Raw genomic sequence first — 72,089 nt, 5'->3', positions numbered from 1 at the left:
TGAGAGAGTGAAGTAAGGACCCACCTGGATAATGTTAAAGTTAAAAACTCAGAAACCTTAAACGTTACAAGATGCTGACCTCCTTGTTTAATTAAGTGCAGCATTTTGCTTTAAACATTTACTGCCACCCTCTTCACAGTTCCTGCAACACCTTCGATTCAATTTAGCGTTAACAATTTCACAATTATTTCAGAAATGTCAAAAGTGATCATTGTTGCTGCGACATGTAAATAGCACGGACTGATATTTGCATTTTTCTTTTGTATGAAAATGTGGATGGATGTAAATGTTACGTCTGACTGGCCACAGGAGGTAATTTGACCCCTTTAAATAAGTATAGCTCAGACAGGCTCTGAACCACACACAGAGTATATTTCAGCATAAAGCTGTGACCCCCCTGGATTCCAGTAAGAGGAAATTGTCATGCAATGACCTAGTGACCACACTAGAAACCACTTCCCCCTTTGTTATGATTTTGTATGGCTTAACCACCTCATTTTCCATGTTCTGGTCCTCTATAATACCGTCTACCCCACACATTTTGTCACATCCACGTTGCTGCACTTTTCCTGCCCCTTGTGACCTTCCAATGGTGTGTTGTCAAGGACAACATAAGCCTCAAAATTGCAAAACTTCTCAAATGTAGCATCCAGAGTGCTCTATGTTTAGTGTGTGAGTGGGTTGTATGGATCATGTTTTTTTGGGCGACAGTCAGACACAGACCATTGACAAGCACTGACATTGTGTTCTTGTTTTTATATTCTTGACTAGTGTATCATTTGTGATACACTGACTCTATATTTGTTACAGGTAAGTAGGAGCCAAGAACTATTACTTTGACATTCTAACCCACAGCAAGAGTAAAAATATAATTGAACTAAGAATAAGATATAATACCTTGACCATTTCTCTCCAGTGCCTCTCAACAGTTGTAGTTTTTGCAATTTCCACTTCATTGTTAATATGTCAGAACTTACGGTTACATAATTAGGAAAGCCTTCTCGCAGCTCCTGGTTGATTAGGAACCAACAATAAGATAGTTTTGTGGGGCGCTGAAGAAATACAATCCCCTCTTTATACTCCGGTTCTGTGGTAACCACCTCAGGGCCCATGCAAGGATGTAGATTGGATTATATTTTACTTTATGAGATTAAGCTCTTTTGGGGTAGATCAGCCAAGAGGTTATGTTTTTGTGTAATTAATGAGAGAGCGAATGCCTGGTGCTCGACCCCATGCGCATCACAAACAGAGATTTTGACTATTCCAGGGGGCCGGTACAGTTTGTCCTAGAGGTTCTGTGGTATGACCCCCTTTCCCTCTGATTCTCCCTCTCTGTGTCTCTTTCTCTCAATCTTGTTCCCCTCTCTCCATCCCTCTTTTCAGTCTACAGCAATTAGAGAGGCAAAGTGGGAAAAGAGGAATGTGTGAGCATGCTTTGTGAGGATTGAGAGAACGAGAGAGGGAGTACAAGAGAGAAAGTGAGAGATAAATAGAGAGGGAAAGATGAGAGAGAGACAGAGGAGGGGAGGAGAAGAAAGGAGAGGAGAAGGCCTGTCTTAATTGGCCTGTGTGGCCACGCTGGGCTGTGATGGTCTGGGCTTGCCAAACCCTGTGCCTCAATAGTTGGCCTGGCCTTACATGCATCCCGTGCATCCGGCCAACCACAACTAACTCTAGTGTGCTCTTTGGCAGTTTCCAATGTCAGGCCTGGGAGAGTTGTGCCACCCACATCTACACTCCACTCCACAGTTCAAGAGGCCTCTGTGATGGGGATGGATGCGTGGGTTTGGGTTTATGGTTTATTTGGCTCCACCAGTTAAGGTTGATTTGGCATTTCTGCACTCCTGCTATTGTTAAGGATAATGCTATGGTGATTTTATGTCTAGGTTTCAGACTTGGATGCAGACGCGAATTTAAATTTGACAACAACATAAAAATGCACTGGTTGAGAAAAGCTGCTTTCACCTTTCTGTTGAGGTCTTGGCATTTCCAAGTCCTTAAAAAACACTGGCATACCCAAGAATTTTTATCTGTCTCACTATAGTGGAACGTCTATATCAGCCTTACGATCTTCATGAATTATCACTAACCAAAACCAACAAATACATCTACTGGATAAACAAGGATATGACCTGACCGTGTTGGCCAAGTCTGGCTTGTCTCTGCTTTGTCAGGCACAATGATGATGTGACGAGCCCTGAGGACCAGAGTCCCTGATCTACTCACCAAGCATCACACTACAACACCTGCAGGGAGCAAGCTCAGTCCCAGAGCTGCTGAAGACACACACACCTGCTTGTAGCTAAGGTGTAATGGTTATGGAACTGCATGTATAATGCATCTATTAATGAAGTGAATTAACACAGGCCACAGTCAAAGTCATAGTGCAGAATACAGTTGATGAGAGTTGAAAACGTGTGATTTATTGCATGTGCTTACATGTAAGTACAGTGTGCGCATGATTGTGTGTGAACCTGCGTGGCCTCTAGCGATCTGTCAGGAAGGAACTATTTTTGTAGCTTACGCTTTCAACAGTTTTTCCTCTGTTTTGTAGGGTGGGTGGACTTCTAAAAAAGGCAATACAGTTTCATGAGACAGGCAAAGGTGATTTAATTGAGCGATTTATGACCATAAAACACAGAACACGTCTCCTCTACAGTGATAGCTGAGCAGCTTTTCCACTTTCCCTGAAGCAACACATGTGCATCTCATCAATGTAAGGCAGACCTTTGCAGTAAAGCCAAAGAAAGAGATTCTCCACTTCTGCCTGTAAAGTTCAAACTCTTTGATGCCAAGCAACAACAGTGCAGAGTCTACAGTAAACCTTGCTGCACTGAGATAACCCCCAGTGCTCCAAACTGTTTCATTCTGGGAACAAAGATTCTACATAGTAAATCTGCCCGGTAACAGACATTCCCATGGGTGGGTATGTGCATGCATGTCAACAATAAAAGGTCGTGCCATTTTCAGAATATGCATGTGATAATTTGAGACATGTCGGTTACTAAACTTAGCCGCTGAAGTGGAGCTTGCTCCAGTAGTTAGTAAGCCGCTGGAGGATGGAAGGATGGATGTATGCGCGGGTGTGTCACAGGGAGTGAGAACAGGTCAGGTTTAGTGTGGCATGCAGCAAGGGTGAAGACTGAGGAGTTGTGGCGTGCTTTCCTACTCTGTGAGTGCAGGAAACAGACAGACAGAGACAGACAGACAGGCGTGGAGGCAGGCAGAGATGGAGAAGGAGAGAGGAAAAGGGGGAGGGTGGGTGAGGGTGGTAAAAGCAGCTGGAGATTCTTTGCAAAGCCTTAAGATGCAATAAATCATTTACAGGGCACATAAGGTTTAATTGATATAAAAATATTTCAAAAAAGGGTCTGAAGCTCAACACAGAGGAACGTACACACACATATGCAGGCTGAAGATACACATCAAGACAGAGCTGAACAAAACAGTAAATCTTGCAGACAATATACGTTTGATAAAATGTTTTTTTTATTGATATTAAAAATGAAAGTACATGAATTGTGCATTTCGGACGTTTTAGCGTGCAGAGGTTAAATTAATAAAATACACACAGGCTGAGTGAGCTACTGACACAGAAAAAGTTGCCATTGCTCGGCAAGGTATCTCTTCATATTCAGCGAAAAGAAGTGGTTGTCTTTCACGCCATTCATAAGAACACTAGAGTAGCCTGTTTGAACTTTACAATAGTGAATGAATGCAGTCCTAGCAGGAAATGTAGAATAAAATAGAAAATATTATAATAATATTAATATAATAACAAAAATAATAATTGCACTGCCTGCTTTGTTGCACAACTGAAGCAGAATATAATTAGAGACAGGACGCAGTCTTGATAATTGAGATCTCTCTGACAGAAAGAAGATATAAAATATTGGCTTCACACCACACTATGGCGAGTATCCATTAAGTCTGCATTTCATGGGGTTATGCATGACACAATAAAGGAGGAAACTATAATGTGGCATAGAATGACCTTGTTTCTGACATGGGCTTCAGTGGTTTGTCACAAAGAGCTGTATCATTGTGGCCAGGTATGGCTAACAACCTCAGCTGCCCTTCCACAACAAGATTATCGCATACACTCAGCAAGTACGCCACTTCTCCCTCGGAGAGCATAGATTGTTTTTGTTTTTTTTCCTGAGTGCTTTGTCTGCTTCAGAAAAAGTTTAGCGTGATAGCCCTTCCTCAAATGCATAATGGGTGGATGACGACAGGGAAATTACGGGGGTTAAACGGCAAGCTGTAACGACCCTGAATACCCCAGCACTCGCAATGCAAATACAGATGCATACTGTTAATGCTTGTGATCAGGAGCATTGTCTTTAAAAACAAAGAGGCAGAAAAGGATAGATAGATAGACAGATAGATAGATAGATAGATAGATAGATAGATAGATAGATAGATAGATAGATAGATAGATAGATAGATAGATAGATAGATAGATAGATAGATAGATAGATAGATAGAAAGAAAGAAAGAAAGAAAGAAAGAAAGAAAGAAAGTGAGGTGTAGCCAAGGTGTGATCACAGACTCTCAGTGGTAGACAATGACCTTTAGTTTGATGAAAACTGCCAGCAAAAGTGACTTGTGCAAGTCACATGTAAGTTACCCTTAACCTAGAACTGACTGGACATGTATGGCCTGTATGACCCATCCAACATGTGACACCATGAGTGGCACTGGCACATAGGCAAGATGCTCCTTAGAAGATCATAGGACACCATGCACAATTTAAAAAGACATTATTTAATGAAGGACTGATCATTCCCCCCGCCATCAATACTAAAGTGGCTTCAAAACATAGTGGGTTGAGTACAATCAATGTTGAACAGTTATTTTTCCAATAATAAAGTCACTTATTGATGCTTTCCTGTTCACAGATAACCCTGACAGGCTTCTGGAAATCCATGCAGACCGTCGTATTCAGAGTATGTGCCTATTTCTGTGACATAACATGCCTAAGCGATCCAGGCTATGCTGCTGTTAAAATATTAATTTAAAGTAACTATGGCAAATGAAAAGAAAAAAAGACATTATTTTTGGTACAAAGCATCTACAAAAAAGCCTTACAACTCCAATTGGAAAACAGAGATCATACAAAATAAATCCGTCAGTTGAGCATCAGTGCTACGTATATTATTTGGACCAATTTTTCAAATATACTTTATAACAAAATAAATAATGCCTTTATACAGTGCCCTTATTTGTATTTCAACAAACAAACAAAAAAGCTTGGCGGCTCATTACGCAAGATACAGCTCAGACTAAAGGAAAATAACACAACGTCCCTGGAAACTAATTATATATCTATATTTATATATAATATATATATATAGATGTATATATATATATTCAAGTATTTGTTTTCAGGCAAAAGCATGTGAATACTACTGATATACAATAAAAATAAAATGTTAGTTGACATTATTGCTGTTTTTTTCCCTTTGAATCAAAATTTTGTGCCTTTCTTTAGAACTGTAAAATAACATAATAACAATAAAACCAAAAAAAAAAAAAAAAAAATGCCTAACTTGGAAAAACAGGAATGTCACGGTACCAGAAACTGACTGGGTTTTCCTTTTTTTCTCATTTAAAACATTGATATGAAAAGAAAACAGAAAAAAAAGACAACATAAAATATAATCATTATTATCCCACTCGCTCTTTGTCCATGCCATGTTACTTCCTGTTAGAGCAGTCCGCAAAGCCATGGCAACCAGGAAGTACTGTCCCAGAACTGTAGTACTGTCCAAATCCAGGCGGTCCATGATGTCCCATATATGTCCCCACACTGCTCCCTGTGTCCAGCAGCCTCAAAGGGACAGGAGGATCAGGGACTGGGTCTCAGGTCCCCCTTGCCGCTTATGCTGGCAAGCTTTTGATGAGCAGCCGCTAGCACTCGCTGTGAGCCTAGACGCCAAGACAGCCCATATCTTTTCTTCGTGACACTTCCCCCTTGACATTGCCACTGCCAGGAGCTCCCCCATATCCTTTATTTTCCTTTTTTTTTTTAAAAAAAAGTCACACTTTCCTTAAAACGGAAAGCTTTAATATTCATTCAAAGAAAAAAAACGTGCTTTTCAACCTCTTCGAGTCCATTCCCAAAGCTAGCACCATGACATTTTTTAAGCTACACGTTCATTGTTCATAAAAAAATAGTGCCATTTTTTTCTTTACTTTGACGTAATCCGTGGCAATGTGCAATTTTGCAGACTCTTTTCTGCTTTTTGTTTGTGATCAAAAGGTGCTGGAGCAGGAATCTAATTTTACAAAATAATTCCTTACAGTGTGGAAGTCCCTTTATAGGTAGAGGTGCAAACTAATAAGAAAAAGAACTAACAGAGATTTTCTTTTCGCCTCAGGAAAAAAGATGTGGAATGGATTCTTTCATGCAAGCTGCTTCACTTTCAGTTGTCTTCCACAAGGACAAAAAACATTCCGCTGGGTGTCCTCTTGACACTTGCAAACCATTGATCTCTTTCATCGTCTTTTCTCCCTTCCCTTTTCTGTTTTGCTTAAGGATCCACCTGAATTGCATTCAGCCGAATTGTTAACTTTTTGTTCATCATTTGTGTTTGTGCCTTTTGTGTCAGTGACTGAAAGAGAGAGGGAGCGAAAGAGTTCAGACAGGAAGAATGTGAAGGCATGTCTGTGTGCCGGAGGAGGGTGGGTTGGGAGGGTTGAGGGTGGGGGTGCAGTAGAAAAAGGGCCAGGGGGTCAAGAAGTAGTAGATGAGAGCAGGGGGAGGGATTGGTGGGCTCGGACAGGGCAGGGGAGGTCAAAGAGGACTGCCACAGAAATGACGTCAGAGACAAAGCTATAATCCCCTAGTCTTTTTTTTCTCCATCCAAACTCTTGTCTGTGCAAAGGGCTGGCAGCGGGCTCATTTGTGGTTGACATAGTTGTCCGTGGCGAGCAAGACAGGCGGCAGTTCGCTGGGCAGGCTGATCAGGGGCCTGTGTACGATTACTTGGGTTTTGATCTTGTCCGCCTGCCTCCGAACCTTTCTGGCCTTCAGGATGGCGGGGACACCCCTCCGGAGCCGCTGGGCCGCCTTCCTCTGCCACACCTCGTATTTGGAATACTTCACGGTCACATGCTGCTTCCTTGGGACTTCCTATTGTGGCGTGCAGGCGAAAACAGAGGAAAACGGGAAAAGAGGGAGTGAGTTCATTAGCAATGATAAGATACTGTATAAAGGCTGGTTACAATGGGAGAATGCCTTGTTTATTTTAGGAAAACATTCAGTCATTGTTAGGGCCGTAAAATGGAAATCAAATGTCATTCTCATAGCGCCAAGTATCATAACAGACTGGACTTGCCGCTGACTTGCCCTTGTTTTGGTTTCCTTGACTGAAAGAAGCTGTCAACGACTGCGTAGTTCAGCCTCTTTAACATATTGTCAAAGGGAAGGGCGGTCACCTGCCTCATATACATATGAGCAGCATGTCTTCGCCCACCCAACGGCCCACTGAACTGCCTAACCCCGGACTAAATTAAATAACAATGCCACCTTAAAAACTTTATCCATTCACTGCAAACTTTGAAAATTATGTGCTTAGTGCTACAGATTGAAAAAAGTGGGAGTGATAGTGGCAAAGCTAGAATTTATGCGTGAGTACCCAGTGCTTCATCTGAATGGCTTGTTTTGGTCCTGCCACTTGAGGAGTGTTTATCCCTGTTCATTCACTCCAGGCCTTCTCAATAGCCTAAGAACAGCTGGCCCTCAGAGCAGGCTGTACCCATCAACTCTCCCTGTCTAGACTAACTAGGAACATGTCCCAACTAAGGCCCTCGCAGCCTTTTTTACATTTCAGACATTACTTTCCTCTAAACACTTACAATATTGATTTATTTTACACAGTACGGGGAATCTCATAGAAGCACAGCTGCCCCGGTAATAAGTCAAAGCAAAAACATGTTAAATATCCCCCTGTCTGTCTGAGTGAAGGTATGGACCTCAGCCACAGCTCAGACTTTTGACCACACTGAAAAGACCTGTAACGCTTCATGGCTATCTGCATGTCGGTGACATATTCCAGAGAGTCTTCTACTAGCCAGGTCAGGCGTTTTTGACCGCACAGATCAAACTGCATGCCATTTTTGGAGAGCTTGCTGTTCCGTGACTAATAATCACACACTCAGAACACACTGTTTTGTTACGGACCAGCAGTCTCCACCATCTTACAGACTTTCTCTCACACACAGGCTGTGAATGTGACTCTGCCTTTTCCTGAGTACAAACGTTCTATGACAGCCTTGATAATTTCCATGATGATCAGCACTTTGCAGAAAAGGTAACTGCTTACATTTGACCATTTAACAAGATAAACCTGTCTTTGTGTGCGTACTCAGTGTGAGGGACATAGGGGCGATGTACAGATAGACAAGAGAACGGGTGTTTTTTTCCCATACTGGTGTTTGTTGTTGTTGATGAGACGTACCTGTTTTAGTGCGGGCATCACGGGTATGACCTGTAGAGTGGTGGCCGACACGTCCCTTTCGGACTTGGCGGGTTTGGCACAGTACTGCTCCAGCAGGTTGAGGTCACAGCTACGGAAACAACACTCTTCTACTATCCCACGGTTCTGGGTGCCCCGTCTGGCACCCCTGCTGGTGGGCCTACCTGGAGAGAAACAGCAAGGAATGAAGAAAGGTGACGAAGAAGCCAGGGATAAGGCCTGAGCTAATGTAGAGAACACAACACTGGAATCAGAATGGATCTAGGTTGTTTTTTTCAGGATTACTTCGACAATCATAGCAGTCCATGGAATAAAGAGGATAAAAGGAAATCTATGACCAACTGCAACAAATCTTTTTGTTTGTAGAGGATAATCTGATTAGGGCTATCTGGAAGTCCTTTAATGAGTGAATACACAAGTAAACACCCCGCAATGTAGACACTAAAAGAGAGTGATGGAGACAGCTAGGCTCACAGACAGACCTTTGGGTGAGCAAATACATAAAATGGAAACTCTTCTGTGACCTTGTCCTTTGTCAACTCAGCAGAGATAAAGAAGATGAGGACGGAGAGTGGAGAGGAGGGGCAGGAGAGGTAGAGAAAACAGAAGAAAAGGGATCAGTGTGGAAGGGAGGGTGTGTGAGGGTGGAAAAGAATGCAAAACAAAAGAGGAAGAGAGTAAAGACATGAGAGAAAAAGGTATAGAAGAATAAGGTGAGGGGGTGGAGGGTTAGCATGTTGCACAGGGGAACACTATTCACAATCAATAAAGGCCTTGTTTGAAGTCCTGTGCCCCACACAATGTTGGAGAAATCTCATGAGAGGCAAGCCTAGATTTGATTGCAGGAAGAGGAACATGAGAGAGAAAGGGTGATCCAGGGGGAGGAGAAGGCGAAACGGAGGAGGGAGCATATCTGTTGGGTCAAATTGGATAATGATCTTTCTGATTGGAGAGAAGCTTCTGTGGTAAAGTGCACACAAAAGGAGCTGTCCGTCAAAAGTGAAAAGCAGTGGCATAGTCATTACCTTTTATTCTGTCTTTGAGAAAAAGGTGTTGGGTCTGCTCTTTGAAGAACAGTATCGGAGAGAGGTAAAGTTATGTATGTCGCAAACACTGTCAGACAGTGCAAACACAAGCTTATCCAGTCAAGGATTAACAGCTGTCACATAATGCTTTACAGCTATTCCCATCATCATCATCTCCAATGGAAGCAATGAGCAGAATATATGCTCATGATCCTTCCTCTGAACCTGACATCAAAAACAGCCCCCCTCCACCCTCCTCACCCCTTCAGACTCATCAGTGTGGTCCCCTGGCCTGGGAACACTGGTGCTGAGGTGGTATGCCTCTTGGGGTGCTATTACTTTACTGGTAAACAAGCGGCCCATTGTGTCATGGCTGAGTCGTGTGTGCCTTCACAACTCGCCGGCCTTTCATATGCACTGAGAGGTATGGGCTGGAGGGAGAATGCGCAAACTCAGCAAGAGCAGCCTGGACAAGGTCTTGAGACACACAGCTGGCTATAATCTCCCTCTCTCTTTCTATCTTCCAGTCAGTGTGTGTGTGTGAGAGAGAAAGTACGTGAGAAAGAAAAATACCAAACACGCATACCACACAGCCACAGACAGAGCGATAGTCTCAGCTATCCAAACAGATGTGCGCAAATGAACAAAGCGACGCAAACAGAGGGAGGTAGGGGAGAAAAATGCGATTGGACATTTACGCAGCTCATTGTAAACACTTGTGATGGTTTGAAACCTACTGAAATAGAAGCCCCTGTCTTCACAGACAAACTGCAGCGCATCCACCAGCTCTCCCCCACACAACGTCTCTGCCGAGGCCATTTCCACAGCGTAGAGCGTCAGGGCCAAGGCAAACAGCAGCGCACGACTGGATGAAGACATCTTCTTGACCTGCAGACAAAAACACACATTGCAGAATAAAGCACCGCATCAGTAAATCACGCTCAAGTTTCAAAACTGATGACATATAAGACTGTTTAAAAAAAATAAAAAAAAAAAAATCTCCAAACAGACCCAGATGTTGCCTTTCAGACTCTCCTCATGCGCTCACATTTGCACGGGTAGAAACGACAACGCACGACTTTCAGTATTAAATGAATGCTCTATGCATTGACCTACTAACTCAGGAAAAAAGCCTAAGGCGTTAAGACAAAGATGCCAAATGTGCAGTTTTCCCCGACTGATATCAGCCGTTGTCACTGTGTCGCACCTGAGAGAAGTGCTTATTCTGGAGGAAAAAAAAAAAGACTGTATCTCCTGTTTTCACATTCTTACACAACTACTCAGAAGTTGCAAGACCGGCTGCTCGATAGTTAACTATCTGAAAAGCCAGACTCAGCATATATTTTCCCCTTGCTCACCCTGTAGTGAGCTCACTGACCCTCAGACCTACCGCCCCCTATCTGTCGGCAAAAAAGACCAGCTGTTTGCTCCGAATCCTGCGAACGGCGCACGGTCCAGCCGAGAGAACAGAATAAAATACTCAACTCCCTGCCTTTGTCCCCATCAGGTAACCTGTTGCACAAATGCTTTTTGTTCTTTGGCTCTCCGTGCCATGTCTGCATGTTGAACTTTCCCCAGTCCATGCAAATTAAGAGATGTATAATTGTGCGTAAAAGAAGAAAAGAAAAAAAAAAAGATGCGAGCAATGCATCTGCTCAGCCCGGAGCGGTTTTCTTACTTACGCAGCCAAGAAAATGTCATTACAACCCTGCCAGTTGACTTTTCATTTCCTGCACATGTATAACCTTAAGCTATAGGACTTAGGTCAGTTTCTGGTTACCTTCATTCTGCTGTTCTCCGTTCTCCGGCAGGTGTGGCAAAGTGAGTGGTGTCCGTGCCTTTGCTGGGTTTCCATGTCAGATGGCAGTAGTCAAAAACGTTGGGGGGTTATTTGGTTGGAGAGATTGCAGGTGAGTTAGTTTCCCAGTTGGTGAAGCTATAGAGATGATGTGTGAGACGCTGTCCCAAAGACCAGGGCGACAGGCAAAACTTCTAAGGGAGAAGTATTATATACCAAAACACGCCCCTTACACCCACACCCCACCCCCTCGCTCCTCCTCTCTTCACGGTTGGTAAAAAAAAAAAAAAAAAAAAAAAAAAAAAAAGGTCCAGGAAGGTTTCATGGAAAAGTGCTTTAAGGGAGAATAAGCAAAGAAGAAGGAGAGGGAGAGTGAGAGTCACAAAATATGGAACAATTCCATAGGCATTTTCCACGTTTACGCACTGTAACCTACAATCACAATGTTTACACACAGGACGCAGACTGAACAAGAATAGCCGTAATTCCTCAGACTCCAAGAAAAATGTCAATGTCTCCGCCCTGCTGTAATTAAGATTAACATTCAGTGTGGAACCAATGTGGCCGAGGTTTGCGGCTTTCCTCTGACTCAGGTGTGGATGTATTCACTGGGGTCAGTATGTCTCACAGTGTAGTGAATATTGCCTGTTCCAGTTGTTCTCCTTGTAAAACTAAGGAGGAGAATGATGCAGCAGTGAATGTGAATGACTGATGCACAAACATGGACTGGTTTTGTCTGAATACTTGTTCACTCTGCTGCATCATGTAATAGAGAGGCATTACAGATGGTTAAACTGAGGGGGAAAACAGTGATTTGGCGAGCTATTATCAATGAATCTGTCACACTGTGGATGAAATAAAGTCACTGTTCTGTGTAAACCTCATCCAGATGTTGCACATTCAAGCATCACAAAACAGAATGGAAGTTTTTTTGTTTGTTTTTTTGCAGAAATCAAGCTGGAAAATATGAATGCACATATAATCTTGCTTATTCAATTCTTTCTTTTTCATAACATTGCTGGGTCCCTTATATAAATGTGGATTTTGCAGAAGGTAAATGTCTACACATGTCTTCAGAGGCAGACTGACATCTAGTGGTCCTCCACGGAAACACGCGTGGATGGAGATGGTTGCTTGAACTCTCAAACCTGCAGAACTTCTTTTTTTTTTTTTTTTTTCGGACCCCATAGCAACAAACATATATCTCCCATTGTGTCTAGAGTAAAAGAAAGTCACTCCATTGTCACCTCTGCCACATTGTAGGAACCCTCACACTGTTCAATCAGGTTCTCTAACCTCACTTTTTGTCTCACCAATGCTCTGTACATCTGATTTCAATATGCATTTTCTCTCTTTTTATTATTTTGCATTTCAGATGTTTATTAGATTGTTTTTAACAATGTTTCAGCTGCCCAATTGTGGTTGGAAGCAGCAGGAGAGCTCTAAGAAGATTTATTCCTGTAATAGGCTCATTAAGAATCTAGTGTGACTTCAAGATCAGGTAGGAAACATGTTACACTGCCCCCTCTTGTGGTAGACCTATGTAAACCATTAAACAGGCAGTCATTAAATAATAAACCTGTGATTCAGTGATTTCTGGAGGAGACATTAAATCAGTGTTTTTCAACCTTGGTGTTGGGACCCATGTGGGGTCGCCTGAAATTCAGATGGGGTCGCCTGATATTTCTAGTAATTGATAAAAATTTAAAAAAAGAAACCTACTAATAAAAAATATAAGGTGAGTTGATAGAAACAATCCTAATCCATAAAAGATATGACAAACTCTGAAGCTGAAACTGAAGCACAGTGGTTCTGTTTATCTGTCAAATGTTCATTGTGGTCAGTTTCAGATGCTGCAGCTCTTTCATAATTCATAGTTTAAGTTTTTATTTGTTCAGTATTAATTGTCAGCCTTGTAAATCCAAGCTGGACTGACTGTACATATCCTGACCAAGGAAAGTAAAATTCTCACTTTGTGCAGTAATCTACACCTGGATTTACTGCCTCTGTTCATTTACTTTACTTACTTTACTTACTTTACTTACTTCATAATAATATATATTATATAGACTAAATGTTGTTTAAAATTAATGTTTATTTGCAACATAGTATAGCAAACTATTACATGATTAAAAAAAAAAAGATAATAATAATAATTTTAGCAAAAAACATTTCTCTGTTTTGAATGTCTGAGGTCGCCAGAAATTTGTGATGTTAAAATGGGGTCACAAGCCAAAAAAGGTTGGGAACCACTACATTAAATGAATAGGTAATCTGTTATAATTCTATATAGTAATATGTATTTTTCTTAAGAGTTGAGGTCAGAGAAGCATAACTTCTATCTCTTCTTACTGAAACAGTGATTAATAATTTATGGCGCAAAGTATTTTCTTTTTATCTCTTTTATTATGCATTTACACTATGAGACAAAAACAGCATTAGAACTAAATCAGCAAATTTAAAGGTAATACCCAAACACTGAAGTAGCAGATCTGGAAAATAAAGCCTTTAACACAGCAGAAATAGACAATTTTCTAAATAAAATAAATATAATTTTGATATACACTTTAATATCTCTCATTACACCATTATATTTCTTTGATTTTTAAAATAATTATATTATATCCATTTAGTTTTAAGACATTCATGATCACATTTCCCTTGGATTTTAGACATATTTCTCAACAGACAACACAGTTTTGCTATTAAAGCATGAATGGCCCATTATTTTTATACACTGCAAATCACAAATGGATCCACATCCAGTGAGGCGTTAAACATCTTTGGAAACTTTGCCTTCACTGCAGATTGAGGTTCAAATGGTTGCAACCTTTATCAGTCACGACAAGCGACGATTCATTAGAAAAAGCATCATACTGGCGGTACACTACAGAGAGGTGAATACACTGGTCAATGGTCACACATCAGACGTCCAAAACACAGCGGAGAGAAGAGGAACGGAAACGTCATCATGACAAAACACTGAGGGCGTCTGTTAGCATCTTTAGCTCATCCTTCACACTTTCCAGGCCACCTTGGATCTTCAGCGGGCTGTCCAGGACCTCGATGCTGCTGGTGAACTGGATCAAACCTCACAGAGAAGGGACGCTTAATTCCAGCCACATAGGTCCTAGAGACGAAGATTCACAAAGGTCAAAAGAAAAGACATTATTCCACTTAACCCAAAAAACCTAAAGAGCCATCTACTGATCTAAACTGTTTAATACCTGTTGATCCACTAATCTTATCAATACATGTAAATAATTGGTGTAAAATGCAGTTTGTCATCTTTTCATGGTCATTAAATATGACCCATTTGGATGTACAGAGGCTCCGTAGTTACCATGGAAACACCATCATCTTCTACAACACAGGTGTCAAACATGCGGCGCAGGGTCCAAAACTGGCCCGCCAAAGTGCAAAAATGCAAAAATTACCCTGACGATATTAACAGTCAAGGGCATCAAACTCAAAAATTACAGCATAATAACCTAGAAATAATGACTCCAAATTTTCTTCTTGGATTAATGTGAGAAAAATAGTATATTATGCCTATAAATAATGCCAACGCCAATTTTTTCTCTTTGATTTATTGCAAAGAACATTAAATTCTGATATCCTTTAACAATAAAATGTCAATAACCTGAACAAATGTGAACAACCTGGAATATCTAAAGAAAAATATGTGCAATTTTAACAATATTCTGCCTATTTTGTGCCTTGGCAGATCTGATCTGTAATGCACATGTAGAAATCATAAGTTGAAGCATAACATTGATAAAATTGTACTTATTTTTCTTCAGAAATTTCAGTTTTTTCCAGTTATTCACATCTTTTTGTTTTGGATAGAAATAGTTTCATCATTTAATGGTATTTTTTGCACTAAAAAAATTGGAGTTGTCATTATTTATAGGCTATTATGCTATTATTTTACTGGTCCGGCCCACTGGAGATCAAATTGGGCTGAATAGGGCCCCTGAAAGAAAATAAGTTTGACACCCCTTGTTCTACAACATTGATTCAGCAGTAAAACCCAGTCACTTTTTGCAAATTTTTCTCTGATTTGATATAATAACCATTGAATTTTCTGAGCTATAATGAACATCTCCATGATCTATAAATTAAATATAGGGAAAAATACATGATTTACACTGAAAAATGCAATTTACAGTGGATAATATTATAATAAATGGTGAAAAATCACTTAAGAAAGGTGAAATAGAGAGAAAAATCCATTTGGGAACTGCCACAAAAGTAGCACTGGGTCTTAATGGGTTAATGTGATCTGGAGCTCAAAGGTGAAATCCTCTTTGAATCCTTAAAGTCTGTATGTCTTCAAGCTGTCTCATCTGCAATATTGCAAACCCAAATATTTCTCTTGGCTTGAGAAAACTTCCTACTGACTAGAAAAAGTTGGAAATCCCACAGCCAACACCCCTGTTTTAGTTTAGACTGTTGCATATGCATATAGAAAGTGGGATATCCTGCTTGTATCAGCACCACATAAGCAATGCATATGATGATATTCATAAGCCACTCTGTTTCATATTTATGTTTGCTACGCTTTCACAAACACTCCCATGCTGTATTCTTCTAGAGACCAAACACTGTCAAAACACTCACTAGAGCTACTTGTTTTGCAGGGTAACATTTGATGTTAGTGCCAAATAAAACTGCAGCGTTTTGCCTTGGTAAGAAGGACTACATTAGTAACAGCTGTCTTCTGGCTGCTATGGCTGACCTACAAAAGTTTGTGGCCTCAGGGGTTGGCTGGCTGTTCCATGACCTTGTCCTTGCATAACCCCTCACTTTCTGTTTTTTTTCTTCTTTCTCTCTCTGTCTCCAAATGTTTCCTACATTTGTATTGAATTGACTCTAGTCTACACACATGAGTAAGAAAAAAAAAAGAGTACCTGAATTTTTCTTTGGCATCTGGAAAACTCTCGGAAACAAAGTACACAGGCTGGTAGGTCTGGTCTTGATAAGGCTGCACCGCTGCTGCCTCCGGCTCAAACTCCCTCTTCTCTGGCTCATCCGACAGTGAGTGCTGGATTAAAGCAAAAGAAGGGGAAAAAAACATAACATCCAGGAGAAGCCAGCAGCTTTATTTAATGTAACTGTGTGTTTTTATTCAAGTAAAAGTAAGAGGAAACATGTTGGGACGCACCACAAGCTCTCCATAAGAGGACAGCAGTCCAGCACCGTAGGCTTTCACTTCACCATTCTGTTTACACAACCCATATTCCACGGTAAACCAGTACAGCTGACAGGAAAAAACAAGAAGAGGGAAAGAGCCTGAGAAAAACAAGAACTCTGTGGTGGATCCTGAATTCCCCTTGTACAGTGTGATTTACAGTTTAATTAAACCTTACTGTGGACAGCTTCTCGATATCTTCATCCGAAGCCCCCAGTGATGCAAGACCGAGGTTCTACAGCAAAAAAAGAAACAGATTTGACCAAAATATGCAATGCAAAGAATGTAATAGCCTATAAATCTTCTTGTCTTTTTTCTTGTAGTTGTTATTTACCTGTGAAAACTGGGCAAAAGTGCGATCGGCCAGCATGGGGACGTGGCCCAAAAGTTCATGGACACAGTCACTTAAGAAAGAGAGAAGGAAAAAAAGAGTTTAAGTCTCAGATGGGACCAGACTTGACCTAAATTCCTAAACCCAAACACATCCTTATCCAACCTGTGGCATGATCAGCATGTGCACAGCTGTAAATAGTATACACAGCTTTTTTGATTTGTCTTTATTTTTGTTTTTGCACTTCTTTTGCTCTTCTGTGCTTTGGTGCTTTGCTGTTGTAAATGTGGAATTTCCCCTTGTGGGACTAATAAAGACTTATCTTATCTTATCTTATCTTATCTTATCTTATCTTATCTGGATTTTAATTGTATTCCAATGTTGTGATAAAAAAGGCACTTTATACTTGGTGGAAACAATCATAATAAATAAATTTATTCTCACAAGTTACAACAAATGGTCATTATATGAGCTTTGTATCTTCTCACTTCCACATAATTGATATATTAGCATCAATACTGTATTCTTACATTGCATTCGGTATAACTATAGGTCTATCAAATGTGTTCTTTCATACTCTGACTCTTATCTCATTTTATGTACACCTGTAATCATTATCCTAAGTGAGGTTTTTTTTTTTTTTTTTGTGCTAGACAAATGTTGTGACAGGGGTAACAAAAAATACAAGACAACGCAAAAGAAAAAGTGTCTTTTGCAGTAAAATATCATTAACTGAGCATGAACCCAGTGTCTTCATCAACTGTCACTGATCCAACTCCATGAGTTTTACTGGTGAATCAATGATATAGAAGATGACGGTGTTTCCATGGTAACTACGGAGCCTCTGAACGTCCAAATGGGTCATATCTGATGACCATGAAAAGATGACAAACTGCATTTTATAACAAATATTTACATGTATTGATAGGATTAGTGGATCAACAGTTTAGATCACTTGATAGTTTTGATTGATGGTGGATGTCTGGGTCGTTATGGGTTAATTTTCATTTGCAGCTTTAATGCTTTAACGGCTATTTTTGATTTTTGAAGGAAAAATACTGAAAGGATTTGATTTATGCTGCGGAAACAAACTACTGATGTATGTATGTATGTTTGGATGTATGGATGGATGGATGGAGTAACAGTAGTATTGGCTGATATGGTCAGAGGTACAGGTGTACTTACGGTTCTGGTGAATGCATAGGAGAGGAAGCATGTCTGATGTACTGGGTACACTGGAAAACCCGGAATGCCAAACTTGCCAGAAAATCCCTGGCTGAAAGCAGACCTGCCACTGGACGCAGCAGGAATCCAGTACGCTCTGTATTAAAAAGAGGATGGAAGCAAAGTTTAACACTTGATCCGTGCACAGTGCATTCATGAACTGTACAGTCGCAAAAAAATATATATATATTAGACCATCAAAAGTCATCACAAAGCAATCAAGTACTAACTCCTGTGTGTATCATGTGACTAAAACAGACAGAAAAGAAAACATGAAATGCCTAAAAGCACTGTTTTTGGCAGTACTATTGATGTAAGGACTGAAGTGATTTTGGTAATTATTAAGAAAACATGGAAAATGTCGAGATATCAGCTCTGAAATTAAACTCTTATGAGCTGTTTTTGTTGTTATCATTATATTCGTCCAAACAAATGTACCTTTAGTTGTAGAAGAAAACAAGGGGTGGTCTAATAATTTTTTCTTCAACGGTACGTTCACCTGCATTTGTTGGGTTGTTTTTACCTTTGAGGAAGGACGACACATCTTCCAACTGGGGAATGTTGTCTGGACTGTACCCACAATGCCTTTCCAGAAGACGGAAAGCCTCTAGGTGTTCACTGCAGGCATGAGTGACGTATAAATCCCTCAGAGTTGAGTAGACTTCTCTCCTGGTTAAAAACATGGAATTTGACAATAAATATGAATGTGATGAACACAAAAATGTAATGGACCAGAAAAATAAATTTTGTGGGCATCTTTATATCAATAATTTAACCCATAAAGACCCAGTGTTACTTTTGTGGCAGTTCCAATGTATTTTTTTCCCTCTATATTTAACTTTTCTTAAGTGATTTATCACCATTTAGTTATAATATTACCCTCTGTGTTTTGAGTTTTTTTCAGTAAAATCATGTATTTTCCTGAATTTAATTTACTGATCATGTAGATGTTTATAAAAACTCAGATTAACGTTGAGGGTTATTGTATCAAAAACAGACGAAACTCAACAAAACGTGACTTTTTCAGCAAAGATATCATTAACTGAACATAATAGAAGTGTCTCCTCCATCCACTGTCATTGATCTAACTCCACTGGTTTCACTGGTGAATTGATGTTGTAGAAGATCATGGTGTTTCCACATTCATTACGGACCCTCTGAATGTCCAAATGGCTCTTATCTGATGACCATGAAAAGATGACGAACTGCATTTTACAACTATTATTTACATGTTTTGATATAATTAATGGATCAACAGGTATGAGACATTTTAGATCAGTAGATGATTTTGGTTGCTGGTGGATGTTTGGGTCTTTATGGGTTAAAATAAAGCTTTAAGAAATGTAAATAAAATAAAACTGATTTGCAAATTATTCCCGTCAAGTTATTTCTTATGTTTTGTGCTTGAATGAGCTCATGCTGCCACACTTTGACTGTTCTGATAGTGTCCTCTATCTGTAACTAATTTAGCAAAACAGCCATGAAAGACACATCATGCACCATCCTCAGAAACACCTCAGTGGGGAGTGAATGGACGCAGCAATGTTTTGATATGAAACAGCAGGATGGTCAAACTGCTTGCATGAAAAGCAGTTACAGTTACATTTTGATTTTATGGTTCTTCCATTTCTTCAGCTGTCACGTGTACATTATATGAACAGAATTTAAAATAATCATCTCTTACCATGTGCCAATCTCCTCTTCTGTATATTCCACTCTGGGAATCGTCTCACCACTGAGCATAAGAATAAGCAGACAAAGTGGCATTACTTTACAAACCCTTTTACATGTTTTTTTTTTTTTTTATGGATGTCTGTTGTAAATTCAGAGAATGCTCTGTATCTCACTGTCTATATCTGAAGGCAATGTCTCCAATCATTTTCCTTCTTTCTCTGTAGGTAGGATCTGTGTAGCCCTGTTAAAATCAAATATATAAAACCCTGATTACATTTTTCTGTTATGACATATCAGTCTAACAACATAAGAACCAAATTACAAAAATCTTCTGTCATTATATAAGTCTGTACTTACAGGATGGTCTTGATCTAAATCTGGATCAAATTTTGTGACCAGATGATGACATCTGTCCAAATCTGCGATTTTCTTTGGGAACCAGTGAACTAGAACAAAAAAAACAAAAAGGAGTCAGACTGTTTTTGTTATGACTTTTACAATACATAACAGATGTTTAGGAAAAGCTATAATTTATTGTTGCGAGCTATGATGGTGTTACATTTGACTTCTTTGGTTGTTTTAACATCCTCTGCGTTCCTCTTGATGGAGCTGATAAGAGTACTGACGTCTGTGAGGTGAACCTCACAACGGACAAAATACTCCAGGCCCCCCAGGCTGTCTTTAACCTTCCGGCATGGTCGAGTCTCCAGATGGTGAATCTTAGCCTCAAAAGTCTGAAACACAATCACCACAACGAAGCATGAACTCAGATGACAACTGTGTAACACTGTCCCACAGTGAGACGACTATTTGGACAAAGGTAAGAAGTGGAACAGTTCTGTCAGGAAAGTCAGCACAGACACAAACCTGCTTTCATACATTTTAACATCCTTATTCCCCTCATAAAATAAATAAATAAAAAACAAATAAAGTTATAATGATTTGTATGTTATGTCTATTCATTTCTCACAAATATAGATGTATCTTAGATGGATAAAATAACAATAATACAAGGAATATAATTTTTTAAACAAAAGAAATGCGTATTTACCGCCCAAAAAAAAAAAAAAAACTTTAACCCTTTCATGCACAGTGGTCACTACAGTGGACAGCTATTTTACAGCTGTTCTATTCATGGATTTTGTTATTTTAGTTCCATATGAGCCAACACAGTGGACGCTCATGCATCATCCCATACACTGTAGTTCATATAATTACTGTAACTTTGCTGTTCTTCATAAATTTGATCTGCACTAACATGTTTGAGTGTAAATCAGCTGCTTGTTGTTTTTTTTTAAACATAATGATGACAAAAGTAAAAGGATTTTTTTTGGGTTAAACAAAAAACCTTCCTGTTTTTTTGCATATTATCTCCATGAAGTGAGTAATGACCAGTATTAGAGTATGTTAAAATGTGAGAAAACATCATATTAGCTGCATTAAAAATGTTTTTATTTCATAGTTTTCACACAGTATGTCAGTAAAGACGTTTCTTCTCTTCAAAAATTAAATGCATGGTGTCGAACTGAAAGGACAATTTTGCAACTCCACGAAAAAGAGGTTCATAAAAACATGTCAATCACGTTTTTTTAATGCTTAGAGGAATAAAAACACTCAGTAAAAAAAAAAAAAAAAAAAAACTTAATTAAGGCTCTCATAATTCATGCATGAAAGGGTTAAAATTTAAGTTTAATTTTAGTTTTCTTATGACATCCCACCTCGAAAACTTTGAGGGTCCGTGACAGGGCAGGGGTCTTGGAGTTCCTTAACGTGAAGAACAGGTTGAGGAGCGCTTTTCCATCATCCTCCTCAAATACGATCTGTTCACTGGCCTCTGCTGCAGAAGCTGCTGCAGCCGCCGCTTCTCGCTCCTTCCGGGCATCCTCGATCAAACTTTGTCGTCTACCTAGAAATCTGGGAGACTGGTCCAAAAGAAGGGGAAAGAAAGCAGAAGTTTGGTGGTGACCGTGAGTCTGGACTCAGAGGAATGACTGATGGATGCGCATTGGAACACCCACATGTCCTAAGGTGATTTAAAGCAAAGCAAAGACCTAAATGGAATTATACAGTAATTGCCATAAATTTTGTGGTGTTAATTTTAAAATGCTGCAGCGCATTTCCACCTGAGAATAAGGTCTAGTGCGTAAAAGGCGCCGCCGGTGGTGCGTAATGGTCAACTCACCAAACTCTGTGCGTAATGCAAAAACTCCCCAGTGGTTTTATGCCAAAAAAAAAAAAAAAAAAAAAGACATGCAACAAAACTGCAAAGCAAACATTAAAAAAAAACAACACTCAACTGATTTTTGTGCGTATTTATGATGCCTCTTACCGTTATGGAGTCAGACCTCTCCAGCTCCGACGCTGCTCTGCGGATGCTCTTTGTAGAAGATGTGGAACTGCTCGAAAGGGGCATTTTCACCGCTGAGGTTTGGTCTGCTGGATTGTCTCTATTCGTCTATCAAAGTGTAACTGGAATGACGGGGTAGTCGTGGAGCTCACCAGACCTCTCAGGCTGTGCCCTGCGCTCTGAGCTTTTCTCTTTTTTTCCAGACAGATTTCTCTTTTTATGGGATCATTTGTTTGCAGTTTCTGACGTCAAACAGGTTAATCCTGATCTAATCAATCAACGCGCAGAATCTATCACACCCAACCATGCACATGCTCAATTATACAACCTATACACAAACTTACTGTGTTTAAAGTTTATTTAAAGTTTAAAGACCAGCCCATATTCCTGATGTCTGATGAAAATGTTGTTAGGGCTTATAAAAAAATGGAAGGGATGTACAAACACAGCAATTAGGGAGTGAGTCTGTATTTATTTATTTATTTTTTTTCTTATCACTGTGACAAATTAAATAAAACTAGCAGCAGTCCTTTATCTACATGTAAAAAAAAAATAAGTGTGATTAATACATCTGCTGCATTATACCCACTGCCTTTTTATAATTATTTGCACTCTTTAACCATATGCAGGACTCTGTTATGTTTAATGTTATGGACTGATTGTGTTTTATTGTTGTTTTCAATGATTTTGTCACACAGTGCAAACCAGTTTCCCCTTTTCTAAAAATAACTCCTTTTCGTTGTCATATCCTCTCTTTTCCTTATCTGTCTTTTCTCTTCTGGCACCACACTTTGATCCACTTCCATCTGTCATCTGATCTGCCCATCATTCCATCATTAATACACTGTAAAAAATAAAAAAAAAAATTAAAAAAAATCCTGTTTTTATGGAAAAAAAAACTGGCAGCTGTGGTTTCCAGAACAATACTGTAAAAAACACATCCAACTGTAAACATATTTACAGTAACATGTAGATGTAACATTTTAAACATGGAGATTTAGCATTGGATTTAAATGGTAAGTGGACTGCACTTATTTAGCACATTTTCTCCACCTTCATGGTGTCTAAAGCACTGTCCAAATCCACCAGGTCCTACTGGGACCAATTTAGGGTTCAGTGTCTTACATGTAAACTTTGACATATAGACAGTCAGAGCCAGGATCTGAACCACCAACCCTTTGGTTATTGGATGAGCCGCTCTACCAACTCTACCAACCCATTAATTTACAAATTTAAAATGTTACATTGTTAAATGTTTACTTTTTTATAACTTTTTTATATGTCTATAAAAAAGCAAATACATCGTTATTTCAACACTATGGTCTTGCAGTTTAAATGGCACCACATTGTATTTCAATTTACAGTTTTATTTTCTAAAAACAATAGAAATGCATCATTTCTACATACAAATCTGGTTTTGTTCACATACTCTTCCTGTAAGAACTACAGCTATATTTGATTTAATCATTAACACAAAAACCTTTTCAAATAAACAACTTTGCATTGTATTGTCACTTACAGTTTTTTTATATTGCAATTTTACAACTTTTTGGTGTTAATTCTACAGTCATTTTTTACAGTGTATTCATGCAGCTTCTTCACCCTCACTTTCGGTGACAGTGTCTTCTGAGCGTTTCTTCATCTCCTTCCTGCCTTCCTTTTGGATTTGTGCCGGACTAGACTGGTCTGCATATGCCATTGATTCAGTAAATGTACCCCCCTTTTGCTTTTTCCTGCATCTCTGCTGAGTTCAGCTGTGTTTCCTGCAGTCCTGACAACACTGTAGTTATCTTAAGACAATAATACAAGCCCTGACCCTGGGGCTTTACATAAAGGTTAGATCACAAAAAGTCAACTGTGGAAAATTAAGTCACTTTATCAGCTCAATCCAATCTCCACGGCTCCTCACAAATTAGATTTGAATGTGGGAAATAAAACCAGATACGCCATAGGGAAAGAAAGAAAAACACATCGTTTTCCTTTTTTGTGCCAGTCTTTCTGTTTCCTACCTCATCACCAAACACATCAAGTTAATTTGCACCGCTTTTGGCTGAGGACTTTGCTGGTTAACATGATTGCAAAGTGATGTACAGTGCCTGCAGGCAAAGGGACGTAAAAGGATTATCTGTGGACCCCTGGTCGTGTGCTGCCACAGTAGCAACCTTGCAAGGGTACAGAGGAGGCAAATGGGTCCCAGTCTGACTCTTCCCCCAACGTGAAAGCTGAAAATACTAAAGAGCACTGCTGTAGCCCCGGGCACAGACAATGCTGGTTCGTTCCTTAATTGAGGGATGACAGAGTGAGTATGAGGAAAGAAAGATAAAGCAAAAGACAGCCACCGTTCTCTACAGTGGAGCCTTTTTTTCTGCTTGAAAACAGAGTAACTTGGTATATCTATGTAGAAATGAATTGTTATGCTTTTTTAATTGACCTTTATCAAGTGGAATAACATAAAAGACTAAGCAACAGGCAGGAGCTTGACATTTGTTTTGAGAGATAAGAACAATGACCAATTTTATGCTTTGACTCAATCATTTCTTTCATGTCCAATAAGAAAGCAATCACATACCCTGACAAATTAGACAAATTCTTTAGTGATTGTTAAGTTATAATGAAAATAAAAAGTTAAATTACTCTTAATAAGTTGTTAATTCCTGAAAAGAGTAATGTTAAATAGTAGAAAAGCTCTTATTATTTGAAAGTATTGTGTGCAGTTTGTTTAAATATTTGCTTATTGTAAGTTTTTCCAGGAAAAAAGAATATAATTGTATTCCAAATCACAGGAGACCTACTGATTGTAAAGTAGCCCAGGTTTATTCATGTTCAACCAAATTTAGTGTGTCTGAGGAAGGACAGTGCAGCGATACAGGCTGAACTGGGGGGGTCGAGATAAACTGATTGTCCTCCTTCTCATCCCTCCAAATGTCTGCTTTCCTCTGTCAGCCCAGTTCATCAAGGCCATAGTATGTAACTGGTTGTTTGCAATTGCCTGGAGAGAAAGATTTCCCGATCTTTCCTTCCCTTAATGTTTTCTTCTTATCTATCTCTAAGCCTGGCTCATATAAATTTATTATTTTGAACCCTTAATGGTACAAGTGCAGTGATGCAGTCTGGTGTCGTGTGTAGACTTGCATAAAACATCATAAGAAAATTTTCCTTTCATATTTTAACCCATAAAGACCCAGTGCTACTTCTGTGGCAGTTCTTAAATGGATTTTTCTCTATATTTAACCTTCCTTAAGTGATTTATCACCATTGATTGCAATAGTATCCTTTGCATTTTTTCAGTGTAAATCATGTATTTTTCCTATATTTAATTGACTGATCATGTAGATGTTTATAAAAGCTCAGATTAAAATTGAAGGTTATTATATCAGAAACAGAGAAAACTGAAGAAAGGGAAATTTTTCAGCAAAGATATCAATAATTGAACATAAAAACAAGTGTATCCTTCCAGTGTCATTCATCAAATATCAATGTTGCAGAACAGGGGTGTCAAACTCATTTTAGTTCAGGGGTCACTTTCAGCCTAATATGATCTCAAGTGGGTCGGACCAGCAAAATAATAGTGAAAAAAGTCAAATTAAATTATGATAATGTTAACATCTACAAAAATCGGAATAACATGAACAACTGGAAATGTCTTAAGAAAAACAACTGCCATTTTAGCAATACTATGCCTCAGTTTATCAGTTTTTCATTTACACGTGTGCATTACAACTTACATACAATCACAAATACACAAAACATTTAATAACAAGCAGAATATTGGTAAAATTGCATTTACTTATCTTAAGACATTCCAGGTTATTCACATTTTTTGTAAAATAAAAGTTTTTTAACATAAACATTTTCATGTAATTTTACTTTTTCACACTAAAACAAAGAGAAAATTTGCTGTTTTCATTATTTATAGGTTTAATATGATTGTATTTTACTGGTCTGACCCACTTGATATCTAATTAGTCTGTATGTGGAATCTGAATTAAAAGGATTTTGACATCCTCGACTGTTAATATCTTCAGTGTAATTTTTGTATTTCACAAATCCATCGTATGGGCCAGATTGGATCCTTTGGTGGGCCGGATTTGGCCCCTGGGCCGCGTGTTTGACACCTGTGTTGTAGAAGATGATGGTGTTTCCACGGTAACTACAGAGCGTCTGAATGTCCAAATGGATCATATCTGATGACCATGAAAAGATGATAAACTACATTTTACATCAATTATTGACATATATGGATAGGATTAGTGGATCAACAGGTATTAAACAGTTTAGCTCAGTAGATGCTTTTGGTCACCAGTGGCTGTTTGGGTCTTTATGGGTTAATGTTAAAATAAGAGGGACCATATGGACCAGAATTGATCAAGCTTTATCTATTTACCCTTTATTTAACCAGGAAGTCCCTTGAGATAAAGTCTCTTTTTAGAGGGAGACCTGATCTACAGATTTCTTTCCCTTTTTTGCTTTCACAACATTCACTGCAGACAATGATGACCTTTTGAACAGTAATGAAATATTGTATGAAATGAAGCTCTTACTCTTTCTGATATTTTTTTACCCCTAAATGCAAAGTGTGTATCATCACAGTTTCATAGGACCACAGTGGGAAAAACAAAATGCCATTCATATGCATCCTTTACCGTCTCAAGAGGTTTTTATTGAATATTATCCTCATAAATGTTAATATTTTAAAGGACCTTCTGATCGTCCTGAAGTCCGCGTTTGGTTTACGTAGTTCGGCTGACTCATCGTCACCCCTGAGTGGACTCCCATCAGCGCCTGGACCAGGTATCCACGCTACCTTTTGTTTGAAATGTTGCACTTGAAGAGTGTCATTCACCCCTCTGTGTTTATCCAATTCCATCTTCTTTTCGGGAAGTGTCAGACGTGTGCACAAATGACACCAGGATGATAATTATTACAATTATGTATTGATTCAGCAGCAGCATTGTGGCATTGTGAGTGTCAGCTTTTCCCTGCATAATTGTGGGACTTCAGACGGACTAATTGCAGCTAACGCGACCAGCTGGGCTATTATTCATCATCCTCCACATTTCTTTTCTTTCTCACTCTCTGCTAAACAATGTTAGTCACCTTTGTGGGGGTCATTAGACTCATCCAATTGATGAAGAGAAGAGGAAACAAAATAAATGTCTTATTAATTGCAATAATGTGGGGTAAACAACCTCAAAATGAGCATATCAGGTTCTGGTGTTTATAGGACTGTTGATTATTTTAGTGCAGTTTGTGTCTACATGTGTACTTAAATTTACATGATTATTATGGCTATCATTGTTGTATAGTATGACAGATGTTCAAAGGAAAACCTGTCCACAAATTGCCATGTTTGTTTTGCTAGAAAAATTTAGCTCAGAAGAGGTTGTACAAAAAAAAAGGAGCTTTCCAGTTGTAATGCCTGGTGATTGTCTTGTATGATAAACAGGTAATAGTGCTGCACCCTTAAAGTTGGATGCTGCTTGTACTACACAGTTGCAACCATATGATCTGCAGGAGTTTTATGTTGCTTTTTACTTTAATTTATTCCCCATGTATAATTGCACAGCGTTCCCAAAAGTAAAAAGAAAAAAATAGCAGATCTTGGATTAAAATTGTTTTATTCAGTCAAGTATAAAATCAGTCAAACTCAGTATATTTTAATGGCTTTAGGTTCACTTTATTGGCCTGTCTCTTGCTTTAACACAGTATCTGGGCATCTGTGACTGGCGATGACTGTGATTGTTTTTGCATGTGTCAAAATACAGCTGCCAAGTGGAATGACTAATCACACAGAGTGCTTCTCCAATGCCTCTGTCTACATGTGTAATTTGACAGCGGTGGTATAAAGTGTTCTGGGGTGGGCGAACGGCTGAGCGACTGATGCTCAATGGTCTGTGTCGACTGCCGTCATCACTCTGCTGCCATGGTGGATGCTAACTACAGCTGTGAGTGTGACACAACCCCATGAATTACCGGTGGTCTAGAGTGACCCTGTCACAGTTCACACTGTCACCAGAAATAACATTTTCTCATTCATAATTTCAGCCCAGTTAGTGTAGCTTTATACACAAAGGTAAAACAAATTAACACAATTTGCAAAAGCGATTTAATGTGGTTGCAGTATGATTTAATAGAATATGTTGATGGAAGGTTTCTAAATTGAGGACTATGACTGAACTGCTTAAAACAAATTGCTTCTGTTTGGTATTGTGCATTTGCTTCTTTGAAATGGAACATTAGGGAAGGAAAGAAAAAAATACAATTACAATGACAAGTAGATGTTTCTGCAAATTGCTTTCAGTTTGTTGCATAAGCATTAAAGGAGAAGCAGAGGTTTTAATTTTTACAATATTTATTAATATTTATCTACCATGCGTGATCAGTGCTCAGGGCAACACGCTGTGCCTCTTTCTCGCTCTTTACGAAGCAGCATGTACTTCTGTAAATGTCATATCTGATAAGTCTGATTGGCGACCAGATGTATCCACATATCTACTATATGTGTCATGTCACATATGCCCATTTGGTTAAAAAACCATATGAGGAGTTAGAAGTCCTTCAACAATGATTTCCATCAGTCATCATAAGTGGTCTGAGTACTCGTCATTTACAGATCAGGTTATCCAAGGAATGTGTCTAATGTAAAAAAAGACATTTGATGTCTACATTGATTCCTATATTCAACTGTTTTAGTTAAACAATATTTGCTCACTTCATCTGAGGGCAGTTTTCACTCTCATTCATACTGACGGTTGAACTTGTAATGCTTTTTCTGGTACCCACCACACATCAAAAGAAGAAACTCTTACAACTCAGCACTTCTCATCTCTGACCTCCCTCAGTTTTCAGAATCATAAAGCTGTTTCCAGATAAGTAGTCTAAGTACCAGGTTAAAGTCTCATTCCAACCATTTGTCCTGTGCCGGGGTCACAGAAGCAGCATAATGACGTTGTAACATCACCCATTCCCCTTCCAGCAGTGACACACAGTTCTGTGTGGCTGGAGAGACTCATGATTAGATTTACCTTTATTTAATGGGCCCATGCCATTAAACAGCCTGGAGGCCCATGCTACAGCAGCTCATGGAAATCAGAGCTAGAGCCTTGGATAACCTCCACCTGTAGTTACCATATGTCTGTACTCTATACTATAATAAACCGTTCAGGCATATATGCAAACCAGCCATTTCCTCCTATAACATATTAACCCTTTATAGGGCACTCATAGAAATACTCTGAAATTTAAATTTTCAGCCTTAGTTTGTTATTGGAGGACCTAACAATACTTTATTACTTTTGTAAAATTAAAAAAAATATATATATATTTTTATGTAGAAAATCAAGGTCAATGAATTTACAATATTTGGTTCCTTACACGCAAAAAGTAAATATAAAAAATACAAGAAAAACACATTAGATGAAAGGAACATGTATTTTAGAACATTACAACAACATAAGAGCTGATCCAGTCACCTTTCAACATATTATTACATTGAACATCATTCCTTACATACGTACCATTACTTCATGGTACCTAATAAAGCTGTTACACTCACTGTTCATGCAAAGATGGACCTTACAGACCACATTTGACCTGAGATTATTGCCTCGCTGTCCTCACTGTAACTGTTGCTGTTACTATCTTGTAATGTGTGCATAAATGACCAAAAATAGTCACTTGCCTTATAAAAGGTTAATCCTCTTTACATCTATGTCCAGTTGTTTAGTTATACACTAAACATATGTTTAATGAATATTCAATCAGGAAAATACTGACATGTTGTAGAACTGTTCCATAAAAGCCATGAATAAAACGTCCATGTTGCTGTTTAAGAACATTTATGTTATCGACAGACATTTACCCTTCACCCCAAAAACAAATTTGACCCGTGATGCCTGTAATGTAGTCCATGCTGAGCTCTGAAGGACCTCTGCCTGCAAGCACTGACAGCACAACCCAAATGTGGCATCTGCATTACGATTAGCTCCAGTAAGTACTAATCAAAGACTGACAACTTGGACTCTAACCATTGCTCCACAGCCCCCAGTTCAGCTGACTGCAGATAACTGAGTCATTGTTTTGGTAAAAAAAAAAACAAAAACAAGCCTACAGCAAATTCACTGCCCAGCAGATACTCTCAGAATTTGGGGGTCACTGCTCATTTTAGTCTAAGGACACACTGGATAAAATGTCCCTCTAAAAACAAGTAAAGAAAATTAATACAAGATATTTTTGCTTGAATTAAGCAAAAGAAAAATCTGCCAATGGAACAAGTGAAAATAATCTTGGAAAGATTTCTTGAAATAACATTTTCAAGATCTATCGTCTAAAAATAAGTCCTTAGATTTCACTGAAAAGTTGCTCTTTAGGTGATTATGTTTTATTTTAAGTGTGATGAGATATTTTGACTAGAAATGTGAAAAATGCACTTGGTAAGATTTAGATTTTTCCAGTGCATACAGCTTTCTGGAACTGTACATATGTGGACAATTCCTGTCTTAGATTTGAAAGTCCTGTCTTACAAAATCAAATCGTCGTCTTTTTCTGTCCTTTGATACCACAGTTCCAAGTCAAGGATCTATTTCATATGGAAACACTTGGTGATATCAACCTGTTACAGTTGTATATGGCACTATTTCTAGTGCTTCTTGGTGCTGGTAGAGTGAAGCAGCATACTCTGTAAAAAAAAAAAAAAAAAAAAAAAAAAATCATAATATGAAGAAGTGAATCTTTCAGACTCAGATGAAATATGTTAATCTGTTGGGGGCACTCATGTTAAACTTTTAAAAGTCCACATACATCTTAGGTGTTTGAGGTCTTCAGTAGGAGGCAGTGTTTGTGATTTTCAGATGTCTATACTCTGCTTCCTGTCTTCTCTTGATACACGCACCAATAGTATGATATTAGAATATTTCTAGATGTGGCAGGACACACAGTAAAGTCTACTGTGAACAAAATGAACAGGGAGGGAACTAAAACATCCATTGCAAACTGTAGGGGGTCCAATGCATGTTTGTCTTAGTGGATGCTACTGCTATTTCTCTATGGCACGTGTCAAACATGCAGCCCAGGGGCCAAATCCAGAACGCCAAAGGGTCCAATCTGGCCTGTGGGATGAATTTGTGAAATGCAAAACTTACACTGAAGATATTATTAATCAATGGTGTCAAAATCATTTTAATTCAGCTTCCACATACAAACACATACAGTCCAATTAGATTTCAAGTGGGTCAGACCAATATAATATTATCATATAATAATGACAACCCCAAATTCTTTCTTTGGTTTTTTTGGTGTAAAAAAATAAAAGGACAGGAAAAAGTTTACTTTACCAAACTATTCTTTTACAAAAAATGTGAATAACCTGTACAAATATGAACAAACGGAAATGTCTTAAGAAAAGTAAATGCAATTTTACCAATATTCTGCCTGTTACTAAATGTTTTGTGCGATTGTAATGCACTTGTGTAAATGATAAACTGATAAACCGAGGAATGATATTGTTAAAATTGCACTTGTTTTTCTTAAGACAATTCAAGTTGTTCATCTTATTAAGATTTTTAAGGAAACTTTGTAGATGTAAACCTGATCATAAAATAATGTTACTTTTTTCACTGTTATTATTTAGTGGTTCGGCCCACTTGAGATCAAACTGGGCTGAATGTGGAACTGAACTAAAATGAGTTTGACACCCCTGCTCTATGGTCTTCATAACATCATGGCCACCAGTCTTTAGTCATTGCTGTACATTGGCTACTACATGATGTTTGCCACAGACCTGGGACCCTCCCCAACCATAAACTCAGGTTGGAAATCTTCTGAACGTCACCCATCCGACATGCTGTCAGGGTTAGCTGCCTTTCCAGGACATGGTTTCCTTAGCTTCATCCTCAAGCCTGTGAGTCCAGGTGTGTGTCCAAGTGTGTGAAGTGTTGCAGCCGCTGTGGTGGGGATGAACACTTATGAAGGAGATGGAGGAGGAGGCAGGTGCAATCCCAGAGTAGAGGAATAGCTAATGTAGATGGAGCTGGAGCTGCAGTGGAGGGAGAATGAGTGGGTGTGGTTGTACCAGTTGTGTCAAACTGAGTGATCTCCTCTGCTCTGTCCACATTACCAACTGTCACCAAGCTGTTCTGACTGTTCTTGTGTCTCCATTTTGGTAGCCAGTGAGGATCTAGAGTTCTTTCTATGTCTGTCTGATGTTCTACTATAGGTTCATTACCACTTTTTTAGCTTCAGTTTCCTATGACAGATCCTAGAAATCCTTGCAGGTCTGTGTGAATGATAATTTGTCAGTAGTATCTGACCTCAAATTAAAACAACTGACATTTCTGCATCACTTTGATATTGTGTTCTTAAGAAATGAGTATCAAAGGATTATAAAAAAATTACTCTAATATTGTTCAGAAGTATGAAATGAAATCCCTGATGGCCAAAAATGCCCTTCTCTGAAAGGCACAAGGTACTGGGAATACACAAAGCTGTCTTGGCCTTTGCCAGGGCTCCTTGGCAGGTTATGCTTTGTTGCTGTCTCTTCAGTGTGAGGACTGAACATCTACGTGCAACATCCAACTCATCTGTTTGTATGTGTGGTTGTAACCACACATCGTCTGTTCCCACATTAACTACAGGAATCTCACCACTGTCCGTTTTATCTGTTTATTTCTCTGATATTTTTTTGTTTGTTTGTTTGTTTGTTTTTCTCATGCCTATACTTTTTATTGCTTCTGCTGTAATGCTTTTGATGTTTTATGTAAAGCACTTTGAATTGTCTTGTACATGAAATGTGCTATAGAAACAAACCTGCCTTGCCACTGTTGAGGTGGATGAAGAGAGGAACAAAGACACAAGGATGTCTGTTGATCTTACCCAAAATAATAATAATGGACTGGATTTTATATAGCGCTTTTCTAGACACCCAAAGCGCTTTACATTATTGATCCATTATTCATTCGCTCTCACATTCTCCCTCTGGTGGTGGTAAACTACATTTGTAGCCACAGCTGCCCTGGGGCAGACTGACAGAAGCGTGGCTGCCAATTCGCGCCTACAGCCCCTCTGACCACTACCGAACATTCATACACATTCATACACCAGTGTGAGTGGCACTGGAGGCAAGGAGGGTGAAGTGTCTTGCCCAAGGACACAACGGACTGACTAGGATAGAGTGGGATTCGAACCGCCAACCCTTCGATTATTGGACGACCCGCTCTACCACCTGAGCCATGGCCACCCCAAAATGTTGTCTTCTAGCTCCATATTCCTTTTTCAGTTCACTGGCAGCTTTAATGAATGACAGTTTTTCTGTCACTTTCTTTCCCTCACTTTTATTGAAGTGTTTCTCACACTTCTCACACTCACAAGTGTTTCTCCTCTGGTTGTGGTGACCACTGACCTGGTGACCTTTAGAACTCTTCATGTGGATTTCCATGTCTGGGACTTCTCAGATAAGTTGAGAAGGGTCTCCTATTTCATCTTCATGTGAGCCCACAACACTTCTCTAAAGTGCTGGGTCAAAAAGACCTTAGTTTCCTGACGGTCATCCCGCCACCTGACTGTGGACCCCAGACCCAAATTAATCAAATGTCTTTGGAGCTGTTGTGATTAACTCTACAGAGATCCATGCATGTGTCCTGCCCTATTCCACCAGTGGAAAATGAACTTTCCATCAGCTTGAAAGTAAAGAGGCGTCGCTGAGTTAGGGACCCCATGTCCCTGAACAGACTGAAAGCAGTGGAATGCTTCACAGTCATATCTAACTTTTGTCTCTGAAGGTACCAGTGGTAACTGCATTTGTTTTCATCTCTCCATAAGAGCCTGTAGGCCTTCCATTCTCCCAGTGGACAGAGTCAGTTGCCCATAAGGAGGAAGTCGAACTGGGCTGTAGTTCCCTTCTCAAAAGAAAGCACAGAACAACAAACAGCAGAGTGTCTGGGACGTGAAATGAAATGAAGTGAGGGGCAAACTGCCTCTAACCTGCCACATAACAGCATTTAGTTAAGGCCATTAATTAACATTAGGAGCCAGCATTCAAATTAAATGCATTTGCACACAGGAATGGATGAGTTAACGCTGCAGCTAAAATAGCCTCAAAAACTTTTGCTGTTTGTGTTTTATAATCACTCTTCTAAATAGCTCCGTATTGGTAAGCTGTTACTACACTCATTAATACATATGCCCAAAGGGTTAATAATTTAGTAACCTGATGCTTTTGAGAGGACATGTCCTCTTCAGACATTGTTGTCTTTTTGCACAGTGACTGTCAGGATGAGGCTTATTTAGTAATTACTACTACAATAGAGGACATCTTCTTTGCATCCACGTTTAGCAAAACAGCCTCTGTGTAATTGACCGAGGATGAAATCTATGACACTGTTAAAAAAAATCAGCCTCTTCTTTAAAATTTGCACAACAGATGATTCATACTGAGTACAGTCCAAGGTGAACGTAAAACTTGGTCGTTTTGTCTGAACAGAACAAACTTTAGGACAGAGAAGTGTAGTGATTTACAACTTTAAAAAAAGAAAACATTTTATACTCAACAGATGTAACTAGTTGCTATTAGTATTAACTATTTATCCTATCATCAGTTATTACAATAGTGCAACATGAATGTTAGTGCATCCTTTAAAGCAGTGGTTCCCAATCTTTTTTGTCCTGTGACCCCATTTTAACATCACAAATTTCTGGCGAACCCAGACATACAAAATGGAGACTTTTTTTTTTTTTTTTTTTTTTTTTTTGCTAAAACTAATTTGTTTTTGATCATGTAATAGTTTGCTATACTATGTTGCAAATAAATGTTAATTTAGATGACATTTAGTCTATATAATGTATATTATCATGGACAAAAGCGGAAAATCCAGGTGTAGATTAATGCACAAAGTGAGAATTTTATTTTCATTGGTCAGGATATGTACAGTCAGTCCAGCTTGTATTTACAAGGCTGACAATTAATACTGAACAAACAAGAACTCAAACTATGAATTATGAAAAAGCTGCAGCATCTGAAACTGACCACAATGAACATTTGACAGATAAACAGTAACACAGTGCTTCAGTTTCAGCTTCAGAGTTTGTCATGTCTTTTGTGTATTGTGATTGTCTCTCTCAACTCACCATATATTTTTTATTAGTATTTTTTTATTTTTATCAATTACTAGAAATTTCAGGCAATCCCATTTGAATTCCAGGTGACTCCACGTGGGGCCCCGAGCCCAAGGTTGAAAAACACTGCTTTAAAGGAAACCCTAAACTGCCAGAATATGAATAAATCCAGATTTGTTGTCATTTTTTGATGCTGAAATGACAGGAGATGGAAAAAAATAGTCTCTGATTTTCAAGACACACAAAAACATTTGCCATTGTGTGTGTGTGTGTGTGTGTGTGTGTGGGGTGGGGTGGGGTGGGGTGGGGTGGGGGGTGTTATAGGTGCTATGCGTCGTTGTTGCCTTTTTGACTAAAAGGTTTAGTTGCTGTTGCAGAATAAAAGTTGCAGAGAGCACAGAGGACGACAAATAGAAAAACAAACAAACAAGATGTCACGACTGTAATTGCTTATTGGTGCAGATGAAAGTAAATTGCACTAAAATCTTGTAAAGTGTGAGCAGAGAAGTCAGGCTGCCATAAGTTGGATCGATGTCTCTGTTAAATTTGTTACGCATGCAGGGCCTTCTGACACAGCCACCTCTGAGGAGATATAGTAGTTCCGTTTGCCATTTTTCATCCCTAACCCCCCACCCCCACCCCACCCAAGACCACCTCCTGTGAATAATGACTGCAGCTGTGTCAATGGGTCCGTTGTGTGCGCTCTTGTTTGTGTGTCGTATTTTGATGGCTTTTTACAGTTGATGTGTGTGTCTGTCTGATTATGGTGTGCAGATAGACCATTACCCATGCGTTAGAAGGAGAGGGGCTTAATGGACGGCGGAGGATGCAGGAGCAGGACGCCTCATATACACAGCCCAGTGCTCCTGACCATATCAATACAGCCATCTGGGAGTTTGGCCACTTCATTCACAAAACCAATACCCTGTGGGATGAGGTGAGCCAGCGTGTATGCTGCTGCTACATGTTCAATCAACGGAAAAATACAAGTGGAATCATGACATCCACTTTCAGAAGGATTTCAGTTTGTGGTGGGTGTGGGTGTGCTTGCGCATGTGTTGGCTCAAGTGAAGAAAAACAAAGAAACAAAGACATAGAAAGAAAGACAGCAAACAATAAGCCACTGATAAGAACTTTTCAAACCAGGATTGTTTTACTCCACTTTCTTTTTTTTTTTACAGATATAAGCAAGAAATGTCCTCCATCTTTACACTGAATAAGTATTGATTTGGTATTATTCCACACATCTGTCTACACCGTACATGTTCCCATTTCAATCAATGCTAATAACTAATCAATGCATGAAAATGTCATAACTACATTCAAAGGTTAGTCATTACTTTATGATTTTACCCATACATTTCTATTCATGAGCTGGAGCTGATAATAGGAGGAATTTTGCAGGAGGCACAAAGGAAACTTTATCAATGTGTCACCAATTAGACAACTAATGTAATGAATCTCAAACATAACATCTGTTGAGGGCTTTAAGATCTGTAATAGTTTTGGATGTGGGAAATTGAGAACAAACTAATCCACAGATGATCAGAAACACACATTCAGTCTAAATTAGCATCCAATTCTAAAAATAGAATTAAAATTATAAAGGAGGAAATAAAGACTTGAAGTTACGAAGTCATAAAATAAAAGAAATAGATGAGATAAAGATGATCAGAAACACACATTTTCTATTATTATTTGTGATAGTCTAAATTAGCATCCAATTCTAAAAATGGACAGGGGGTTAAAATTACAAAGGTAGAAATAAAGACTTGAAGTTACAGAGTCATAAAATAAGAGAAACAGATGAGATAAAAATGAAGTGAAAAGGCTGAACAGACAGACAGTTAATACTTCTGTTTGTGACAGATAACAGGCATTTGACCGATACAGGTTTGGGTTAGAGAGAAGGCAGATTAGGCTTCGGGCTGTGCTTGTTGTTACATCACTAAAGCAGAATGGTCATAGAGGTGGTGAACTCTGATCTGTGATTCCTCCGCTGGGGATTCAAGACAAACCACGACCTCTGTGGAGTACCTGGACTGGTGATATCTACCATCTACCATCTACCCATGTGCAGTGCTTCTTGCTGATTAGATATAGACCTACACATTTTGGCTACTATCTACCCATCTGAAAGCTTCAACCAGACTGTGATAAGGGTTTATCTTGCTCTGTCTGTATGTGCAGAGCAAATATGGTCACCACTCACAGAATTAAATATATGCATGCACATTAAGCCACCAACAGCTGAGGACCATTTGACCAGACAAGAGATGCACAAGTGTACATAAGATCTAAACAGCCAGGTGTGTGTCAATGCCCACTCAGGAGCTGGGGATAAAAGACTGTGAGGGGTGTAATGTGGGAGTTGGGGACGTTGTGATGGGCTGTAAAGCAGCTGAAGACATGAGCTGCAGGTGTTGCTATTGTCTTATCAGTCCAGCGTAGTAGGGAGGGTGGTAAACCTGTTACAAAAGCCTTTAGATGACTCAATCGGAAGTCACTTTTGTTGTCTGACTTTTATGTGGAAATTCACCCACATCACACTAAGGTTATAGGTCACAAGGTACTGCAGCACATGAAGCCACTGTTTCCATTTCAAATAGCACCACAATCACACTTCCAAAAATAGTGATTACTGTACTCTTGTTTCTACATCCTAAGCGCATCCCAAATGCTACACAATCACATTTGATTTCCTCTGTGAGTACAGATGCTGCTGGTAAATGTCACACAGTGACAGGCACAAAGCCTGGTCACCACTATTGTTCCCGGAGGGGCTCCGGTGCTGTCACTTCCTCTCAAGTGTGTAGACGTTGCAGTGGTTGATAGCAAACAGAAATAATGTCAGATTTTAGTGTCTTTGGTACTGAACAGCTCATTTCCGGAATAAAAAAAAAAAAAGCAACACAAAGATAGTAACACAAAGATAAAAACAAAAATTCTTCCTGGAGCAGTGGATTTGAAAACTAGACAGTAAAAATGAACATCTGGTCACAACTGAGATTATCAGTTAGATTTGTGACAGGTTTTTTGAGCGCTCCAGGTGAAATATTTCTGATCTCAGTTGTGAATAAATGAAAAGTGAATGAAAATGACTTAAAGCTAGTCACACTTCTATGCACTTTGAAAAATGTCTGTCAAACATATTTATTATTCCCCTCATTTTGCTTTAGTCACTTCCCATGTCACATCGAAACACTAATGTTATGTGACAAAACATCTGTCATTCAGAATGACCAACCCACCACGCTGATACACTTTGATAATGCCTTGTTTTCAGTTATTTTTTCTTTCAGTTCCATTGTACAGAAATACATTTTCTTCTTGCTGTAAAATATTTTTAAAAGAATAATAAACGACACCATAAACACATTATACAATGTATGCATGAAGAGTATGTTGTGCGTGATCACTTATATTTGCTGGGCATTCAGGCAAAAATTTTTACGTCTCATTAAAATAACTTTGCCACATTTTTACTTTTTCAGACATTTTTTCAACTGTGACAGCATCCATCACTGTAGAGTCACGACTAGTCACTGTTTGCTTTGAGGCATGGATGTATGAAGCCCTCTTGTGGTGTAAACATGTTCTGAGGAGGCACACACAACATGTATCAAAAGACCAAACCTTTTTTCCAGTCGTTGGAATATATTATAAAAATATGAATGTACAGTATTTGCATACATTTAGGCTTTACTTTTAAAGGTAACAGGCAATGGAATTAAGTTATTAAACTGTAGCACAAAAGGTGTCATACACTATTTAGAATTCAGAAGAATGATATTGCCACAGCATGTCATGTAAAATTAACTACACCAGTTTTTATTGTATTAAATTACATTTACTGAGTTACTAATTGTTAAGTTGATTGCACTGAGAAATCTTTACTATGTTTTTATTGTAATACTGATAAAAATTTGTATTTTTGCAACAAATAAATGAACAAATACTATCGATATATTTTTATTTATTTTGTTTTAGTCATATCTTTAATTAGCCTTGGCATGATTGCTTAAGTGTATAGGCAAAACCTTCAGTCATTCATGTTATGTATTTATCATATTTTAATTGTATTTTAATTGTATTTTATTGTGTTTTAATGGTATTTTAATTGTATTTTATTTGTACTGTTTATTTGTACTTTGCACTGTAAAGCACTTTGTGACTCTGTGAAAAGTGCTCTATAAATAAAATTTACTTACTTACTTACTTACTTACTTACGTGACAGGTTAATAACATTTGACAGATGTAATTCCCTACTCTGACTGCCTTTATTTGTCTCTACTATGTTCTATTGAATGAAAAAAAATAAATAAATAAAAAATACTGTTCTTAGACAAACCAAATGTTAACTCTGTGTTTATTTTTATAAGGTGCCATTGTCAGACATGTTTTAGCTGGACATTTGGGACATTTTGACTCATAATGACTCATAGTGTAACCAGTAAGCCACAGAGCAGTTTCTCTTTTTTTCCATTCATGCTTTTCTTGTTTTATTTGCAGAAGTACATTAGGACACTCCTAAATCATCCAGTCATTATCCAACTGACATTATGGCTGTGTTTATTAAAATAATTAATTGGAAATTTTACTCAGTTTGTGAGTACATATTGTAACTTACCTTGTGATTTGAAAAAAATGATGATGGTAACTTTAATCCCTTATCCATAGTGTGTTTTCACTATTGCTACTGAGTGAAATCTTGACGGTGTTCTGTTTATTTAGCTTGCTAATGGTAAAGTGGTTTTGGCTCCTACTTTAATTCTGCATATTGCAAAATACTGTTAAATTTAACACAGTGAATTCCCTCAAACCTGCAGGCAATTTACTCTTTCCAAATCACCTGAAAACAATGGAAAGCAATATATTGTGTCTGTGTAAATCTTAAATGGTGTAAACTCAACATAACTTCTTGATGTGTGCAGGAGCAAATCACAGTGCCATTGGGTTGTGTGTGTGGACATTCATCTAAGTTGAACCTTTAGATCACCACACGAACACTTATTTCATCAAGAGAATATAAACTGTTGGATATTGTGTAAACTGTGATGTAAATAAATAGACATTAAACAAATGTGTTTTGTCATTGTGTGGAAGTGTGATTGGTAATATTCTGCCTTACACATTCTGATAACACAAGGCAATTTTAATGGACATCAGAGAATGCTTTGATCAGAAAAACTTCAGCAACCACAAAAAACATGAATATGTAAAAAGCTTCAGCTGTAGAAACAACAGACACAGAAAATGGGACAGTTCTCCAGCAACAGCCCATGACAAAGTACAGGTAAAGAAAATTAAGTTTACTTGGAGTAAATACATTACATACAGCTGAGAGACAGCTCAGATTTTTGTCATGTTTTATCATACACCGTAAGGTAATTTACTTGTAATTTACACCAAGGCTTGGAAATATATTTGTTTTGTGATGAATGTGAGTAGAAAAATGAGTGTTTCTCTGCATTAACACTGAGGAAAACCTGTTGAAACGCACCACTTGAACGCAGCACCATGCCCTCGCTCTCCTGCCAACCAATGAGAATCACAGATGCTAGAGCGTGTGTGTGCTGCTCGCGCGTGAGGGTTGGAGCGAAAACGCGTGAGCGAGGCGACCAGCTAGAATTCCACTCAGTTAGAGGTAAGATCGATTAAATAGCATGTACGCCTAAACCTTTCATTAACGCTAACACTTGCCATTGTTTTAAACAATTAGGCGCTAATGTCATAATGTAGTAGGGTGATGTGACAGGCTGGTGGTAAAGTGTCTGCAAGTGATTTATTCTGACGCTTTTATTAACCCGCGAGCTAGCGGTAGCTAACAGTTAGCTCATATTAGCTTGGCAATGCGTCTAGCATCAGGCTAGCGTGTGTTCGTTGAACATACGAGGTTATCTACTCAGTCAAAGGGCATCCTATTTGTGACCTCAGCTACTTTATAATGCAGTTCATCATAAAAGACCTGTTTGCGTTGGCCAGAAACGGGTTAATCTTCGCACTTGCTGAGCTAACCTAAAGCATTGTTCATAGCACGTTGGCTCGTAGTGTGTCGCTAGTTAGCTACCCCGGTTAGCTGCTGCCATTTCTTGGTACCGCCCAAAATATGTTATTATGTGCATTTGCTTGTCGCTAAGACGACCTTATCGTGGGAGTTAAGGGGATGTCGTTTAATAGATGGTTCACTATGACTGTCAGAGGCACTAAAAGACGTATTACATGTTTCTAACAGAAACATGCTAACTTGGGTTGTCATATCCTTACCCGGCTGCCATTAACATGTCAATGCGTCATCGGCCTGCGCTTGCTCAACACCAGTGTTGCTATTGAAGTTAGCTCAGCTGGTCTGCCCGTCATCCCAGCTGACGACAAGCCCTACTTTGTACCCCATCCCATGAAATTATCGCATGTACTTCAAACTCTGATCAAATGTAGTTGTGATCAGTTGGTGAAATGCAATGAACATCAACAATTTAGTCATCTACATGCTGCTATTTGGCTTAGTGAATATAATTCAGGATGAGTTTATGGTTAATGTAAATTATCTCTTTCTGACAGAGGAAGGTGCTGCCACTTTGTAATGGACGCCAATAAAGGTGAGTAGATGTAAACAAAGTAAATAATGCATAAAAACTATGACCTCATCAATTCCCGCAGATTGATACTAATCCTGCTACAGTCCAAACATAAGCAGTAGCATAAGATCACTATGAAAGTTAGAGCTGAATATTTTTCTTAAATTGTTTGAGCTGAACTTAGAACTTCGCTATTAACCTATAGTAATAATAATATGTGGGATGACCCTTTGAAACCTGTATTAATGCTTCTATTTTGTTGGGCAGGTAAAGGGGATCAAGGGATGCAAAATCCCAGTGGGCAGATGGACAGACCTGTCAGCTTCCACTTCTTGGAAAGGTAAGTGCAGGAGATTTGCAGAGTGTTTGTCATGTGAAGTAGAAGGCAGTGATTATATGGATTCACAAAAGTGTCAACATACAAGTGTTGAACAATTGTAAAATAGCATACAATATGTGCAAGTTAAATCTTTCATAATGGCCTTCTTCCACTTTTGATTCCACACAGTAGTATAGCAGCATGACTCAAGGTAGCCTGTTATCATGTTAGTTGGCTACAAAAGATTATGTCAATACAACCAATAAGACTAGGTTGAAATCATGCCAGACCATGCAAACTTATTACATAGATGTTCAGTGCTTACACAACTTTCCTTTTTTTTAAAGAACAAAAACTTTCCAAACACAACAGTAAAAATGTATTCTTTGTGACTTGTGTAATTGTTGTAAAACTCAAATGCCTCATAAAATCTGTTAGGTACATTTCAGTTATTTAAAACCATCATTAGTTTCTTTGAATCTTTTAAGCACTATTATGAGGTGAAAAATCTTTCTATTAACTGTGCAGTGTCACTTTCTGATTATTAATTCAAGTTCACGCAATTATTATTATTATTATTATTATTATATTTTTTTTTTTTGTCTTTTAGCATGCTTCCCAAAGCAGTGAAGAGGCGAGTGCACGCCTTGAAAAGGCTGCAGGTGCAGTGTGCCAACATAGAGGCCAAATTTTATGAGGAGGTTCATGACCTTGAGAGGAAATATTCTGCCCTCTATCAGCCACTGTTTGATAAGGTATGATAAATAAATCTATTCATAACATAACTTTTTTACTTCATTTTACTTATCTGTGACATCAGATAGATTTATTTTGTTAGCTTTGTGTTAGTAAAAACAAAACAAAACTGTTACACTGGCTTTGGTTTACCACAATCAAACATTCAGTGGAATTGTTCCCTGCACTACTGGGTGACCTTATGCCTCTGATCTGACTCAAGATCAGTGAGAATCCATCCTTGGTGCTAAATTAAATACTGCCAGAACGAGTAGTCAACTGTTCTTTTGTCAGTCAAGGCTATTTCCAGAGTGAGTGACAAGAACTCAGCCATTCTTAGTCACACTGAAGACTGACAGCTGTAATCCTGCAGCACCTGTTTGGGACTAAGTCATGGTTTAGATTTCACTGTGCTGGTTGAAAAGACATGCTTACTTAAAAGGCAGATCGCTCTCTGATATCTCTCAATAAACATCCAAATGGGTTAATTTGTCTTAATTTCTATGAATCACAGAGACGAGACATTGTCACAGGAACAGTAGAACCCACAGATGAGGAGTGTGAGTGGCATAGTGACAGAGAAGAAGAGGAGGAGCTAGCTGTAAGTACATTGTTCATCTTGGTCTTGATGTTTTGTATCTCCAAACAAGTCTTGCTCTGGTGTTATGGTTAACATCATTTCCTGGGTGCAGATTTTTATTGAAATGAAATGCTCGAGTCTGTTGTATAGGTTGAGTTATGGGTGAATTTTAATGACTTCTATGCCAACCACCTGCAGGAAGAAGTTAAGGAAAAAGCTGCTATTGAGGATGCAAAGAAGGAAGAAGCCACACCAGAAGAAGACCCAAAAGGCATCCCTGAGTTCTGGCTCACCATATTTAAAAGTGTGGACATGCTCAGTGACATGCTTCAGGTACAATTCAGCAGTTCTTGTTTCATATGGGACTGTAGAAATTGTACATATATCTGAAAATGTTGGGTGTTTGTCTGACCTAATTGTTTATCACCCACCAGGAGCATGATGAGCCCATCCTAAAGCATCTTAAAGATATTCAAGTCAAGTTTTCTGAGCCAGGACAGCCGATGGTCAGTTCCTCCATAGTGTGAAAATTATTGCAGACTGTTTGAATTGTCCAAAGAGGTTGACTGAAATAATCTCTCTTTGTCTAAATCTTTCAGAGTTTTACATTAGAGTTCCACTTTGAGCCCAATGGTTACTTCAACAATGCTGTCCTCACTAAAGTCTACAAGATGAAGTCAGAGCCTGATGCCTCAGATCCTTTCTCATTTGAGGGTCCAGAGATCATTGACTGTGAAGGGTGAGAGCACAGAGCAGAAACATACCTGTTAAACACTTTAACAGTTAAATGCTTAGTTGAAGGAACGGAAATGGAAACTGTGTGGTTTTTGTCTACTCCTTCTGTATTATACTCTATTTACTGCAATCCCACATATGATCCTCCTCTCACTTCCAACTTTTACCATTTTTGTGCCCTCGCTTTCTTCCACCTCTCACTTTCTATACACCTCCTCTTTCTAGCTGTCAGATAGATTGGCACAAGGGGAAGGACGTGACAGTGAAAACTATAAAGAAGAAGCAGAAGCATAAAGGCCGTGGCACGGTCCGCACTGTTACCAAACAGGTTCCCAACGACTCTTTCTTCAACTTCTTTAACCCTGTCAAAGGTGAGGCAACGAACACACTTCACTTTCGTCACTGTCAGTATTCTTCTTGTGTACATCAGCATTTAGTAGAGATGTTGATGTAACTGCTCATGTATGTGTAACCTTCAGAACAACCCCAATCTGTTTTTAATATAATTTTGAAAATTGTCCACTTTCATTAAATTGAAAGCTGTGTTTACTATTTTCTGTGCATATACATTAAACACAAGCTCTGTAAGGAAACCTCTAATTGCTCTTGATTCAAGGATTGATAAGGAGAGCCACACCATGATCCAAAGTGCTCACTGGCAGGCATTAAAGTAACTTGTACAGACATGTTGTGAGTTTATTGCAGTTCATGTAATTAAGCTGAATTCAACAGCAGGTGGCACCAAAACCTTTAGCCTGAGACTCAGATGCTTAGTGTGCGTAGGTGGAACAGTTAGTTTGTCAGCCACTGAATGTGGACTTTGTACACAAAGCATTGAAACTTTTTCACCAACTCAGGTTTACTATTCTTAGCTTTAACACATTTCTGAATGTTAGTCCTACTAAAACAATTTTACATCTCAGTAGCGAAAGTCAGCATTAAGACCAACTGAGTAAGACATCAAACCCATAGCCATGTGCTTTCTTTAACATATGGCTTCAGATTAACTTTACTGAAATTATAAAATCATCAAGTGATTTTTGTTTCTTTTAGTATAGGAAATAAAACAGTGAAAAAAATAGTACAAGATGATGAGTAAGTCAAGGTGTCAGTTAGGGATGTTACTCTGTGACTCTATCGTTTTTCCAGTATAGCCACCATTCTTATGAAACATGCCTGGACATATTCTGACTGAGAAGTTGACCTGATCGCTTATTGGCTGATGTTTGCCTTTGTGGTTCACTGTCCTCTGTATTTGAATGGTGGATATAAATAGTTCTCTGTAAAGTGTGCGCAGGTGTGTGGGCCTGAGGGTTGGCCGTCTAATACTGATTATGTATCACACTGATCATGTGAAGTATGCATGTGATTTAACTGTAGTTTATTGATGTGGGACTGAGGTTGTGTGTTTTACTGCAGATGCTTTATTTCAGTGTACTAGAGGCAGAATTAGTCTGGTGAAAATTGATTCAGTCCACAAAAAGACAGTACAATGTGGATGTCACCGCAACATTTCTTTGTGATGATTTAGTCAATTTTGTTTATTTTTCCGATAGGAAAAAAGAAAAAGATTCTCTTTTCTCTTTCATTTTTTTACCATGACAACGTTAACACAACCCTTCCTATTTACCCACGTCTTCCATTAGAGGAAGGGCGTTTTCTGTTTCCAGTTTTATCTGTTTTAACGAGGCACAAGAGTAAGAATAACAAATGTCTCTATCCACAAAACACTTTCTATTCACTGCTACATATACATATGCATTTGAAAATGTCTATGCATAAATCACAGAGATACCATAAATGTAAAATGATTTACTTTGTCAACATGACCACTGGTTTTCTGGTGTTGAAGCTTAAATCTCATGATACAGTGATATTGGAGGAAGAGCTTAAAGTGGTGATGTCACCTTTAGTCAGTTTTAATGTCAGGGTGGTGGAGGCTGACAGCTGTTTGCCAAAGGTCTGTCACTTCCTATGGATGATATGACATCATGTTTAATAAGCATAGTTGTTGCCTTAAATGGGCTTTCACTGATCTGTATGAATGTGACTTATTGGAAGCTAAACAAAATCAAAAAACATTCACTTATGACTTAACTGGTTAAATGAGTGAATAAGCCCCTAAAGTCATTGTGATGCATTAATTTGAGGTACTTTTTGCTGAAATTATCTGTATTTGTCTTTTCTTTCAGCTTCACCAGATGGAGAGATGGTGAGTAGATTTCCTTCACAATATGACCGTCTTATTTATTGTCTCCTTTAACAGTATTGTGGTCGTGTTGTAACTGTTGCTCCATGCTCTCGTCGTGTAGGATGAGGACTCTGAGTTCACCCTAGCCACAGACTTTGAGATCGGTCATTTCTTCCGCGAGAGAATAGTTCCAAGAGCAGTTCTGTACTTCACCGGAGAGGCTCTGGAAGATGACGAGAGCGTGAGTGTTTTTTCCCCCCAAACATACACAAGCCACAAAATTAAATGTCAGCTGACTAAATCATCTTCTGGCTCTGTTGAAGCGTATGGTTGTGCCACATGTGGGTGTGTAATTTTATCACTTTTGATGTTTCCAATGCAGTTTGAAGAGGAGGAGCTGGAAGAGGGAGACGAAGAGGTTAGTAATGCCACTTTGTCTCTGGGTCTGCACCTGCACCACCACATGTCACTGCTGAAACATTAAAAAGATACCAGTCCTGTCAACAAAGACTGTTTTTGTCTCTCAGGAGCAAGACGAGGAGGGCGATGAGGACGAGGATGACGACGGAGACTTTGATCCCAAGGTGTGTGTCCTATCTTTCTCTTGTATTTAACTATGTTGCCATTTTTAGGATGACTTCACCTGAGTGTGATCTAGTTAAACTTGCAGTATTAATAGTCTGAGTAACACTAAGACCGTGACAATGAGAACACATGCGGAATCTCCCTCACACTTTCACACAAGGTCTTTAGTTGTGTCTCAAATACCCACCTCAGCAGACAGAAGTATTTGCTTTTTCTGCACTTACTCTTCAACTGTTGGCTAATAAATATTATGTAATGGAGCCATTTAGTGGAGGTGACTACACTCCATTATGTCTGATAGTGAGTAATGTGTCCTGTTGCGAATCCGTTGGGAGCGACCAACAATGCTGCCTTGTCTGAGAATGAGTTGTGTTCAGTAGCGTGTTGTGCTTAGTTTTCCTCTCGTGGTACCTGCCGTGAGCTTATGTATTACTTTTTTTTTTTTCTTCTAGAATAGCGCTCATTTATGAGTTTCACACTCTGCTCACTGTCATTTTTCAATGTGACAATTAAACTGTGCATATTGTTGTCTCTCCCTCTCCCTGGATTCCCTCCCATTACAGGCATAATCAAATCATTCTCACTCCATGCATTTCTAGGTAAGGGAGAAATAAGGATGGCGTCCCGCATACATTACACACACCGTCTCATCCATTGGCTTAGGTTTTTGACTCTGGCTGGCTCTCTTTCTCTATATCCTTGATTCTCCTTCTAGTCATTGATGTTTAGCATTTTCAACTCACATCTTGGGTAGATACGAGATACATTTCCCTCTCTGCGACTGCTCTTTCCATCTTTGTTTTTCCTCGTCCCATCCCAGGTTTCTAACATCATTCCCTTCTGTTGTACCAAACCAGGTGTAAAAAAAATAAAAAAAAACCAACTTGCTTCCACTCTGTCTCTTGCCTGCTTCTTTCTTGTTAGTTTGGGCTAGCTTCCTGTTAGCGCCCGGTGGCTTTACTCCTGTTCTGCGTTCCACTGTTTTCTAATCTGGTTTCTTTCCGTCTCGTTCCCCACAGAAAGAACAACCCCAGCCTGCCGAATGCAAACAGCAGTAACCATGGTGATGATCAGGGGACATGGAGACCTGCTGTCCATCAAATCAATTCTTAGCCACTCAGCAAGTCCTCCTACTCTTGCAGGCTCTGCCCTTTTATGAACTCTCATCTGAACGCAATAGAACGCAAACAACTGCGTTTTTACAATGTGCATGACTTATTTTTCTTTTGTCTTGCGCCCATTTCACCCCTTTAATTTGGCTTCATTCGAACATAAAGCGGAAGTGACTTGACTCTAATGTAATAACATGGCATCGCATAGGAACAGTCTTCCTCTTTGGGAAGGTGGAGTAGGGAACTACTGCCAAGAACCTCAGAGCAAGCGCCATCTTATGGAAAAAGATAGGAAAGGAATGGATCCCAACTTTAGTTTTCATGAAAATAAATCAGTTACTCAGGGTTTTTTAATGCCAACAAAATAAGTGTTAGTTTACCAGGATACTGCTGAACAAGTTAAACTTAATCATTCACTGGGGTTGCTGAAGTTATTATTTTTTTCTTTTTGCTTTTGGTGTTTTTTAAGAGACATACATTTACTTTTTTAAATGTTCATTTTCATGTCATTGGACTATTTATTCTGGTGTCATGCAGCTGTATGAAGTGGTGCATCTTGGGAAGCTGCAGTTTTAGGCTCATTCTCATCAGCTCAAATCATTTGGGCTTAGCAGGTCAACAAAACGTGAATACTGCCAAGTCGTGTTTTTTATTATCAAAACACATTTGAGATATTATATGATTGCGTTGTGCATTAATACTGCTCATTTCTGCCCAGGTGTATTGGGCGTAAGCATTTAAACTGAGCACTTGACTGGACACATGTAACACAGATTTCATGACAGGCATGTACAGAGGGACATAATGTGATTGCACCTCAAACTTGTCATATTACTCTACCCTGTTTGCCCCTAATATATGCTATTTCAACATGTTTTAACAAAGATATCAAAAACTCTCCTCTTTGTTAGTCACATGTAGTTCATACGGTGAATATTTCCCTTAAAGATGATAGATTTAAGCAGACATCGTGGCCGTCCCTTAACCTTTTGTAGTTGTTTATAAGAGATGACATCTTGGTATTTATCTGGTTCATAACAGTATTATTGAGACTCAGCGGTGGTTACCGGGGGTTACAGGAAGTTTGGATCAGTTGATCATATGGAAGATTTAAGTCTTTGTCACTAACTCTGATGCCAAGAAGCCAAAATAATTGAAGAAACAAACGTCCTCTGTTAATAAATTGTTTGCCAATTCATTAACACAATGTAATGTATTTCAACATTTAAAGTTGTTTATGAATATCTAAGTATTTCTGTTATTGTCTAATGATTCCGTGGAATGTCTGTGGAAAACAAATGGAAGAGGTTGCCAATGTGTTTTTTACTGCACTTGGATTTTGGTTGGACACATTTGCCTGGTGACTGGTCATCTAAAGCAGTGACCGATGTAATGCCCACCCTTTTCTCTCTTTTTAAAAAGAACGATTGTAGATCTTGTTGGACAGATCTCTCAGAGCCACGGTTGACATTGTCAAATCTACCACATTGGACCGTGTGCTAGCAATGGCCTTAACTGGTTCTTATTCACAATTTGTTACTTGCGCAATATTTCTTTTCAATTTGTACAGAGTTAGGTAAGATATTCTATTAAAGTTGTGCAACATGGAAATGTTTCTTTGCATGTTTTTTTCCCCCCTCCTTTTGGTGTGGTTTGTCACCTTTTACCGCATTTCACAAAGAGATGCATGTACATGAAGCCTTCTCACAGACATAGCTGTCGATTACATTTGAGTCACTAATACTTGCATTTAGATGTTTTTATGTCACTATTAAAAGACACACTTCTGGTTGTACACAGGTGACACCTAAGAAACAGCTTTTCTGTTGTGACTTTTAGACGTGTACATAACTGAAGGGGTTTGTCACTTGGCCCGCATTCATAAACTTATTCAGAAAGAAATTTTTGATTCGTAGAAGGATCCATCTTATGATGCCATAAATTGATCTCCTCCAACTATCTAAACCTCCAGATGCTGAAGTTACCCCCATTTACCATCATCTTGCACTAAAAACATTTCCTATAAATCACATCAAAGCTCTTTTGCAATTGTATCCACTTATCATTCATGTATATAATACTTAAATAGTGCTTTTAATATGCATCTAGTGCCATATAAAGACCTTTGACCAGAACTCATTTGAATATCATGGTGGAAAATACAGCAAAATCATTAGTTTTGACTTAAAATCTATAAGAACATTCTTTTACACCTTATAGATTCTATCACTTGAAATATGTTAAACACTATTTATACATCAAATATATCAAGCTTTAGAACCTATGAAGAGGGCAAGATGTTCAATTTGAAGGCAAAATAAGAAAGTTTCAATGATTCAAAGGGTCCAGAGGGGTGGAGACTCAGCTTGTGACTGAAGGGTTGTCAGTTTGATTCCATCGACTGGCAGAAAAAGTTGTTGGCTGATGTGCCCTGGAGCAAGGCACTTAACCCCCCATTTGCTCCCAGGGAGCCTGCTATGGCATACCCGGTGCTCCTAGTTTGTGGTGTGTTCCTACACATTCTAGAGATGAGTTAAAAGCACAGGCTGAATTTCAGTGTGTGGTAAAAATTATACTATATACTGACAATAAAGGATCTTAATTTAATTATATCAGCTAAAATTGACTTACGGGGTCAAATGAGTGGCCATTTTTGTCAAAAAAAAAGTTGTAAGATGCATAGAACTGTGTTGAAATAATGCTAACACATTTGTGCACAGACTACTGATATTATTTGACAGTGGAAGCTATATTTTCAGAAATATTGGATTTTGAATAACACGTGTATGTGAAAACTTTTGCTGGTGGACGGACGTGACATTACCCATGATGCTCTGGTCAGTACCAGTACTTTATTAGTAAAAAACTTATATACTTACTATTGCTAATTGTCCTCTTATTCATAAATGTTAGTATTGTGGATCTAAAACAATAACAGCTGACACAAAAACACAAAATGTGGCAGTGGACGGATGTGACACGGTTGTTCTGGATCCCATCATACTGATGCTCGGCAGCCATGTCACCGTTTCCACAAATGATCCCTGTGCAAAAACTAGGATCAGAATTATTTATTCTATAGTTTATCATCATACTAAAGAGGAAATAACAATATAGAATTGTTATTTCTTTATAAAAATGCTTATTATTAGAAAACTGTTGATTTAAATAGTGACGTGTGACATTCTTAATGTATTTATTGGCGTAACATAAGCAGGATGGATCAGCACCATACTCCATATTGAACCTGTAAAAATAAAACATGTCATATGTAGGATAGAATCTTGTAAGAAAAACTGGGGAATCTAAAAGAATAGAATATTTGTTTTTCAGGTAAATTCAGTTAAAATATAACTTGGCCATTTGTGACATGAAAATATAGCATTAATTGTGATGAAATGTGACATTTTTGAGCTGAAAACATAGTTCATATGACCATCAACATGTTGAACAGAACTGAAATCCTGTACATTTGAATAACTTGCATTTACCAACACAAAGTTCCTTTGGGGATTCATTTATATTGATTTCTTACGCACAAAGACATAAGACCTCTAAGCAAATTCTAGCCGGTATGCAGGTAAATAAGCCCAGTTATTTCAGTTCACGTACTGACCTCATGACCTCTGAGTTTGACACCTGCTCCTCAGTTGGCCAAGTCGAGCTGTTAAGGCTGTTAAGGCCGTTAAGTCGACGCTGACTGGCTCACAGGTCAAGTGTTACTGTATTGTGTTGTGGGGAAACTTTCCCCCAGCTGAATACGCATGCCGCTGACAGAACAATGTGACGGAACAATGAGTAGCTGCACCGTCTGGCATTAAATGTAGGTATCTGATGACAGTTTGCCAGCAATTATGAAGAGCTTAGAGCAAAGTCAAAGAGGCGCTGATCCTTCTCTGCCTCTCCGACACCATGGGGACGGGTCTGTATCCAGGCTGGAGGAATGTGCTCTCAGTCTGCTCAGCATCAGCCAAGGCCTCCAGAATGCATGGAATTTGTCTTGCAGATAGTGAGCACACACTGACAGAACCTTGCAATGCATTGTGAGAGATAATGGCTAAGTGATCTGAAGTTTCAGGAGGAGGATGGCGACAGTATCTCCTAGCAACACAAGTTTTCTGCTAAGTGCTGAAAGACAGGTGCTTTCTTATCCTGTCACCTCATCCAGCAACACTGTGTGTGTGTTAATGCCTTTATCTTCATGGGAACAGAGGTGACAACACGGGACTGTGTGAGGAAACAGGAAAAGTCTGGATTGAATGCATTAAAACACTGCAAAAATCTAAATTTTACCAAGTGAATTTTTCTCATTTCTTGTCAAAATATCACTCTTAAAAAAATAAGACATAATCACCTAAAGCAGGGCTGTCAAACTCATTTTAGTTCAGGGGCCGCATCCTCCCAATGTGATCTGAAGTGGGCCGGACCAGTGAATGAATACCAGAAAAATATTTAACCCTTTCATGCATGAGTTATGAGAACCTTAGTCAATATTTTTTTCTTGAGTGATTTTATTCCTCTTTGAGCATCTGAAAAAAAAAAAACAATGCAATTGAGGTTTTTTTTAATAAACCTATTTTCCATGGACTTACAAAAATGTCCACTCAGATGGACATCATATGTTTAATTTTTGAAGCAAAGAAACGTATATTTAAAACCCATCATCAGAAAGTGATATACTGTGTGAAAACTGAAATAAAACTTTTTTTAATGCTGCTAATCTGATGTTTTCTTACATTTTAACATGCTCTAATACTAGTTATTACTCACTTCATGGAGCTAATATACAAAAAACCCCCAACTTTTTGTTTAAGAAAACTGTTAATTACAGTCTAATAACAATTAGTAATTGATTTACTCTCAAACATGTTACTGCAGATCAGGTTTATCAAGAACAGAAAACTTACAGTAATGGTATGAATTACAGTGTATGAGATGGTGCAGAAGTGTCCACTGTGTTGGCTGATATGGAACTAAAACAACAGAAGAAGAACTGTCCACTGGAGTGACCACTATGCATGAAAGGGTTAAATAATGCCAACTCCAAACTCTTCAATGTGTTTTATAGTAAAAAAAAAAAAGTAAAATTATTTTATGGAAACATTTACATCTATAAACTATCCTTTCAAAAATGTGAACAACATGAACAACCATGAAAAAACTGAAATTTATTAAGAAAAATAAGTGCAATTCTATCTATTTTCTGCCTCTGCTTATTATTTGCAAACGTCCGTTACAACTTACAGATCACAATGGATCTGCAAATACACAAAATATTTAGTAACAGGTAGAATATTTGTCAAATTGCACTTAGTTTTCTTACGACATTTCTAGTTTTTCATATTTTTCGGGAAAGGCTAGTTTGTAAATGTACACATTTTCATGTAATTTCACTTTTTTACACTAAAAAAGTGGAAACATTTGGAGTGGTCATTATTAATATGTTATTACCTCCGCCAAGGAGGTTATGTTTTTGCCAGGGTTTGTTTGTTTGTTTGTTTGTTTGTCTGTTTGTTTGTTTGTTTGTTTGTCTGTCCGTTAGTGTGCAACATAACTCAAAAAGTTCTGGACAGATTTGGATGAAATTTTCAGGGTTTGTTGGAAATGGGATAAGGAAGAAATGATTAAATTTTGGTGGTGATCAGGGGTGGGGGGGCCCACGGGGGGGGGGGGGGGGGCACTGATCAGCCTTGGCAGAGGTCTGCGCTCTCCGAGTGCTTCTATTTATGATAAAATTTTACTGATCTGACCCACTTCAGACTAAAGACATGACCCCTAAAGTCAAATGTCTGAGTGTTAATATCTTGAGTGTTACTTTTGTATTTCACACATTAATAATAATAATGGATTTGATTTATATAGCGCTTTTCTAGACACCCAAAGCACTTTATATTATTCATTCGCTCTCACATTCACACTCTGGTGGTGGTAAACTACATCTGTATCCACAGCTGCCCTGGGACAGGCTGACAGAAGCGTGGCTGCCAATTTGAGCCTACGGCCCCTCCAACCACCACCAAATATTCATATACCAGTGTGGGTGGCACTGGAGGCAGGGGGGGTGAAGTGTCTTGCCCAAGGACACAACGGACTGACAAGGACAGAGCGGGATTCGAACCGCCAACCCTTCGGTTATTGGATGACCTGCTCTACCACCTGAGCCACAGTCAACATTCATCCCATGGATGGACCCATAGGTGGGCCGGTTTTGGCCCCCGGGCCGTATGTTTGACACCTGCGATTTAAAGAGTAACTTTTCAGTGAGATATAAGAACTTACTTTTAGACAATAGGCCTTGAAAATCTTATTTCAAGAAATCTTACCAAGATAATCTTCACTTGTCCCACTGACAGATTTTTTTGCTTGACCGAAGCAAAAAAAAATCTTAAATTAAGCAAAAAAATCTGCCAATGGAACAAGTTAAAATTATCTTGATACGATTTCTTGAAATAAGATTTTCAAGATCTATTGTCTAAAATAAGTTCTTATATCTCACTGAAAAGTTGCTCTTTAGGTGATTATGTCTTATTATTAGTGTGATGAGATATTTTGACTAGAAATGAGAAAAATACACTCGGTAAGATTTGGATTTTTGCAGTGAACAGATTAAAAATAAAGGGTTTATACTAATCATAGGGTAACCGATGAAAAGGGATTTTAACGGAGAAGAAATGAGTAGGTAGCAGTGGGCCAGGTGTGTGTGGGCTGGAGAGTGTGTGTGTGCACCAGATGAAAATGTTGTGTCTATGAGTGTGTGTGTGTGTGTGTGAGGACCATTATTTATTTGCCCTGTGAAAAGGGAGGGGTAAAATCAAATATATGTTACAGTGTTATTGTGCTGTTAATGTCATGAGGTGGTTTTGAGAAAAGTGAAGAAGTCATAAAAAAGTCATAAAGAAAGAAAACACTTTAAACACTTTAAAAATCTAAATCTTACCGAGTGTATTTTTGTCATTTCTAGTGAAAATATCTCATCACACTTAAAATAAGACATAATCACCTAATGAGTAACTTTTCAGTAAGATATAAGAACCTATTTTTAGACAATAGATCCGGAAAATCTTATTTCAAGAAGTCTTCCCAAGATAATTTTCACTTGTTTCATTGGCAGATTTTTGGCTTAATTCTAGATTTTATTTTATTTTTGCTTAATCAAACAATTTTCAAGATCTGTTGTCTAAAAATAAGTTCTTCTATCTCACTGAAAAGTTACTCTTTAGGTGATTATGTCTTATTTTAAGTGTGATGAGATATTTTAATTAATATATTATATTTAATTAATTCAAGCAAAAAAACTCTGCCAATGGAACAAGTGAAAATTATCTTGGGAACATTTCTTGAAATAAGATTTTCAAGGCCTATTGTCTAAAAATAAGTTCTTTCTATCTCACTGAAAAGTTACTCTTTAGGTCACAGGTGTCAAATATACGGCCCGGGGGCCAAAACTGGCCCACCAAAGGGTCCAATCCGGCCCATGGGATGAATGTGTGAAATACAAAAGTAACACTCAAGATATTAACACTCAGACATTTGACTTTAGGGGTCATGTCTTTAGTCTGAAGTGGGTCAGATCAGTAAAATTTTATCATAATAACCTATTAATAATGACCACTCCAAATGTTTCCTCTTTTTTAGTGTAATAAAGTGAAATTACATGAAAATGTGTACATTTACAAACTAGCCTTTCACGAAAAATATGAAAAACTACAAATGTCATCAGAGAACTAAGTGCAATTTGACAAATATTCTGCCTGTTACTAAATGTTTTGTGCGATCTGTAAGTTGTAATGCATGTTTGTAAATAATAAGCAGAGGCAGAATACAGTTAAAATTTCGCTTATTTTTCTTAGTAAATTTCAGTTTTTTCATGGTTGTTCATGTTCACATTTTTGAAAGGATAGTTTATATATGCAAATGTTTCCATAATATCATTTTACTTTTTTCACTATAAAACACATTGAAGAGTTTGGAGTTGGCATTATTTAAATATTATTCATTTACTGGTCCGGCCCACTTCAGATCATATTGGGAGGATGTGGCCCCTGAACTAAAATGAGTTTGATAGCCCTGCTTTTGGTGATTATGTCTTTTTTTTTTTTTTTTTAAGAGTGATGAGATATTTGAACTAGAAATGAGAAAAATACAATTGGTAAGATTTAGATTTTTGCAGTGAACAAATTAAAAATAAAGAGTTTCTACTAATACTAGAGTAACAGATGAAAAGGGGTTTTGACGGAGTAGAAATGAGTAGGTAGCAGTGGCTGCTGATCCCTCCGACCCCAGACCCACATCTTCTCCTCAGTCTATCGCTGTAATTTGGGGGGATTTAGCTCCACAGAAATGGGAACAAGACTCTATTCATGTGGCTGCTGCTGTGTGGGGGTTTGAGGATTGCTTCACTGTAACAAGGAGTACGATTGTGTCTCAAGACTCATTTCGGAGCGTTCTGTAAAAGGAGCTGCACTGTGGAGACGACTGCCTCGGCTTTACACTGACAGGCTGTATGTTACTGTGTAGAGCTACAGTACACCAGCGTAGCATTACAGAGTACTTTACTGAATGGTACAGTATATTGTAGAAGTAGACAGACACCATAAATGAACCTGAATGAGACGAGAGGGGAAAAAAGGCTGTCACTATTATTGTATTTGGTGGGGTTTATTCTTATTTTTCCATTTTCTTTACCTTTCTTTCTTTTTTTCCCCTTAATCTTCTTTCTATACTATTATTTAAAACCCTTTACTGATTTCTCATTTTTGCATACTCACATTTTGACTCTTACTCATTAGACCAGAGGTGTCAAACTCATTTTCTTTCAGGGGCCACATTCAGCCCACTTTAATCTCAAGCGGGCCAAACCATTTAAAAAATAGCATAATAGTCCATAAATAATGACAACTCTAAGTTATTCTCTTTGTTTTAGTGCAAAAAAAAAAAAACGCATTAAATTAGGAAAATGTTTACATTTACAAACTATCCAAACAAAAAAGATGAGAATAACCAGCAAAAAAAAAAAAAACCTTGAAATTTTTAAAGAAAAATAAGTGCAGTTTTTTTAATATATATATCACTTTTACATGTGCATTACACACAATGTTACACAAACATTTGGTAACTGTTTTATTATTGTTGAAATTTGGAAGTTTGGAATTCGTATTTGTTCAGGTTATTTACATTTTTTTGTGAAATTATAGTTTGTTTTTGTGTAAATACAGGAAAATTACATGAAAATGTTTACATTCACAAAGATAAGGTGTAAGTATTTATAGCCTATTATGATACATTTGACTGATTTGTACGTGGAATCTGAACTAAAAGTTTTGTGAATATCTTAAGTGTGATTTTTGCATTTTATAAATTCATCCCATGGGCCGGATTAGACCCTTTGGCAGGCCGCATTTGGCCCCCAGGCCGCATGTTTGACACCCCTGCATTAGACTGTCAATTTTGTTTTCATTCCCTCTTCTGTCTCCACCTGAATATGCCCAATACGCACAAAATAATCAGAAATAATCATACACACACACACACACACACATGCATCTGTCCTTGTTTTGCTCAGTGTCTACTAACTATTCTATCCTGTCTGGTGTCTATGAACTTGTCTGCCTTGAAGTTTATGAATTAGTATGCCAGATGTTTTGTCTTGTATTTTTTGTTACCCCTGTCACAATGTTTGTCTAGCACTAAAAAAAAAAAATACTGGCCACTATAAGAACGAAATGAGTAGTGTAGCATCAAGCCATCCATCACACACTGTACATGCACCTCATCTACATCTGTTAATTGACTGTACATACTAGAGATACTTTTTTGAAATATATACATTTATGTGAAAACCTTGGTTACAGGCAAGCAATTTGTAACTTCAGAACAAAAAACACAAGGATCCCTAAAGTCACTGGACGATACAAAGGTTTGTAGAAAAGTCTGAGAGTCTGTCATTAGTGCTGTAATGGTCATGTGGGAGATGAATTCCATGTTTTATTTGAATGTACTAATGTACTCGCTATAATGGTTCTTCAGTCCCAACAACCAAAGACAAAACATAAACTGGGCTCCTTTCTGAAAAGGGTTTCACATCTTTTTCGATGAATTTTGTTGTTGTTGAATGTATATTGTTCTTTTTTTTTGTTGTTGTTGTTATGACATGGTGTTTGTGTTCCGTACCACGTATTTGGTGATGAGCAAAATAAAATAAAATGAAATTAATATTTATTTGTAAAGTTGTGGAAAAAAGTTTTTGGACACCCCATGCATTTGTTATTATATATATTGCATTAGGACTCACCCATTCTCCAAACCTACATGTTCCCTTCTGCGCTTGCTCTGTTCCGTCAAGGTCAGAACAGGAAGTTTCAGCAAAAATAATGAAACACATCCAAGACATGACATGTTGAAACTGTCAAACATTTAGTTCTGTTAACAATAAACAAAAAAATAAATAAATAAATAAAAAATTGCATTTGTTTGTGTCTGTCTGATGCAGCCAAATCTTTTGAAACACAAACAACTTTTTTTACTCAAATATCTGATGATGATATTTATACATGTGTAAAATTCTAAAGGTGTCCACCCCCCCCCCCCCCCACTGTTGTATACATTTTTTTTACATTTTTATATTATACATATTTTATATCTTATCTTATCTTATCTTATCTTATCTTATCTTATCTTATCTTATCTTATCTTATCTTATCTTATCTTATCTTATCTTATCTTATCTTATCTTATCTTATCTTATCTTGTCTTATCAATAAACGTGCTCACTTCTCTTTGTTGAAATAAGCCAGAGTGGAAAAAAAAGAGGAAATATGAAAATATAGTGCGTCTGTATTTTCTATTTTCTTCGACACCCACTTCACACACCTCCACAGTTCTTTGGTGGATGAACAGAGGAGTTTGAACATCCTAAAAAAAACAAGTATGGATAGATACTAAAAGGAGATGATGAGTGAGCTGTGCACATGTCTGAGGGAGGAGAAAAAGGGAAGTATTCAGACAGCAGGGGTTGTCCCTAAATGACACCGCCTGCCGTCGTCTCATCTCGGTCCAGCAGAAGTGTAAGGGTGCAGTCTTCTTCTACAACCCCCCCACCCCACCCCCCAGCTGCAGCTGCACCCACTCTTGGCCCTTAGGTGCATTTGGCTACATGTGTAAAGTGTGTGTGTGTGTGTGTGTGTGTGTGAACAACTATGCCTGTGTGGGTTCTTTTGTAACATCTCCTCCCGGTCGGAAGTGATGCGAGCCAGATAAAGTTCCAGAGAAAGAGGGAATAGAGCGGTGCTTTATTCTGCTGACGCCGTGTTGGATACAGAGTCTATTACCCCTTAGCTCTGATAATGCAAATGAAACGGTGACCTCAAGGACCTGTGGCCTCAGTGGATTCATCACCTCACAAAATATGTCCAACCATGATGATGTATGAAATAAATTAATTAATTAATAAGAATAACAGTAATATTTAATTTCTATTTTTTTTAATTTATAATTAAAATTCTGTATTTATACAGATATTTATATAAATACCACTTTTTAAATTTATATTTAAAATTTTCATGGTTTTTCCTGTCTGTCTTTTCTCTCTGCACTTGCTTGTTGTATGTTGCTGCTGTTAACTGTGAAATGTCCCCATGGTGGGATAAAGTCTTATCTTATCTTATCTTATCTTATCTTATCTTATCTTGTCTTGTCTTATCTTATCTTATCTTATCTTGTCTTGTCTTGTCTTGTCTTGTCTTGACTTACCCTTTGGAGGACAGAAAATCTCCACGCCCCCCTCAAACCCAACAATACTGTAGTAGCAAGGTTATTATCGTTAATGAAAACTAACGAAATGACGAAAACTAGAATTGTAAAAACATTTTTGTTAATGGAAATAAATAAAAACTATAATTAAAAGAAAAAAATGATAACTAACTGAAACTGTATTGCATGCTTATAAAACTAACTAAAGCGTATAAAAATTATGGATAAAATTCCCTTTGTTTTCGTCTTTGTCAATTTTGGATTGATGTGAAATCAATTTATTTTGCTCTAGGAATTTTAGCTGCAGGCACCATACGGAACTTCACGGTCCGTCACTTGAGTTCACTTGTGGTTTCCAGTCGTCTTCTGGTCCCCACTCTACCTGGAAACATGGAGACTAAAGTTGGGAGAAAGCAACAGAGTCCTGTCTGGGATTTATTTGAATACAACGGAGAAGAAAATAAAAAATATGAAAAAACTAAAACTAAACTAAAACAAAGCAGTTGGAAAACAACGAAAACTAATAAAAACTAGCAAACCTGCTCTAAAAACTAATTAAAACTAACTGAATTTTGAGAAAAAAAGTCAAAACTAAATAAAACTAAACTATAATGAAAAATCCAAAACTATGATAACCTTGTGTAGTAGTGGTGCGATTATAACTTGTATTGAAAGAAACATCAATATTGTAACAATACTTTTTCCTTGAATAATCTATTGTACAAATTAAAAATAACTCAGATTTTTGCTTGAACAATGCAAATAAACTCAACCAGACTTCTCCCTGAGACAATATTTTTCCAAATAAAAATAGGAAATGCACAATTACAACTATGACACTAAAGTTACTTTTTTTACAACAACAAACAAATCTTAGTAACAAAGATGAACATTTGGTCAATATCAGTGGCTGCAATGAGCCGTTTTACTTTACACATCTCAGAACATTAAAGTGCAAACTGTACAAACCACAAAAACAAAAACATTGCACAGTTTTCTTTTCCAGTCCAATCCTTGTCCATTCTCCAAACCTAAACTCTTTGTCTAGTCTAGTGACAGATCACCATGGCAGTAGATGTGTTTGTTGTACATCTCTAAAATGAATCCAGGGTGCTCCAACGCTAAAACATGAGTTCCACCTGCCACATGTTCTAACCTGAAGAAAAACTAAAACACCCGCAGTTTGAGAAACATTAACTTAACTTAACTTAACTTAACTTAACTTAACTTAACTTAACTTAACTTAACTTAACTTAACTTAACCCTCTGGTATCTGGGTGTGTCTTTTAGGCACAGTTTGCACTTTGTGTTAAAAAACTTCATATTATTTTTCACAGTTTAAATAAGGTTAGAATTCAAAAGTTGTTCATTTTTGCATGATCTTTAAAATTCTGGCCACCAACTAAAATTTGCACATTGTAAACAAAAGAAAATTACAAGACCAACATCTGTCTCCCGAGTGTGCCTAAAACGCACTATTTCTTCCATTTGATATGTATGATTAGGGCTGACCTTGATTTACAAAAATAAAATCAAATTAGAGCAGAAAAATTAATCAATGCATAATATTTAATAGTTTTATTTATAGGTGTGCATTTTTGGCACACTTGGTGACAGATGCTAGAATTTTTGATCATTTGACCTAGTGCAAAAAATAATAATGCAAATTAACCAATGTTGGAGTTAATCATTGACATATGCCAGGCTGAAAAAATCAAATAATATGTGATCCACTTTTTATGTAGTATATTGAAAAAAAATATTGTTTTGTGTTTTTTGCGTCCAAAAGAATGGTTTGTTTACAATACAAACACAGCATTTAAAGGGTTAAAAAATGTGACAATTATTGAGTAGTTGGTATTTTAATTTACGGCTCAAGTTGATGAAATAGGAAAAAGTGTAAAAGAGTTAAAAACAAACTATGAAATTTTTTTTTACATTATTCCACAAGTGTGCCAAAAAGGCACACCTGGTGCTTAGTAAGGGCCTTTCTGGACAGGATACCAGAGGGTTAACTTAATTTAATTTAGCTTAACTTAACTTAACTTAACTTAACTTAACTGCACAGCTCCACTGATACCTGCAGAAAGGAAACATCTACGGCAGACAGAAGACACAAGTTAAAGATGGGTTTGATGGAAACTTATAAAAAACAGTTCTTTTTATTGATTTATTAGGAAAAAATACAGAGTTAGAGGGTCTAATCTGGTTTTGTTTAGCAACCTCAGAAGTATTTCCTTCCATCAAACTATTTTCCATAGGACCAAAATAATACCCAAATGTGAGAACAAAACTGTAAACGTATAAAGGTCAGTAAATAAATACCCAAGAGCTAAAGTTCTGCTGTGACTCTAAGCTCTCCTGACAACATCTCCCATACATCAAACATACGTGCCACTTACCACAAAACTTCAGCAGAACTGTGCACAGGAACCAGAACAAACAAGACTGTGACTAACTCTGCACCGTGACTTTATGACAAGCTAAATAAACCCTTTCCATTTCCACCCAGTTCTGTTCTGATTGACTTTTGCCTGTGGGCATCAAGGGTTTTGACAGCTGTTGGCTGAAAAAACAGCTGCCGCATTCATTTTCCTCGCTCACTTATTCTTACTCATAGGGTGCTTGTCAATTCCTGTACTTGTGGACATTTTACCTGAGTGGCACGTCTCTGTGTGAGCTGTGGAAGGAAACCCACAGTGGCGGTATGATGAGAGGCCGTAAACTTAACACGGACAAGCCAAAGCGTGGCTGACCGCTGAGTCACAGGTTTAAGAAAAGGATATTTGAAGGAACAATAGGCGCTTAAGTCTTAGCAGGAGCATTGAATTCACACAATCTGCAGGTACACTTTGTTCTTAAATGTTTATCTTTGTGAGTTTGAGTTATAATCTACAGTAAATATAATTACTAGCTCAACTACTTTATCACCTTAGACTTTTTGAATCGGTATGTGTGGGAAAAAAACACCTCACCCATTCAGAGTCACTGTCTAGTTTTATGAATGGATCAGTGAATGAACAGTGAACTAGGTGTGGCGTGTAACCTGAAACACACCTTGACTTCCGAGTTGACATAGAGTCAGTCCTGAACTTCATGAGCAGGCGTTAACCCAGAGGTGTCAAACTCATTTTAGTTCAGGGGCCATATTCAGCTAAATTTGATCTGCAGTGGGCCGGACCAGAAAAATAATAACATAATAACCTATAAATAATGACAACTCCAAATTTTTGTCTGTGTTTTAGTGCAAACCCCCCCCCCCCCATTAAATTATGAAAATACTTACTTTTATAAACTATCCAAAAAAAAAACAACCAAAAAACCCCTGAGATTTAAATTAAAAAATGTAAGATAATTTTGTGCATTTTTAACAATATTATTCCTCAACTTATCATTTCTACATGTGCATTATGGATCAGATCTACAAAGACACAAAACATTTAGTAACAGGCAGAAAAACTGCTTAATTTTCTTTAGACATTTCAGGTTGTTCATATTTGTTCAGGTTATTCACATTTTATTGTTACAGGATAGTTTGTAAATGTAAATATTTTCATAATTTAATGTTATTTTTTGCTCTAAAACAAAGAAAAAAAAATTAAGTTGTTAATACTAGATTTTTTTTTTGGCTTGATTCAAGATTTTTTTTACTTAATTCAAGATTTTTTTTTAACTTAATTGAAGATTTTTTTTTTTTTTTGGCATAGTTCAAGATTTTATTTTATTTTTTTTACTTAATTGAAGATTTTTTTTTTATTAATTCAAGATTTTTTGCTAAATTTGAGGGTTTTTTGGCTTAATTGAAGATTTTTTTTACTTAATTGAATTTTTTTTTTGCTTAATTCAAGATTTTTTGCTAAATTTGAGACTTTTTGAGGCTTAATTGAATATTTTTTTACTTAATTGAAGATTTTTTTTTTTGCTTAATTGAAGATTTTTTTCACTTAATTGAAGATTTTTTTTTGCTTCATTGAAGATTTTTTTTTTTTTACTTAATTGAAGATTTTTTTGGGTTAATTCAAGATTCATTGAAGATTTTTTTTACTTAATTGAAGATTTTTTTTTTTTGGGCTTAATTCAAGATTTTTCCCTTAATTCAAGCTATATTTTTTTTTTTTTTGCTTCATTCAATTCAAGACTGTGGAATTTTTGCACTTGGCAAAAACATCCCAGGGGCCAAACTGGACCCTTTGGCCGCATGTTTGACACCCCTGCATTAACCCTTTAACCCACAGGTGTCAAACATGCGGTTTGGGGACCAAATCCAGCCCACCAAAGGGTCCAATCCGGCCCTTGGGATGAATTTGTGAAATGCAAAAATTACACTGAAGATATGAACAATCCTTACAGTTCAGGTTCCACATTCAGACCAAATCAACCTCCAGTGGGCAGGATTCAGTCAAATGCTATCATAATAACATATAAATAATGACAACATCAATTTTTTCTCTTTGTAAATGTAAATATTTTCATGTATTTACACTAAAACAAAATTTATTTCGCAAAAAATGTGAATAACCTGAACAAATATGAACAACCTGAAATGTCTTAAGAGAAGTAAGTACAATTTTAACAATATTCTGCCTGTTACTAAATGTTTTGTGTATTTGTAGATCCACTGTGATCTGGAAGTTATAATGTACGTGTGTAAATGATAAACTGAGGCAGAATATTGTTAAAATTACACTGATTTTTTCAGTTTGTTCATGTTATTCACATCTTTTGAAAAGATAGTTTGTAGATATAAACCTTTTCATAATTTAAATTAACTTTTTTTTTTGCTCTAAAACAGAGAGAAAAGTTTGGAGTTGACATTATTTATATATTATTATGCTATTATTTTACTGATTCGGCCCACTTCAGATCAAATTCAGCTGAATGTGGCCCTTGAACTAAAATGAGTTTGACACCCCTGCTTTAACCCTGTGTGTGCTTGTGTTCCTTTTCTTCAGTGGTTTTGTTTTACTGTGTGTTTTAGGCTCAAAACAGGGTAGAATAATAGAAAAAGACAAGGAGAGGAATTGAAGTTTGACAGGTTTTTACTAACTAAGGCACACAGAATGTACATCAATAAGAGATTTAGGATGCTGAACATGAACTATGAACTGGAACACACTGGAAAAACAAGTATTTGAATTTTGGTCCTGTAGTTTTTGTTTGAGTTTCTTTTTTTTTTTTTTTTTTTCTAAATCAGTCCAGCTGTTTTTGGCACCTGGTTGAACTCCAAAAAGCAGTTACATGATAAAAACTTGGAAAAAACACAATAAAAAAATAAAATAAAGAAAAACATGACAACACTGCAAACAACAGTAAAACCAAAAAAACAAGAAAAATGGTGTAAAAAAAAAAAAAAAAAAAAAAAAAAAAAGCTTTAACTGTGTATTTTTATAGTGTCGGTCTCACTCACTGCTCTGTGTTTTACCCTCCAGTGCCTGTGGATGGGGGGTGTACTGGGGGGTGAATGGTGCACTGAGCATGCTCAAAGAACAAGGTCTATTCTATCAGCATGTTTTGAAATTTTTCCTACTGAGCAAACGGTTGAATTATTATGAATATTTAAAATAGATTGTACATTCACAACGAGCAGCACAGACACGTCAGGGGTTAAAGGGTTAAGTTAGACAAAAGCAGCAGAAGTCTGTGCAAATCGTGCACATTGTACCTTTGTTAAGAGGTAAAAGCTGGCAGCTCTGACAGAACTTGACAGGATGAAACATTTAGTTCCGTGTAATACCGCTCCACATATTCCCGGTGAAGTCTTTAACATCTGGCAGAGATAATTCAACATAAAGGAACGCCTTCACTTTGATTGAAGACTTCAGAAAATCACTTCACCATAAATGTAGACAATTTAAGAGAATGTCCAGACTAATTTATTATAATTTCATCATCCTTAGCCTCAGGGTGATTTTCCAGTTCTGAAGGGACTCTGATGACTTCATTTTGATTAAAGACCTCCAGTCAGATTCAGACTTGTTCAATCACTTCAACATAAAGGAGGAGAAGCTGAGGAGAATTTCCGGACTAATTCATTACCTTTTTAAACTTCCTCTTAGCTTTGGGCTCAGTGTCTAATGCTGCCGTGTTTCCTTAATGTTCTACTTTGTCTGTGCACTGTGGCTACAATCAGATTTGGCTGGAATATGTTCCAAAAGCTTGAAAACTATGGCTAAGACAAAATTGCCAGTGTGTGGTCCCCGTCCAAACATAGCTCAGCTAAAATTTACTTAGAGGTCTTATTTATGTCTTTGTGCATAGGAAATCAATATAAGTGAATCCCCAAAGGAACTTTGTGTTGGTAAATGCAAGTTCTGCAAATTTACAGGATTTCAGTTCTGTTCAACATGTTGATGGTCATATGAACTATGTTTTCAGCATTCAAAAATGTCCAGTTTCATCGCAATTAATGCTATATTTTCATGTCACAAATGGCCAAGTTATGTTTGAACTGAATTTACCTGAAAAACAAATATTCTATTCTTTTAGATTCCCTAATTTTTCTTATATACTACATATCACATGTTTTATTTTTACAGGTTGCAGTATGGAGTATGGTGCTGATCCATCCTGCTTATGTTACGCCAATAAATACATTAAGAATGTCACACGTCACTTTTTAAATCAACAGTTTTCTAATAAGAAGAATTTTTATAAAGAAGTAACAATTCTATATTGTTATTTCCTCTTTAGTATGATGATAAACTATACAATAAATAATTCTGATGCTAGTTTTTGCACAGGGATCATTAGTGTAAACGGTGACATGGCTGCTGAGCATCAGTATGATGGGATCCAGAACAACCATGTCACATCCGTCCACTGCCACATTTTGTGTTTTTGTGTCAGCTGTTATTGTTTTAGATCCACAATACTAACATTTATGAATAAGAGGAGAATTAGCAATAATAAGTATATAAGTTTATTCCTAATAAAGTACTGGTACTGACCAGAGCATCATGGGTAATGTCACGTCCGTCCACCAGCAAAAGTTTTCACATACACGTGCTATTCAAAATCCAATATTTCTGAAAATATAGCTTCCACTGTCAAATAATATCAGTAGTCTGTGCACAAATGGATTAGCATTATTTCAACACAGTTCTATGCATTTATGACAACTTTTTTTTTTGACAAAAATGGCCACTCATTTGACCCCCTAAGTAAATTTTAGCCGAGCTTCATTTAGCTTTGTGTGGACAGACTCTAGTTTTATCACCAAAGCCGAGGTGAGGCTTTGCAGGCAGCCCAGTGAATGCAACATTCCTGGCAGGAGGAAAGACTGCAGACCTGCATACCTGCCATTCTTTACTCAGTCCAACTGGCACTAGGCGCTGCGACTCGCCTGATATCATCTCGTAACTGTCACCGAGCTCTATTCACATGGCTCATGCAGTGTGAGGAGGAAGTGTAGTTCACAGATACCGCATGGTTCACGCACTTTTGTACTGAAGAATGTACATATGATTGATGGGCCTCAACAATTAGAGTATTCAGTACGCCCTGACATTTACGACACTGTTTCTCCTCCCTGAACAGCATTCTGCAAATTCACACTGCACTAATGAAGGCTAATCAAAACTGGGGAGATTGTGAAGTGTTAAGTAATGTTTGTTCTAACACTTGACTACAATGGATGTGGGAAGATTTGACCTTTAGCCTCGACATGTTTTTTATGGCAGTGAAATTTAATTCTAAGCTAAAAGGGTTTAAACAAGTATCCAGCGCTGGAAAAACAAGCAGAAGACTGCTCCAACTTTCCAAACCTGAACCTTCTGCAAAGATGTGGAATGTGAATGAGAGGAAGTTAAATGGTCACAAGTCATCAAACAAAGCCAAACTGCTTGCATTTTTGCTCTTGGATCAGCATAAAGTAGACAGCAGCGATGGGAAAGGCTGGTGTGGAGGGGAGGCACATGAGAATCAGGTTTATTCCACCAAGACTCATAATGTTAGTATTAAAAATGTGTATAAACATGCATTATATGCTTTTGAAGTAGAAGATATCAATTCATTTTATTTTATTTTGCAAGTAAATGTTCTAAATGATCATATGTATGCCTGTGTTATATTACTCAAGCATCTGTAAGTGTTTTACTTTTAGACACACTTTTACATTACATTGAATATTAAATGGGATCGGTGAAACCACTAAGAACTGGATAAAGTGGTTTTTCCTTGACCACATCAAGCATTAAAATGACTTTTAATGTTAGATATACAGCAGCCGGATATTTAAAATGACTGATATTTAAAACTGCAAGCGCCAGATGTTACCATATACCTAAAACAGCCAAATGGGTCAAATTTACCCATACATTATTTTTAGTCCAAACAAATGTCCTCTATCCTCTACCCTAAGTCTCTATCTTCACAAAGGGATCGCTCAAGTCGTAACATGAGTTTGTAACTTACCGGCCGATAGGCTGTAAGCTATTGTCGTCATGCGGCATCCGTCGTCATTGTCTGTCGTTGTCTGTCGTTGTCTGTTGTCCATTACAAAACTTTCAACCGTCTTCTTCTCCAAAACTACAATTCCGATTGACTTCAAACTTGGTATACAGCTTCTTTATGATGATGTCAACATAAGGTGTTGAAACTATTTTGATCCGGATCTAATTCTGGATTTGGTGCGACTTTGAAAATTTTCCCATTAGAGGAGATAGGAAGTGGATTGATACAGTAAATCAGTAAGTATCAATGAAATCAAGGTGGAATTTGAATTTTTACAGATCTGGTTGGAGTATGACCAAAACATGGGCTATTTCTGTAATATAATAAATACACAAAACTGGATGATAATAAATGGCATCTGGATACATTTCCCAAAGCTTTTAATTCGGCCGGTAAGGGGAAATTTTTCAAAGTGGCACCAAATCCAGAATCAAATCTGGATCCGAATAATTTCACTAACTTTTGTTGACATCATCATGAAGAAGCTGTATACCAAGTTTGAAGTCAATCGGAGTTGCAGTTTCGGAGAAGAAGACGATTGAAATTTTTGTAACGGACGACAGACAGTGTGTTTATGTTGTCATATTCCTGCTTTTGTACAAGTACAAAATTTTTACAATCTAAAACTTTAAAACTAGTTGACCTTGTGGAATTCAAAACTATTCAAATAATGTATAAAGCAACGAATAACTTACTGCCGGGCAATATTCAAGAAATGTTTTGTGAAAGAGAGCGAGGCTATGATTTAAAGGGAAAGTTAAACTTAAAGATTCATAAAGTATGCACTTCGTTAAAAAGTTTCTGTATCACTATCTGTGGAGTAAAACTGTGGAACAAATTGTGTGTGGAGATAAAACAAATATTAAACATAATTCAGTTTAAAAAAAGATATTAAAAAAAAAAGATTCTTGAGAGGTCCAGTTTTTAATAATGACAGTGAGGCCTGTTTGTTTATGGATGATGTTGTATTGATAAATATGTTGTAATTATTGAAGAAAATGGTTAAATTGTTGAGTCTGTTTGTATGAATGTACTGCCGGGATCATATTGTTGTGTAGAATTCAGTCACTGCATTATGTATTTGTTGTGGTTCGATGCTAAAATTAGGAAAATAGTATTGTTTGATTCTTGTATTAAGTTAGTGATAAAGGCGTAAAAGCACTGAGGGGTTGGATTAAATAAATTTATACTTCTTCCTACTCCTTTTCGACCATGCAAAATTCAGACTTGTATGTGCTTGAAGACAGATTCTGTCCATTTAAATCACAGGTGTCAAACATGTGGCCCGGGGGCCAAAACCGGCCCGCCAAAGGGTCCAATCCGGCCTGCGGGATGAATTTGCAAAGTGCAAAAATTACACTTAAGATATAAATAATCAAGGATGTCGAAGTCATTTTTGTTCAGGCTCCACATACAGACCAATGTGATGTCAAGTAAAATACCAGCATAATAACCTATAAATAATGACTCCAAATTTTCTTAGTTTAATGTGAAAAACACGATATTATATTACATCTATAAATAAATAATGACAACTCCAAATTTTTTTCTTTGTTTTAGTGTAAAAACTTACAGTAAATGATGAAAATATTAACATTTACAAACTATCCTTTAACAACAAAATACAAAAAACTTGAAAATTTGCAAGTAAAATTGTAACATTATTCTTCCTGTTATTAAATATTTTGTGCCTTTGTAGAGCCAGTCCATTATATGCATGTATAAATAGTAAGTTGAGGTGTAATATTGTTAAAATTGGACTTATTTTTCTCAAGAAATTTCTTTTTTTTTTTTCAGGTTATTCACATTATTTTTGTTTGGTTAGTTTGCAAATGTACATATTTTTTTACAATTTAATTTTGATTGCACTAGAACAAAGAGGAAAAATTTGGAGTCGTCATTATTTACAGGTTATTATGCTATTATTTTACTGGTCCGGCCCGCTTAAGATCAATTTGGGCTTAATGTGGCAAGAAAATGTGAAAAACTTGAAATTTTGAAAGTAAAATTTTAACATTATTCTTCCTGTTATTAAATATTTTGTGCCTTTGTAGATCCAATCTGTAATATGCATGTAGAAATGGTAAGTTGAAGTGTAATATTGTTAAAATTGCACTTATTTTTCTCAAGAAATTTCAGCTTTTTTCAGGTTATTCACATCATTTTTGTTTGAATAGTTTGCAAATGTACATATTTTTTTATAATTTAATTTTGATTGCACTGGAACGAAGAGGAAAAATTTGGAGTAGTTATTATCTACAGGTTATTATGCTATTATTTTACTGGTCCGGCCCGCTTAAGATCAATTTGGGCTCAATGTGGCAAGAAAATGCGAAAAACTTGAAATTTTGAAAGTAAAATTTTAACATTATTCTTCCTGTTATTAAATATTTTGTGCCTTTGTAGATCCAATCTGTAATATGCATGTAGAAATGGTAAGTTGAAGTGTAATATTGTTAAAATTGCACTTATTTTTCTCAAGAAACTTCAGCTTTTTTCAGGTTATTCACATCATTTTTGTTTGGATAGTTTGCAAATGTACATATTTGTTATAATTTAATTTTAATTGCACTAGAGCAAAGAGGAAAAATTTGGAGGCGTCATTATTTACAGGTTATTATGCTATTGTTTTACTGGTCTGACCCACTTAAGATCAATTTGGGCTCAATGTGGCCCCTGATAGAAAATGAGTTTGACACCCTTGATTTAAATGTTTTATTTAGTTTTATTTAGTTTTGTTTTATTTTATTTCTTTGCATGTTCGAAATAAATACATAAAAATCAAGTCAAATCAAATCAAGTATTCATTCCATTATGACTAAATATGCCTCTGAAACCACTTGACATCTTTATTTCTGTCACCATAGCTGCCCAGCTCCTTATGAGGAGTCCGTACAGTGCATTTGTGTTTGGACTGTTCTCCACCGGTTCCTGCCACAGCATTGTGTTTGACTGTGTGCAGCGCTCATCAGCCATTTGTTCTTTTTCCCACGCTGCTGAATGCCAGCGCAGCCTCAGACACACACACACAGGGCTTATCAGAACAATGCTTCAAATAGCTCCGGAGTCTCATCACAAGGGCAGGAGAGCAGAAGAGGCTGTGTGTAATTGTGAGCGTGTGTGTGAGTGTGCGTCTGTGTTTTGCGTTGGTGTGTATGCCAGAGACAGGCACAAGTCGTAAACGTGTCACTGTGTGCAGCTGTTACCTGCGGGCTCTGCTGTACTTGTCAGCGGCCCATCACAACCAGCTCATCCATACCGCTCTCCATTGTTAGGCTGACTATGTTTAGTTCACTGTCTGAGGGAGGCTTTCATCATTTATCACAGACTACAGTATACATAATTCACAGCACAAACAATCCATCAAATGGGAAATATGTTCAACCGCAAAAGCCAGATTGTGATTATGAGATTATGATCTTATTCGTCGTGTATGAGAATGTAAAATCATCAATAAGCGTTGTCAGTGTTAGTTTGGGACTTTATGAGATATTTTGCCAATGCTGAATGATAGTTTTACATTTTAATACTGATATGATGTCGATTTAAGTTAAAAAATATATATATACACGCAGCAGACTGTGCATGAGAGGAGTGGATGAAAAGTCACAGAAATTCATATTTTATTGGAATACATTTCTAAAAATTTGGTTTGATCATTAACCCTTTCATGCATGAATTACGAGAACTGTAATCAAGATTTTTTTCCTGAGTGTTTTTATTCCTCTTTAGGCATGAAAAAAACAATACGATTGAAAATTTTCTTATGAACTTTTTTTTTTTTTCTGAGTTCCACTCAGCTGGACACCATTAATTTTTGAAGCAAAGAAATATATATTTACTGATATACTGTGTGAAAACTATGAAATAA

At 37.5% G+C, this 72,089-nt stretch overlaps 3 protein-coding genes across 4 annotated transcripts; 1 reads left to right on the top strand and 2 right to left on the bottom strand.

Annotated features, from left to right (window-relative positions):
- Positions 1-3,467: 3,467 nt before the first annotated feature.
- On the bottom strand, positions 3,468-11,490 carry igf2b (insulin-like growth factor 2b). The gene is made up of 4 exons (XM_030136659.1): positions 11,289-11,490; positions 10,246-10,396; positions 8,466-8,647; positions 3,468-7,138 (listed from the first exon to the last, which is right to left on the bottom strand). The coding sequence occupies exons 1-4, from the start codon at positions 11,361-11,363 to the stop codon at positions 6,905-6,907; spliced, it is 642 nt and encodes a 213-aa protein (XP_029992519.1). The 5' UTR covers positions 11,364-11,490; the 3' UTR covers positions 3,468-6,904.
- Positions 11,491-13,690: 2,200 nt separating this feature from the next.
- Positions 13,691-22,252, bottom strand: th (tyrosine hydroxylase). Its single transcript, XM_030137487.1, is given in 14 exon segments — positions 13,691-14,386; positions 14,388-14,436; positions 16,220-16,353; positions 16,474-16,569; positions 16,679-16,735; positions 16,835-16,904; positions 18,017-18,152; positions 18,579-18,724; positions 19,740-19,790; positions 19,903-19,970; positions 20,087-20,175; positions 20,289-20,463; positions 21,448-21,651; positions 22,059-22,252. Coding segments are annotated over 14 exon segments (1,470 nt in total). The 5' UTR covers positions 22,143-22,252; the 3' UTR covers positions 13,691-14,275.
- Positions 22,253-40,747: 18,495 nt separating this feature from the next.
- nap1l4a (nucleosome assembly protein 1-like 4a) lies at positions 40,748-49,634 on the top strand. Of its 2 annotated transcripts, XM_030136581.1 has the most exons (15): positions 40,748-40,831; positions 41,746-41,783; positions 42,030-42,102; positions 42,692-42,836; positions 43,331-43,417; positions 43,595-43,729; positions 43,831-43,902; positions 43,996-44,135; positions 44,357-44,502; positions 46,324-46,343; positions 46,444-46,563; positions 46,705-46,740; positions 46,850-46,906; positions 47,471-47,506; positions 47,927-49,634. In XM_030136581.1, the coding sequence occupies exons 2-14, from the start codon at positions 41,768-41,770 to the stop codon at positions 47,474-47,476; spliced, it is 1,053 nt and encodes a 350-aa protein (XP_029992441.1). In that variant the 5' UTR covers positions 40,748-40,831; positions 41,746-41,767; the 3' UTR covers positions 47,477-47,506; positions 47,927-49,634. The 2 variants fall into 2 exon arrangements, with proteins under 2 accessions (XP_029992441.1, XP_029992439.1); XM_030136579.1 differs by lacking the exon at positions 47,471-47,506.
- The last annotated feature ends 22,455 nt before the right edge of the window (positions 49,635-72,089 follow it).

This window comes from Sphaeramia orbicularis, chromosome 6 (genome assembly GCF_902148855.1).
Source record: "Sphaeramia orbicularis chromosome 6, fSphaOr1.1, whole genome shotgun sequence".
Taxonomy (NCBI): Eukaryota; Metazoa; Chordata; class Actinopteri; order Kurtiformes; family Apogonidae; genus Sphaeramia; species Sphaeramia orbicularis.
The sequence above is the reverse complement of the archived record's forward strand: the minus strand, read 5'-3'. Positions and strand labels throughout refer to the sequence as shown.

Bases quoted from the DNA above. Each gene is read 5' to 3' on its own strand.
- igf2b (XM_030136659.1), bottom strand. From the start codon at position 11,363: ATGGAAACCCAGCAAAGGCACGGACACCACTCACTTTGCCACACCTGC. The intron at 8,648-10,245 runs GTAGGTTTCAAA...GTTTCTCTCCAG, and splicing joins AGACAGGGGCTTCTATTTCA to GTAGGCCCACCAGCAGGGGT. The intron at 7,139-8,465 runs GTACGTCTCATC...ACGCCACAATAG, and splicing joins TGATGCCCGCACTAAAACAG to GAAGTCCCAAGGAAGCAGCA.
- nap1l4a (XM_030136579.1), top strand. The intron at 43,418-43,594 runs GTAAGTACATTG...AACCACCTGCAG, and splicing joins AAGAAGAGGAGGAGCTAGCT to GAAGAAGTTAAGGAAAAAGC. The intron at 46,907-47,926 runs GTGTGTGTCCTA...CGTTCCCCACAG, and splicing joins ACGGAGACTTTGATCCCAAG to AAAGAACAACCCCAGCCTGC.